This window comes from Procambarus clarkii, chromosome 18 (assembly GCF_040958095.1).
Source record: "Procambarus clarkii isolate CNS0578487 chromosome 18, FALCON_Pclarkii_2.0, whole genome shotgun sequence".
In the NCBI taxonomy this organism is placed as follows: Eukaryota; Metazoa; Arthropoda; class Malacostraca; order Decapoda; family Cambaridae; genus Procambarus; species Procambarus clarkii.
This window is the reverse complement of record NC_091167.1, coordinates 43,409,079-43,470,827: the sequence shown is the minus strand read 5'-3', so window position 1 is coordinate 43,470,827 and position 61,749 is coordinate 43,409,079. Positions and strand designations below refer to the sequence as shown.

The 61,749-nt window shown below is 49.7% G+C and overlaps 3 protein-coding genes across 4 annotated transcripts; 2 read left to right on the top strand and 1 right to left on the bottom strand.

The window, feature by feature from the left end:
* Nucleotides 1-3,128: 3,128 nt before the first annotated feature.
* Nucleotides 3,129-5,880, top strand: LOC123754233 (ichor). The gene is given in 2 exon segments (XM_045736437.2): nucleotides 3,129-4,222; nucleotides 4,224-5,880. Coding segments are annotated over 2 exon segments (1,311 nt in total). The 5' UTR covers nucleotides 3,129-3,238; the 3' UTR covers nucleotides 4,551-5,880.
* Nucleotides 5,881-6,585: 705 nt separating this feature from the next.
* On the top strand, nucleotides 6,586-9,173 carry LOC138366125 (PAX-interacting protein 1-like). The gene is made up of 2 exons (XM_069326865.1): nucleotides 6,586-6,746; nucleotides 8,192-9,173. The coding sequence occupies exons 1-2, from the start codon at nucleotides 6,586-6,588 to the stop codon at nucleotides 9,171-9,173; spliced, it is 1,143 nt and encodes a 380-aa protein (XP_069182966.1).
* Nucleotides 9,174-32,379: 23,206 nt separating this feature from the next.
* Nucleotides 32,380-61,458, bottom strand: LOC123754453 (uncharacterized). 2 transcript variants are annotated; one of them, XM_045736883.2, is made up of 4 exons: nucleotides 61,222-61,456; nucleotides 36,373-36,489; nucleotides 35,187-35,261; nucleotides 32,380-33,802 (listed from the first exon to the last, which is right to left on the bottom strand). In XM_045736883.2, the coding sequence occupies exons 1-4, from the start codon at nucleotides 61,306-61,308 to the stop codon at nucleotides 33,401-33,403; spliced, it is 681 nt and encodes a 226-aa protein (XP_045592839.2). In that variant the 5' UTR covers nucleotides 61,309-61,456; the 3' UTR covers nucleotides 32,380-33,400. The 2 variants fall into 2 exon arrangements, with proteins under 2 accessions (XP_045592839.2, XP_045592840.2); XM_045736884.2 differs by lacking the exon at nucleotides 35,187-35,261 and having other exon boundaries at nucleotides 61,222-61,458.
* Nucleotides 61,459-61,749: the final 291 nt, after the last annotated feature.

The following is a 61,749-nucleotide window of genomic DNA, read 5'->3' as shown; positions in this document are numbered from 1 at the left end:
GGGGGGAGGGGGGGGCGAGGATGGCCCATAGTGAGGGGGATTGTTATTGTCATTATTTAATGGTGTGTGGTCTGCCCTCAGGGTAATGGTGTGTGGTCTGCCCCTCAGGGTAATGGTGTGTGGTCTGCCCCTCTGGGTAATGGTGTGTGGTCTGCCCCTCTGGGTAATGGTGTGTGGTCCTGCCCCTCTGGGTAATGGTGTGTGGTCTGCCCCTCTGGGTAATGGTGTGTGGTCTGCCCCTCTGGGTAATGGTGTGTGGTCTGCCCCTCTGGGTAATGGTGTGTGGTCTGCCCCTCAGGGTAATGGTGTGTGGTCTGCCCCTCTGGGTAATGGTGTGTGGTCTGCCCCTCTGGGTAATGGTGTGTGGTCTGCCCCTCTGGGTAATGGCTACTACACACGGTCAACACCAGCTCTTTCCCCATTTCTTCCTATCCCCATTAACCACCTTCCCCAGCCCCATTTCCCCTCATCTTCCCCCTCCTCTCATCTTCCAGATTCACTACTCACTATCTTCTCTTTATACACCATTTTCGTCACTTTAACCCGAATGAATTAAATTAATTGATTTTTAATTATTTTTTATTAACACATTTACGTACATCTGCATTTGTGCAGCTGCCCTAGACTATATGAAGGGGAGTACAGAGTATCAAGAACCTAGCTACGTGATGCTAAAAACTCCCCATCACACAGGATGGTTAGTCATACAGAGGCATGTGATGGGCAGTCTGCACTGGCAGACTCTGGGAGCATTATGAGGATATCATCAACACAAGAGTGAATAAGGCAGCAGTGGTAATACAAGTCCCCATCTCGCAGGATGGTTAGTCATACAGGGCCATATGTTCAATAGTCTGCACTGGCAGACTCTGGGTGCATTAATACAATATCTTCAAGAACACGAGAGTGAATAAAGTAATTACAAAGCTCCAGGTACCTCATGCCAACGGGTCTGAATGGTCTAATAACTGGACATTCGGTGACGTAGTGTGGGAGATCGTGCCGTAGATCCTGCTCACAGAGTTTGCACCTGGAGTGCTCAGGATTGGAAGATCCGTCACCTGTAGCCACCTGCCACAGGTAACGGTAACCCAACCTGACCCTGGCAACCACTGTGGCTAATTAATCATGAAAATGCCCGTTATACTCTACGGAAAACACTTTCGCGATTTCACTTCAGACTTCATGAAAATCTCACAAGGGCTTGTGTAAGGTACGAGGTGGGAGCAGGTGGGTGGGCGGATGACCGTAGCTGTCTGTAGTGTGTTACTGGCAGATGGTTCTAAAAGTATTTGGGTTTAGCCGACCCCGAGCACCCTATGTACGTCTTGTACCCAGACCGTTTACCCTGCAAAGTTGGGTATGGCTAGCCCCAAAGTTCCCAGACACCTCCACCACATCCCAGACACCACCACCACATCCCAGACACCACCACCACATCCCGGACAGGTCACAGTACTCCACAGCACAAACATTTAATAAAGGCCTACGGGAAAACATAGATTGTATTTCTATGTAATAACTTATGTTCTCAATACACCTGACTTTATCTTGCTTTATATTATATGTGAGGACGATAGGTTGTATGCAGCAGGATATATTTTTATGCATGTGTGAGTATTGTGTTGTATGTGTTGTGTGTACACCTTGTGTAGCTGTCCTCTCCTTGTGTGTTGTGTACACCTTGTGTAGCTGTCCTCTGTGTAATTACCTAAGTGTAATTACCTAAGTGTAGTTACAGGATGAGAGCTACGCTCGTGGTGTCCCCGTCTTCCTAGTACTCTTTGTCATATAACGCTTTGAAACTACTGACGGTCTTGGCCTCCACCACCTTCTCACCTAACTTGTTCCAACCGTCTACCACTCTGTTTGCGAAAGTGAATTTTCTTATATTTCTTCGGCATCTGTGTTTAGTTAGTTTATATCTATGACCTCTTGTTCTTAAAGTTCCAGGTCTCAGGAAATCTTCCCTATCGATTTTATCAATTCCTGTTACTATTTTGTATGTAGTGATCATATCACCTCTTTTTCTTCTGTCTTCCAATTTTGGCATATTTAATGCTTCTAACCTCTCCTCGTAGCTCTTGCCCTTCAGTTCTGGGAGCCACTTAGTAGCATGTCTTTGCACCTTTTCCAGTTTGTTGATGTGCTTCTTAAGATATGGGCACCACACAACTGCTGCATATTCTAGCTTTGGCCTAACAAAAGTCGTGAACAATTTCTTTAGTATATCGCCATCCATGTATTTAAAAGCAATTCTGAAGTTAGAAAGCGTGGCATAGACTCCTCGCACAACATTCTTTATGTGGTCCTCAGGTGATAGTTTTCTATCTAGAACCACCCCTAGATCTCTTTCTTTATCAGAATTCTTTAAAGATTTCTCACATAATATATAGGTTGTGTGGGGTCTATGTTCTCCTATTCCACATTCCATAACATGGCATTTATTGACATTAAATTCCATTTGCCAGGTGGTGCTCCATATACTTATTTTGTCCAAGTGTGTGTGTGTTGTGTACACCTTGTGTAGCTGTCCTCTCCTTGTGTGTTGTGTACACCTTGTGTAGCTGTCCTATCCTTGTGTGTTGTGTACACCTTGTGTAGCTGTCCTCTCCTTGTGTGTTCTGTACACCTTGTGTAGCTGTCCTATCCTTGTGTGTTGTGTACACCTTGTGTAGCTGTCCTATCCTTGTGTGTCGTGTACACCTTGTGTAGCTGTCCTCTCCTTGTGTGTTCTGTACACCTTGTGTAGCTGTCCTATCCTTGTGTGTTGTGTACACCTTGTGTAGCTGTCCTATCCTTGTGTGTTGTGTACACCTTGTGTAGCTGTCCTATCCTTGTGTGTTGTGTACACCTTGTGTAGCTGTCCTATCCTTGTGTGTTGTGTACACCTTGTGTAGCTGTCCTCTCCTTGTGTGTTGTGTACTCCTTGTGTAGCTGTCCTATCCTTGTGTGTTGTGTACTCCTTGTGTAGCTGTCCTATCCTTGTGTGTTGTGTACACCTTGTGTTGCTGTCCTCTCCTTGTGTGTTGTGTACTCCTTGTGTAGCTGTCCTATCCTTGTGTGTTGTGTACACCTTGTGTTGCTGTCCTCTCCTGTGTGTTAACGCCGTGTGTTGTGTTGCAGGAGTGTGGCGAGGCCCCGCCCTATGATGCAGTGCTCCCGCTGACCACGCCCCCGCCCTTCATGCGCCACGCCCACAACCACGCCCACAACCACGCCCCATCCAGGAGTCCCGATGAAATTCTACCCTCAGCCCGCGGACTCGCCGGATGGTGTGCAGGCGTGGGTGCACGAGGACCTGCTCGAACCCCGCTACGGCGCCGCCGACACCAAGGCAGCCATGGACCCGCTCGACTCCTTCCTGCGCGACCTTCCGCCTCCTAACTCAACCTTCGCCGAGCTCAAGCCCCTCGAACCCCTGGACTACCTGACGGCGTCGCCGGACACCTCGGCGTCGTCGCGGCACGACACGTCGTCCACGTCGTCCAACTCCCCCGGCAGCCAGTACAAGGGCGCCATCACCAACACCAACACCTTCCTGGGTTACTCCGGCACGCCGGAGCCCGTCACCACGACCACCTCGTCGTCGTCCCCGCACAAGCACGACCCGCACGCCTACTGCATCACGCAGGAGATCGACGACATCGCCTCCATCATCGGCAGCGCCATCGCCGACAACAACATCAACACCAGCATCAACAGCATCATGCTGCCAGAGTCCCTCGAGCCCCTCAACGCCCCGGAATTCCAGGACATCGAAGCCTTCTTCGAGAACATGAGCGGCGGCGTGAAGGTGGAGCCGGCGGACCCCTTGATCAACTCCACCATGTCGCCCTCGGGACACTCGCCCTCCATGGCCACGCAGCTGCCCTCCAGCACCAGCATGGCCCACAGCACCGTGGAGTACGCCAGCACGCCCACACACTCGCCCATGCTCACCTCCCTCCTGGCGGCGGGCGCCGTCACTAACAACAACTACCTGCATGGCCTCGTCTCTGAGGCACAATACAAGCACGAAATATCTATGCCAATATTGCAGGCGCGGCTGACGCAGGGGCTGAAGGAGGTCGGAGGCGGACTGCTCAAGGCCGACCCCATGTTCGCGCGCGCGCACTACTACTCGCACAAGGACTCCATGCCACACTCCACCGACCCCTCCACCTTCGTCACCACCACAGATGATCTTTTTATAACCAAGTTCGATACCAGATCTTACTTAGGACAAGACTCAGCTGGCCTCGCCGGAGTCCACGGACTTGTCCTCCACCAAGATGGGCCTGGACTTCCCGGGACTTAAAAACAAGAGCCGCAACCGCATGAACAAGAGTACAAAACTTCCCATCACCACTGAGGGCACCAAAGACAAGCCCGTCCACCGCTGTACCGTCTGTAATCGAGGCTTCCTAAACAAGTCCAACATCAAGGTCCACCTCCGGACCCACACCGGTGAAAAACCCTTCAAGTGCGAGACCTGCGGCAAGGCGTTTCGACAAAAAGCTCACCTGCTCAAGCATTACCAAATCCACAAGCGTGTGGCCAGGGACTAAACACCGCTCCACCCTCACCCGGTTCATCATATTTATTACTTACATTCTACAACTCTGAGATTATCACAACCCTCGCCATCGCCCGCGGCCACAACTCAACCAATGGTCCTCACTTATAACCATCCCGCGGACGCCAGCTAAATTCCTGCACCTGACGTGTGATATTTTTCCCACAAATGTGAGAACATCCACATCCGGGATCTACGTTGGTGGTGACAAGCCCTAGGCCTACCCAGAGGTGGGCCTACCCAGAGGTGGGCCTACTACCCTCTGTGTTGCTTCAGGTAACTAACTACGAGTGCTACGGAGAGTCAGAGAACGAGCGCAGCCCCTTGAGACAAACAGCACTTCACCCTTGACATTGGTCTTGGACTTGAACAAGCGCTGTGTATGTGTAAGAGCGAAACATGCGCTTGAGCGTGAAGTGAGAGCTGTGTGGTGCTGCTGAGGAAGATGCTGCCACCCCTCACCCTCCCTCTCTCTACCACAGACAGTAGTGGCTTCCCTTACCTTTCACAGACAATTATTGCTAAGTTCTACGCAGAAAAAAAAAACAGATTATAATATGTGCGCGTATGTTGTGAAGGGGAGGAGGGGGGTGTGGGGGTGGAGGAGAGAGCTCCCCCCCGACCCACTTCCCATGTGGGTCACCGCTGCCTTCCCCCCCGGAAAGGGGCTGTCTGCCACCCGGACCTGGACCCCGGACCTACTGGAATTTGGGCTCCCCCTTCACTGACTGGACCAGCGAGACCTCCCTCACCTCACAGACGTCCACAACCGTGACACCTTCACCTGGAGCGGCCACACACGGCACCACTCACTCCTCCACACCACATACTGTTTACAATTTAGTAAGATGATTTTGACAAATTACAGCTAAGTTCAGTTGAGAAACACAGTTCCTTAACATATTCACGGGAGTCAGGTCTCCACAGCAGCCAATATTATCATGACAATACACGTCAAACAGGAATAAGCCTTGTGTGGTAAACTGGTTGTGGATAAGCAACCAATCTCATCATGTCTGTGAGGAGTGAGGTGAGGAAGCCCGGGACCAGTGGAGGTGACAGCGCCGGGGTCCGCCCCTGCTCTGTCCGGCTCATTCCCGCCACATTGAACGCCTGAGAGCCACTAGCAGTCACTCAACTAGTGCATCAAGTGCTAGAGGTGTGGTGAGGACGGCGGCCGCTGTGGTGGTGGTGGAAGTCATGACGTCAGAATAACGTGGCTTCTCGCGACCTACATCTGCCGCCGCCACGCCCTCCACCCCCACCTCCACCCCACTTCCTCCACCTCCAGTCCACCGCCAACACCTCCAGTCCACCCCCAGTCGTCTCCCTATAATGTGTATATATATATATATATATATATATATATATATATATATATATATATATATATATATATATATATATATATATATATTTATATATATATAGTTATATATTTTATCATATATTTTATGTGTGTGTAATAGTTGAGGTTGTGTGGTCAATGACATGGTATAATATGGTTATGAACGTGAGTGATGGTGTTAAACACTCGTCTCTCTACACACATCTGGTGGTCCTTGTAAAACATGTATATAAATGTAAATTATGCTTACAATGACCACCGTACAATTTTATGAATCAATAACCATGTTATACTAAAGGTCTCTAAACTAGAAATGTAATTCGACTTAATATTTGACGAGATGATTTCGTTGATTACCAATACAAAAGTTCAAAGTTCAATTGAACGATAATATTCGCTGCTGAAAAAACTATAAGTGTTCGTGTCTCAGAGAGAGATGAGAGTGCTTACAGAACTATGCAACAGCGTCGTGCCTTAAGAAGACAATGCGCTTCGCGAAATTGAGTGTGTTAGTGAAGAGAACTGATGACGAGGAGCTGTTGCGTGTGTGTGTGCTCGTGAAGCCTCGTCACTTAGCACTAGTGAACTCTGGAGAGTGCTGCTCTACTGCTCCTCTACTGACCATGCACCCGGAGGCTATGTAACGGCTGTGCAGTGAGTGGCAGTGGCCCTGCTGACTATGGTAGTGGCCCTGCTGACTGTAGCAGTGGCCCTGCTGACTGTAGCGGTAGCCCTGCTGACTGTAGCGGTGGCCCTGCTGAGTGTAGCAGTGGCCTTGCTAACTGTGGTAGTAATGGCTGCCTTACAGCAACGCCAACCTCACGCCCGTGAATCAAGCAGGTGTGACACCCTGTTGACAACCTTCACTCCCGCACTCGGGCCTCCGGAGGCTGGCACTCCACCTCTACCGCAAGTGCAAACACAGATTACTCCTTTTTTTATATGTATAAGATAGGGTAGATGAAGTATGTTGGTCAGCGGGCTGGTTCCCGCTGCCCGCAGCCCCAGCGTGTGTCTCTTGTTGTTGTTGTTGTAGCGTGAGTACTGTAGGTCACGCCTTGCTCGCCCCTGATAAGTAACATTACTTAATATCATTATTATGGTGTGGTGGCTGGTGCTCGGTCATCCCGCTAAGCGCACGCTGCCACCACCAACAGTCTGGTGTGCCTCGTGTACCCCGGGGGGTAGGGGCCCTCCTCTCCACCAACCCCCCACTAGGCTACTCACAAACATTACTCCTCCTAGTTGATGGTGACTAAGGCAGTGTTCCTAGATGATGGTGGTAACATCATCACTAGGGACAGTGTTTGGCTGACACAGAGAATATGATGATACTTATCAGGAAGCCTTCAACACCCCGAGCATCGCCCCCCACTTTGACTAGTACTGGTAGGTTCCACAAGGACGTAACTCCCTTGCCTCCTTCCCACCGGTTACGCCTTGGTGCATGGTAAGCTTCCGATCAGTCTGCTGAAACGCAATAATGCCATATTAACGAAGTTGTGTAGATCTTGTTACTCAGCTCAGTCTAGTTTGTACATGCGTGGTGTGTCACTAAAGCGAGGTGTCACTATAGCGAGGTGTCACTATAGCGAGGTGCCACTATAGCGAGGTGCCACTATAGCGAGGTGTCACTATAGCAAGGTTTGGAGACAGGTTTAACAACTCATCCTCCGAATAGACAGTACGTTTTAATACTAAATGTAATAAGTACATTCCTGACTGCCTACATAGTATAAGTACACTTAATTGTTCCCTTACACACAATAACCGCCCCATATATTCACCTTATTTCGTGTTAATGTACATATACTAATTAGATTAATCTTTCCGTGTTTAAGCCTACATTCACAAGTTTTAAATATATACAACTTCTTTTTCAGTTTTATTAAATAATAGAGATTTTATAGAAAATTTAAAAATATCTTGAGTTACTTTATAATTTATTGAAAACATTAGTTTCGTTTTATTAGTTTTATAAAACTGTAATATCAATATAGCTGTAGGTTAAGTACTAATTGTAATTAAGAAGCAATAAATGTTATTTACATGCTTGTCCTCCCACACTTCCAACATCTCTGTGGTCGTGGTTTTCTATACAGCTTTTTAGGGCAACTCTAATATTTACAATATTTTGGTGCGATACTGGTGATTAAGTGTATTTATGTACTATGCCGACTGTCAGGAAAGTACTTATTACATTTAGTATTAAAACGTACTGTCTATTCGGAGGATGAGTTGTCTGAGCATGTTACTATATTTTTATCATTTTGGTTAACCTTGAGGACTCTTGAAGAGACGCAGGTGCACATGTTCACTGTTCAACAGGTCCAGGTGCACATGTTCACTGTTCAACAGGTCCAGACGCACATGTTCACTGTTCAACAGCCCCAGGTGCACATGTACACTGTTCAACAGGTCCAGGTGCACATGTTCACTGTTCAACAGGTCCAGGTGCACATGTTCACTGTTCAACAGCCCCAGGTGCACATGTACACTGTTCAACAGGTCCAAGTGCACATGTTCACTGTTCAACAGGTCCAGGTGCACATGTTCACTGTTCAACAGGTCCAGGTGCACATGTACACTGTTCAACAGGTCCAGGTGCACATGTTCACTGTTCAACAGGTCCAGGTGCACATGTTCACTGTTCAACAGGTCCAGGTGCACATGTACACTGTTCAGCAGGTCCAGGTGCACATGTTCACTGTTCAACAGGTCCAGGTGCACATGTACACTGTTCAACAGGTCCAGGTGCACATGTTCACTGTTCAACAGGTCCAGGTGCACATGTTCACTGTTCAACAGGTCCAGGTGCACATGTACACTGTTCAACAGGTCCAGGTGCACATGTTCACTGTTCAACAGGTCCAGGTGCACATGTTCACTGTTCAACAGGTCCAGGTGCACATGTACACTGTTCAGCAGGTCCAGGTGCACATGTTCACTGTTCAACAGGTCCAGGTGCACATGTACACTGTTCAACAGGTCCAGGTGCACATGTTCACTGTTCAACAGGTCCAGGTGCACATGTTCACTGTTCAACAGGTCCAGGTGCACATGTACACTGTTCAACAGGTCCAGGTGCACATGTTCACTGTTCAACAGGTCCAGATGCACATGTACACTGTTCAACAGGTCCAGGTGCACATGTACACTGTTCAACAGGTCCAGGTGCACATGTACATTGTTCAACAGGTCCAGGTGCACATGAATACTGTTCAACAGCCCCAGGTTGCACATGTGCACTGTTCAACAACAAAGTGAACAGTTCACCCGTGTACTCACAAACTGTGGATGACTCTCCTACGCTAAAGGCTGACAATAACTGTATTTTGTTACTGTATTTATTTATTTATTATTATTTATTTCTGCGTCTTGTAAAGTCCTCCTCCTTATAGATAATTAGTGTATAATGTGCATGGGTGTTCGTGTCATCCACAGGTCATTTATCGTGCAACTCGTCAGGGTTCAAGTATACATACAACTGTTGATGTGTTCTTACAGATATTTTTGTATTTATAGCAAGTTGTGGAGTTGGTATACAGAAGTATTCACTTTCAAATATTTTTTGTACGAGATTGGATGTATTATGCTGTAGGATGTGGTTTGATGTACATATACACTTCAGTCTTCCCCATTAGTATTAAGGCTGGTTTTTTTCTTTCACGTGTAAATAAAAAAAAATCTCAGGACCAAAAAATTCAATGAGAAAATGTTATTGGTCAGTTTTCAGTAATGGTCAAGTCTTGTTAGAGGCTCAGGCCGCCCTCCTAAACACATGATGACTTGTCTGTGTGTGTGTGTGTGTGTGTGTGTGTGTGTGTGTGTGTGTGTGTGTGTGTGTGTGTGTGTGTGTGTGTGTGTGTGTGTGTGTGTGTGTGTGTGTGTGTGTGTGTGTCTTTGTGTGTGTGTGTGTGTGTGTTTGTGTGTGTGTGTGTGTGTGTGTGTGTGTGTGTACTCACTTATTTGTTCCTGCTTGATCGATCTTCAGCTTTAGGACCCCCACCATTCCAGCCGCCGGTTGTTAAATGCAATGACTTTTGAAGTTATGAGTGGAGTTCGCTCAAATATAATTTCTCTCCGACTCTTATCCTAAGATAAGGCTTCCTAACATCTCTAGGAATCATCTGTGTCTCAAGCTTTCCTTTATTCCCTCGTGTTCTATTGGTATTTATTGTCAACATAGCTTTTTCCATAGTGTCTATGTTAGTTATTATTCTCACTCTATCTATCTATCTATCTATCTATCTATCTATCTATCTATCTATCTATCTATCTATCTATCTATCTATCTATCTATCTATCTATCTATATCTATCTATCTATCTATCTATATCTCTCTCTCTCTCTCTCTCTCTCTCTCTCTCTCTCTCTCTCTCTCTCTCTCTCTCTCTCTCTCTCTCTCTCTCTCTCTCCCCCAGCGATGGTAAGTCCAGCTGTTTCAGTCTCTCTTCATATCCCATCCTTCGTTATTCTGAGCCTAGCCTCGTTGTAAGGTTCTCTACCTTGTTAGTTTCCCTGACCTTTGAGGCAGGGGTTCCAGGATGGGCTGGCGTACTCTATAACTGGTCTCACGTAGGCCACGTACACGGATCTAAATGCTTAAGTTTTGGGGTTCCTAAATGATGTTCTAAATTTTCCCATTGTAAAGAATGCTACTGATGTAATCCTATTTATATGTAGTGCCGGTTAGGCTTATTGGTATAACCCTCCCAGGGCTTGTTATTATCCCCCGCCAGTCGTTACAGGCAGGTAGTTTCCCTTCATTGTTTGCCGTTCTTCTCCTCTTTTATCACCTGCTTCCATTTCCATCACCTTACATTTGCTGATGTTAAAATCCAGAAACCATTTCTTGTGCAAACTCTGCAGCTTGTTAAAGTCATCTTGAGGCTGTTGGCTGGTCTCACTCATACAGTAGACAGAGAGTCTACTCTCTCTACTCTTTCTACTAATTTTGCATCGTCTATAAGCATGGAAATATAGTACTCAACCCTTGTAGTTAAGTCATTAATGTAAAAGAGAAATAGAATGTGTCCCAGCACCGACCCTTAAGGTACTTCACCCATCCCGCCCTGGCTCTTCCGGCTCCGTCCTCAACACTCCGCGGAAACTGACGTTTAGTTCCTCGTGGATTTCCTTACCATTTCCCGTCCGTTGCTCTCCCCTCTTGCACACTCTAGTCATTTGGTCATTCACTGTCATTTTCCTTCTTTGATGACAATGTAGTTACTTCGCTTGTTTCTCTAATTTGTGTGAATTGTAATTTTCATTTTTTTCTCTTGTGTTTGTGTATGTTAGGGGGTAATGGGAGGGGGTAATGGGGGGGTAATGGGAAGGAGTAATGGGAGGGGGTAATGGGTGTGTAGCAGGACCCTTGTGGCCCTGCTACACACCCCCATTACCCCCTCCCTCTCCCTCACCCTCATTACCCCCCCCCCCTCCCAAGAACTGTAACAAGGCTGTTTGGCGTCCCATCAATCCGTCCTCTCCTTAGTCTCATGGGGCCTCTTGGCCACTTATGGGGCACACATGTACCACTGCTACATGTGACATGTGCCCAAATACACTCACATGTGCGCTCTGGGCTTCTGTATGATTGTGTGTATGAAGATTTTAATACATGACAGCCTTAACAAACTGGCTTTTACTGAAAACTGGTGAATTCAAGTTGTAATATTACGATTAGGCCAAAAATATATATCCTGTTGCTGGTACGCTGACGTGTGTTGGTGCCTCCTGCCGTCCTTCCCTCCAGAATAAATACTTTGTGGCAGAAAAAATAAAACATGTTGAAACTGTAATAGAGAAATGTAATCTGTGTAAGCATTCACGAACCTCAGATATGTTTTGTATTGTGATTTTTTTATGGAGAGTGTTGTGGAGTAGTGAGTGATGGTGTGTGATGGTGAGTGGAGGCGGCCTGAGCCACCTGTAGTCCTCACAATCCGCCCCCCTCTCTTGCCCCCCCCCCCCCCACCCCCCACACATACAGGTGTACTTTTTGGCCTTATCTTGTATTTTGATGTGAACACTTTATTGTATGACGGCTTCTGGGCCTCGTTGTCCACAATGTTCCTTAGAGGCAAACGTCTATATCTTCCCAGTGTCTTATGTTCAGACGACTGTCTTATGTCCAGACGACTGTCTTATGTCCAGACGACTGTCTTATGTCCAGACGACTGTCTTATGCCCAGACGACTGTCTTATGTCCAGACGACTGTCTTATGCCCAGACGACTGTCTTATGTCCAGACGACTGTCTTATGTCCAGACGACTGTCTTATGTCCAGACGACTGTCTTATGTCCAGACGACTGTCTTATGTCCAGACGACTGTCTTATGTCCAGACGACTGTCTTATGTTCAGACGACTGTCTTATGTCCAGACGACTGTCTTATGCCCAGACGACTGTCTTATGTCCAGACGACTGTCTTATGTCCAGACGACTGTCTTATGTCCAGACGACTGTCTTATGTCCAGACGACTGTCTTATGTCCAGACGACTGTCTTATGCCCAGACGACTGTCTTATGTCCAGACGACTGTCTTATGCCCAGACGACTGTCTTATGTCCAGACGACTGTCTTATGTCCAGACGACTGTCTTATGTCCAGACGACTGTCTTATGTCCAGACGACTGTCTTATGTCCAGACGACTGTCTTATGTCCAGACGACTGTCTTATGTTCAGACGACTGTCTTATGTTCAGACGACTGTCTTATGTTCAGACGACTGTCTTATGTCCAGACGACTGTCTTATGTCCAGACGACTGTCTTATGTTCAGACGACTGTCTTATGTTCAGACGACTGTCTTATGTTCAGACGACTGTCTTATGTTCAGACGACTGTCTTATGTCCAGACGACTGTCTTATGTTCAGACGACTGTCTTATGTCCAGACGACTGTCTTATGTTCAGACGACTGTCTTATGTTCAGACGACTGTCTTATGTTCAGACGACTGTCTTATGTTCAGACGACTGTCTTATGTCCAGACGACTGTCTTATGTTCAGACGACTGTCTTATGTCCAGACGACTGTCTTATGTTCAGACGACTGTCTTATGCCCAGACGACTGTCTTATGCCCAGACGACTGTCTTATGTCCAGACGACTGTCTTATGCCCAGACGACTGTCTTATGTTCAGACGACTGTCTTATGTCCAGACGACTATCTTATGTCCAGACGACTGTCTTATGCCCAGACGACTGTCTTATGTCCAGACGACTGTCTTATGCCCAGACGACTGTCAGCACACATTATTTCTATATTCATTTCTGGCTGATTTTATATACATTATATATATATATATATATATATATATATATATATATATATATATATATATATATATATATATATATATATATATATATATATATATATATTCTCATAGAATTTATTAAATATTTTCAACTGTGGTCAATATCTGAGAGTGACAAATAGTTTCCTTCATGTTACCAGTTTGTATAAGTAATGATGAATCACTCACTTGATTACTAAACAATCACGTGATAGTTCCAAAGTAACGACCTCGGTGTCTCCAGCTCCCGGCCCCCGTCTGCCTGGCCACCACCACCACACACACACACACACACACTATGCATGCTCACCTACGCTAACATAATGCCCAAAACATCACCACCTGAAACACTGTATATCTGCCGTTGGAGTCACTGAAGGCGACGCTTGGATAGGCCTAACACTCGCAGTCCATCACAGCCATCAAATCCAGCAACTTCATTCTCCATGTAATTTGCTGTTCCTACTTTCTCTCCTTTATTTATTTCATATAATTTCTGTGATTTATTGAGGTTTGCCTGGCCGGCCCCCGTACTTGATCTCTCGCTGCTGCCCTGTACATAGAACCTGACCATAATAAACCACTGTAGACCCATGATCTTTTATTCCCCGACCTCTCCTAACTCAACCCGCCATGGACGCCACCCACTAAACTGCCATTGTAGGCAAGAAAGGTTTGTTTATAAGTATTACTCAACGTTCAGAATTAATTGCGACCTTCACTTTCGCTATTGAGAGATTACATGTGTGACTTATCATCAGTCCTAAGTGTTTACACAGTCAGTTCGTGACACTATGAGGGGAGGTGGTCTCCCAGGAGGACTGTCTCAATGTTCTCTGGTGTCTTGACTCGTGAGGTGTACCACTACTGCACGGTACACCACCACTGTCTCCAGCCCCCCCCCCCTGCCCCGTGTACCGCTACTACACGGTACACCACCACTGTCTCCAGCCCCCGCCCTCCTGCCCTGTGTACCGCTACTACACGGTACACGACCACTGTCTCCAGCCCCCCCCCCTCCTGCCCTGTGTACCGCTATTACACGGTACACCACCACTGTCTCCAGCCCCCCCCTGCCCCGTGTACCGCTACTACACGGTACACCACCACTGTCTCCAGCCCTCCCCCTGCCCCGCGTACCACTACTGCACGGTACACCACCACTGTCTCCAGCCCCCCCCTGCCCCGTGTACCACTACTGCACGGTACACCACCACTGTCTCCAGCCCTCCCCCTGCCCCGCGTACCACTACTGCACGGTACACCACCACTGTCTCCAGCCCTCCCCCTGCCCCGCGTACCACTACTGCACGGTACACCACCACTGTCTGCAGCCCTCCCCCTGCCCCGCGTACCACAACTACACGGTACACGTCCACTGTCCAGCCCCCCCCTGCCCCACGTACCACTACTACACGGTACACGACCACTGTCCAGCCCCCCCCTGCCCCGTGTACCACTACTACACGGTACACGACCACTGTCTCCAGCCCCCCCCCCTGCCCCGTGTACCACTACTACACGGTACACGACCACTGTCCAGCCCCCCCCCTGCCCCGTGTACCACTACTACACGGTACACGACCACTGTCTCCAGCCCCCCCCCCTGCCCCGTGTACCACTACTACACGGTACACGACCACTGTCCAGCCCCCCCCTGCCCCGTGTACCACTACTACACGGTACACGACCACTGTCTCCAGCCCCCCCCCCCTGCCCCGTGTACCACTACTACACGGTACGCGACCACTGTCCAGCCCCCCCCCTGCCCCGTGTACCACTACTACACGGTACACGACCACTGTCTCCAGCCCCCCCCCTGCCCCGTGTACCACTACTACACGGTACACGACCACTGTCCAGCCCCCCCCCTGCCCCGTGTACCACTACTACACGGTACACGACCACTGTCCAGCCCCCCCCCTGCCCCGTGTACCACTACTACACGGTACACGACCACTGTCCAGCCCCCCCCCTGCCCCGTGTACCACTACTACACGGTACACCACCACTGTCCAGCCCCCCCCCCCCTGCCCCGTGTACCACTACTACACGGTACACGACCACTGTCTCCAGCCCCCCCCCTGCCCCGTGTACCACTACTACACGGTACGCGACCACTGTCCAGCCCCCCCCCCTGCCCCGTGTACCACTACTACACGGTACACGACCACTGTCTCCAGCCCCCCCCCCTGCCCCGTGTACCACTACTACACGGTACACGACTACTGTCCAGCCCCCCCCTGCCCCGTGTACCACTACTACACGGTACACGACCACTGTCCAGCCCCCCCCCTGCCCCGTGTACCACTACTACACGGTACACCACCACTGTCCAGCCCCCCCCTGCCCCGTGTACCACTACTACACGGTACACGACCGTGTACACGGTACACGACCACTGTCCGCCCCCCCCTGCCCCGTGTACCACTACTACACGGTACACGACCACTGTCCAGCCCCCCCCCCCTGCCCCGTGTACCACTACTACACGGTACACGACCACTGTCCAGCCCCCCCCTGCCCCGTGTACCACTACTACACGGTACACGACCACTGTCCGGCCCCCCCTGCCCCGTGTACCACTACTACACGGTACACGACCACTGTCCAGCCCCCCCCCCCTGCCCCGTGTACCACTACTACACGGTACACGACCACTGTCCAGCCCCCCCCTGCCCCGTGTACCACTACTACACGGTACACGACCACTGTCTCCAGCCCCCCCCCCTGCCCCGTGTACCACTACTACACGGTACACGACCACTGTCCAGCCCCCCCCCCCTGCCCCGTGTACCACTACTACACGGTACACGACCACTGTCCAGCCCCCCCCCCTGCCCCGTGTACCACTACTACACGGTACACGACCACTGTCCAGCCCCCCCCCCTGCCCCGTGTACCACTACTACACGGTACACGACTACTGTCCAGCCCCCCCCCCTGCCCCGTGTACCACTACTACACGGTACACGACCACTGTCCAGCCCCCCCTGCCCCGTGTACCACTACTACACGGTACACCACCACTGTCCAGCCCCCCCCTGCCCCGTGTACCACTACTACACGGTACACGACCACTGTCCAGCCCCCCCCTGCCCCGTGTACCACTACTACACGGTACACGACCACTGTCCAGCCCCCCCCCCCTGCTCCGTGTACCACTACTACACGGTACACGACCACTGTCCAGCCCCCCCCCCTGCCCCGTGTACCACTACTACACGGTACACGACCACTGTCCAGCCCCCCCCCCTGCCCCGTGTACCACTACTACACGGTACACGACCACTGTCTCCAGCCCCCCCCCTGCTCCGTGTACCACTACTACACGGTACACGACCACTGTCTCCAGCCCCCCCCCCCTGCCCCGTGTACCACTACTACACGGTACACGACCACTGTCCAGCCCCCCCCCCTGCCCCGTGTACCACTACTACACGGTACACGACCACTGTCTCCAGCCCCCCCCCCCCTGCCCCGTGTACCACTACTACACGGTACACGACCACTGTCCAGCCCCCCCCCCTGCCCCGTGTACCACTACTACACGGTACACGACCACTGTCCAGCCCCCCCCCTGCCCCGTGTACCACTACTACACGGTACACGACCACTGTCCAGCCCCCCCCCCTGCCCCGTGTACCACTACTACACGGTACACGACCACTGTCCAGCCCCCCCCCTGCCCCGTGTACTACTACTACACGGTACACGACCACTGTCCAGCCCCCCCCCCTGCCCCGTGTACCACTACTACACGGTACACGACCACTGTCCAGCCCCCCCCCCCTGCCCCGTGTACCACTACTACACGGTACACGACCACTGTCCAGCCCCCCCCTGCCCCGTGTACCACTACTACACGGTACACGACCACTGTCCAGCCCCCCCCCCTGCCCCGTGTACCACTACTACACGGTACACGACCACTGTCCCGCCCCCCCCCTGCCCCGTGTACCACTACTACACGGTACACGACCACTGTCCGGCCCCCCCCCTGCCCCGTGTACCACTACTACACGGTACACGACCACTGTCCAGCCCCCCCCCCTGCCCCGTGTACCACTACTACACGGTACACGACCACTGTCCAGCCCCCCCCCTGCCCCGTGTACCACTACTACACGGTACACGACCACTGTCCAGCCCCCCCCTGCCCCGTGTACCACTACTACACGGTACACGACCACTGTCCCGCCCCCCCCCTGCCCCGTGTACCACTACTACACGGTACACGACCACTGTCCGGCCCCCCCCCCTGCCCCGTGTACCACTACTACACGGTACACGACCACTGTCCAGCCCCCCCCCCTGCCCCGTGTACCACTACTACACGGTACACGACCACTGTCCAGCCCCCCCCCCCTGCCCCGTGTACCACTACTACAAGGTACACCACCACTGTCCAGCCCCCCCCCCTGCCCCGTGTACCACTACTACACGGTACACGACTACTGTCCAGCCCCCCCCCTGCCCCGTGTACCACTACTACACGGTACACGACCACTGTCCAGCCCCCCCTGCCCCGTGTACCAGTACTACACGGTACACGACCACTGTCCAGCCCCCCTGCCCCGTGTACCACTACTACACGGTACACGACCGTGTACACGGTACACGACCACTGTCCGCCCCCCCTGCCCCGTGTACCACTACTACACGGTACACGACCACTGTCCAGCCCCCCCTGCCCCGTGTACCACTACTACACGGTACACGACCGTGTACACGGTACACGACCACTGTCCGCCCCCCCCTGCCCCGTGTACCACTACTACAAGGTACACCACCACTGTCCAGCCCCCCCCCCTGCCCCGTGTACCACTACTACACGGTACACGACTACTGTCCAGCCCCCCCCCTGCCCCGTGTACCACTACTACACGGTACACGACCACTGTCCAGCCCCCCCTGCCCCGTGTACCAGTACTACACGGTACACGACCACTGTCCAGCCCCCCTGCCCCGTGTACCACTACTACACGGTACACGACCGTGTACACGGTACACGACCACTGTCCGCCCCCCCCTGCCCCGTGTACCACTACTACACGGTACACGACCACTGTCCAGCCCCCCCTGCCCCGTGTACCACTACTACACGGTACACGACCGTGTACACGGTACACGACCACTGTCCGCCCCCCCCTGCCCCGTGTACCACTACTACACAGTACACGACCACTGTCTCCAGCCCCCCCCCTGCCCCGTGTACCACTACTACACGGTACACGACCACTGTCTCCAGCCCCCCCCCCTGCCCCGTGTACCACTACTACACGGTACGCGACCACTGCCCAGCCCCCCCTGCCCCGTGTACCACTACTACACGGTACACGACCGTGTACACGGTACACGACCACTGTCCGGCCCCCCCCTGCCCCGTGTACCACTACTACACGGTACACGACCACTGTCCAGCCCCCCCCCCTGCCCCGTGTACCACTACTACACGGTACACGACTACTGTCCAGCCCCCCCCCCCTGCCCCGTGTACCACTACTACACGGTACACGACCACTGTCCAGCCCCCCCCCTGCCCCGTGTACCACTACTACACGGTACACGACCACTGTCCAGCCCCCCCCCCTGCCCCGTGTACCACTACTACACGGTACACGACCAGAGAGACACAACACGGCCAAAAAGTTACGGTAAGGGGCGAGAAGTCAGACTGGCGAACAGGTATGTGGGCCTGCGGGCCGCTCCAAGCAACAGCCTGGTGGACCAAACTCTCACAAGTCTGGCCTCGGGCCGGGTTTGGGGAGTAGAAGAACTCTCAGAACCCCCATCAACCTAATCAACCAGGTAACCAGTAAAGAGTGGAGTACCTCAAGGATCGGTGCTGGGACCAATTCTATTTCTAATATACGTTAACGACATGTTTACAGGAGTAGAGTCCTACAAGTCGATGTTCGCGGATGACGCAAAATTAATGAGAAGAGTTGTGACAGATGAGGATTGTAGGATCCTCCAAAAAGACTCGAACAGGTTGCAGACATGATCAGAGAAATGGATACTGGAGTTCAACACGAGGAAATGGAAAGTTATGGATATGAGATTAGGTGATAGAAGACCAAAGTGACAGTACACAATGAAGGGGAACGTTTTTTCCACCTGTGACAATTCGAGAAAGAGACCTGGGAGTGGACATAACACCTAATCTAACTCCTGAGGCACATATAAATAGGATAACGACAGCAGCGTACTCTACACTGGCAAAAGTTGGAACATCATTCAGAAACCTAAGTAAGGTGGCATTTAGGACACTTTACACTGCCTACGTGAGATCAGTCTTAGAATATGCAGCCCCATCATGGCGCCCCCACATGAAGAAACACATAATCCAGTCTCCGTGGTGTAGTGGTAAGACATTCGCCTGGCGTTCTGCGAGCGCTTTGTAATGGGTTCGTATCCTGGCCGGGGAGGATTTACTGGGCGCAAATCCTTAACTGTAGCCTCTGTTTAACTCAACAGTAAAATGTGTACTTGGTTGTAACAATGATTCTTCGCGGCGGGGATCGTATTCCAGGGACCTGCCCGAAACGCTACGCGTACTAGTGGCTGTACAAGAATGTAACAACTCTTGTATATATCTCAAAAAAGAAAAAGGAAACTGGAAGAGGTTCAAAAGTTTGCAACGAGGCTCATTCCAGAGTTACGAGGGATGGGATAAAAAGAGCGACTGAAGGAACTGAACTTTACAACACTTGTGGAAAAGAATTGCCAGGATTGATTTATGAGAACTACTTAAGACTTGAACTGCACTAAATTAAAAACTACTGTATGCAATATTATTAAAACTAAAAGTCCTTAGCTAGGGTTGTAAATCCTACTCCTCTAGCCTAATAATGACAACGAACTGTAGGGGGGAAGGTGGGACTCTAAGGATGAATGGAGTTGTTGATTGGAGATTTACATCCACCTGCAGACATTTCAACACATCAACTTGTATCGTTATACAAGGATAAGATTAAATAACTCAGTTCTGTGACTGAACACTGATTCTGTTCAAGATCAAGGATCTGAACACTATACATAGTCTAGCCTAGCTCTATAATTACAACAGCATATAAACACACACTATAAAATACTACAATTTGTATTATAGATGTATGATATATATACAATAATGCAATCAAAGGACCATAAATGTGGTCCAAGTACTAGCATCTAGGTACAAGAAATGATATTTAATATGATGAACTAATATGATAAATAAATTATAAATAGGTTAGCAATTATATATATATATATATATATATATATATATATATATATATATATATATATATATATATATATATATATATGTCGTACCTAGTAGCCAGAACGCACTTCTCAGCCTACTATGCAAGGCCCGATTTGCCTAATAAGCCAAGTTTTCATGAATTAACTGTTTTTCGACTACCTAACCTACCTAACCTAACCTAACCTAACTTTTTCGGCTACCTAACCTAACCTAACCTATAAAGATAGGCTAGGTTAGGTTAGGTAGGGTTGGTTAGGTTTGGTCATATATCTACGTTAATTTTAACTCCAATAAAAAAAATTGACCTCATACGTTATGAAATGGGTAGCTTTATCATTTCATAAGAAAAAAATTAGAGAAAATATATTAATTCAGGAAAACTTGGCTTATTAGGCAAATCGGGCCTTGCATAGTAGGCTGAGAAGTGCGTTCTGGCTACTAGGTACGACATATATATATATATATATATATATATATATATATATATATATATATATATATATATATATATATATATATATATATATATATATATATATATAGGTTAGGTAGACCAGAACATAACGATGCCAACATAGAATATATATATATATATATATATATATATATATATATATATATATATATATATATATATATATATATATATATATATGAACAGAAACCACAATACCTCCAATAAAATTATATTACAAATCAACCATGCACAGTGAACATAAAAAAGAGGAAAGAATAATAAAAGAAATAATCCGTAAAGGAGTAAAAAGTATTACTCCTAACCAAAACATAAACCTGATCATATTCTACAAAACTAAGAAACCTACCGACCTCCTTTTCAAAAACAGCCCGTAGTCGACGGAGAACCCTCTACAGCAGTCAAGCGTTGTATACATGTACACCTGCCTCCATGAAGGATGTAACCTTCAATCTAAGTACATAGGTATGACGTCGACCAAGCTGACGAGGCGTTTGACCAGTCTTCTTCAATCCGGTGCCCCCAGGAATCACATGAGATAAGGCCATGACATCACCCTAATACGACAATTGTTGAACAAAAATACCTGTATAATATATGTATGTATAGCTAAGGTACACTCTTACTGATTACTAGGTGAACAGGGGCATTTGTTGATAGTAAATGCTCCCATCAGGCAGGGGCTCATAACCTTCTCTTATATTTCATGTTCACCAGTGTTTATTTACTTAATAACTACTGGTATAATATCTTGCTATTATAAAACTAATTCTACTATCATAAAAGACATATTTACTTCAAGTTCCAAGTAGAGAATGCGTATATAACTAACACGAAGGACTCCTCTTCACGAGATTCACCAACTAATAATCTTTTGTTTATATTAAAATCGATCCCAGTGTTATGTAGTAGAGAAAAATTTAGTTATATCTAGTTTACGTAAAGCTACGAGTGGTCGACAGTACACTTAGATGACGGACCAAACTTACGAAGGTTTTTCTTCTTAGTGTAGCTACCTGAATACCGACGTAGCCGCCACGAAGGCGCTAAGAAGAAAAACCTTCGTAAGTACCTTCGTGAATCTGGCCCCTGGCATATAGTCTCCGGACACTCCATCAGACTTCGTGTATAGCTTCTGGACACTCCAGCAGACCTGGTGTATAGCTTCTGGACACTCCTGCAGACCTGGTGTATAGCTTCTGGACACTCCTGCAGACCTGGTGTATAGCTTCTGGACACTCCAGCAGACCTGGTGTATAGCTTCTGGACACTCCTGCAGACCTGGTGTATAGCTTCTGGACACTCCTGCAGACCTGGTGTATAGCTTCTGGACACTCCTGCAGACCTGGTGTATAGCTTCTGGACACTCCTGCAGACCTGGTGTATAGCTTCTGGACACTCCTGCAGACCTGGTGTATAGCTTCTGGACACTCCTGCAGACCTGGTGTATAGCTTCTGGACACTCCTGCAGACCTGGTGTATAGCTTCTGGACACTCCTGCAGACCTGGTGTATAGCTTCTGGACACTCCTGCAGACCTGGTGTATAGCTTCTGGACACTCCTGCAGACCTGGTGTATAGCTTCTGGACACTCCTGCAGACCTGGTGTATAGCTTCTGGACACTCCTGCAGACCTGGTGTATAGCTTCTGGACACTCCAGCAGACCTGGTGTATAGCTTCTGGACACTCCTGCAGACCTGGTGTATAGCTTCTGGACACTCCTGCAGACCTGGTGTATAGCTTCTGGACACTCCTGCAGACCTGGTGTATAGCTTCTGGACACTCCTGCAGACCTGGTGTATAGCTTCTGGACACTCCTGCAGACCTGGTGTATAGCTTCTGGACACTCCTGCAGACCTGGTGTATAGCTTCTGGACACTCCTGCAGACCTGGTGTATAGCTTCTGGACACTCCTGCAGACCTGGTGTATAGCTTCTGGACACTCCTGCAGACCTGGTGTATAGCTTCTGGACACTCCTGCAGACCTGGTGTATAGCTTCTGGACACTCCTGCAGACCTGGTGTATAGCTTCTGGACACTCCTGCAGACCTGGTGTATAGCTTCTGGACACTCCTGCAGACCTGGTGTATAGCTTCTGGACACTCCTGCAGACCTGGTGTATAGCTTCTGGACACTCCTGCAGACCTGGTGTATAGCCTCTGGACACTCCTGCAGACCAGGTGTATAGCCTCTGGACACTCCTGCAGACCTGGTGTATAGCTTCTGGACACTCCTGCAGACCTGGTGTATAGCTTCTGGACACTCCTGCAGACCAGGTGTATAGCTTCTGGACACTCCTGCAGACCTGGTGTATAGCTTCTGGACACTCCTGCAGACCAGGTGTATAGCTTCTGGACACTCCTGCAGACCTGGTGTATAGCTTCTGGACACTCCTGCAGACCTGGTGTATGGCATATTAACACTTGTGACTGGATAGAGGAGCCCTTCCTGATGGGCAAGTGTGTATAATGGGATGAATGGGAATCCCGTCCTTATGGACAGATGATGAGTCCCGCCTCGTGAGTGGAGTGACGTGGTGCCCAGATGAGGCAAGACTTGGCAACGCTGGGCCCAGATGCAAAGGGGGTCAGACGGGGAGGGCGGCCCTCACCCCCCCCCCCCTCCGGCAGCCCCTTCCTGTTGGGCGTCTGTTCCCCCACCCCAGGCATCCTTACTCCCTGTTGTGTGCCTGTACCCCCACCCCAGGCATCCTTACTCCCTGTTGGGTGCCTGTACCCCCACCCCAGACATCCTTACTCCCTGTTGTGTGCCTGTACCCCCACCCCAGGCATCCTTACTCTACGTTGGGTGCCTGTACCCCCACCCCAGGAATATTTACTCCCTGTTGGGTGCCTGTACCTTCACCCCAGGCATCCTTACTCTACGTTGGGTGCCTGTACCTTCACTCCATTCATCCATACTCTTTGTATGGTGCCTGTACCTCCACCCCAGGCATCCTTACTCACTGTTGGGTACCTGTACCTCCACCCCAGGCATCAATACTCTTTGCTGGGCGCCTGTACCTCCACCCCAAGTATCCTTACTAGTAGTTAGTTCCGTGCTAACGATCTTGACTGACGCCTCATGCCCTTTAATGGTGCATGAATGTTCGTGCAACCTGCAACCACTTTCCTCGCCCGTCCGTGTCTCCCATAGAAGTTTTGTACATGTTGTATGGATGTTTTGCTCCTACCTCCCCCTCCCCCTTCCTTTTTCCCTAAGGGGATGTAATGTTGCAAGCGTTACAACGACTATTATACGTCGCGTGTTGCACGTTCGCAACACGCAACATGTTGCAACTTGCATTAGTTGAAGGAGAGGTAACGCCTCGATTCCGGGCATAATATTGTTGCCCACCCCCATACTATATTCCGTTTTCTCTGACTCGTTGAATTGTCTTCATCGTTATAGAAAATGATTTTCTCACAAGATTTTTGAGGGGCTGACGTGTATATTGTGTTTAACATTGTATAATTTGTAATAATTCATTGTATCGGGGGACAGGAAGTCAGAGTGTATTTATATACGTTAGGCTTTTGTAGAGGTCCTTACCCCAAGAGCGAATTACTGACCCTGCCCGGGATGCGACCCCACAACAAGCTGACTAACTCCTGAGTAATATAGAGGGAACCACATTCAAAGTGCCCGCCAAGGGAGACATTTTATAGTGTAGGCAAGACTGCGCCCGGATTGGTGGACGGCCGCCGCGCACAGCCTTCCCGCGCAGGCTGGAGTAGGCCAAGAGGAACGTGACCCAGCATGGACGTAGCCCACTCAGCAACCACTTGTACTTAGGTTCTGTTGAAGGAGGTTATGTTTTATTTGATATTCCAAGAGTGCGACTTAACCAAACTACAAATGCTCAATAAATCAAGGGACCCAGAATGTAGATTGACCTCCCCAACCAAGCTAAGTGCTACCTAATTAACTCCATGTAACCTACCTTACCCCTAAATGTCAACCCATGTCTTGCTATTTTTAAACAATGCCGTTTATTCACCAACGTGTACAATTGCGGATTTCTGCCATGTTGCCACCCTTTCTTATTTTTTATTCCTTTTTTCAACACAATTTATACCTAATCCCAGTTACTATTAAGTTTTAGTCTAAGTGTTTTATTCTCCCACACCTTGCCCGAAATTCTATGCGTATTAGTGGCTTTAGGTATTGTATGTATTAGCTCTATCTATAAATCCAACATTATGTTTGTAAATCAACTATGTATGTACTTTTCTTGAATAAAAATTTTTTTATTTAATTTAACTGGAGGATTGACGAAGCTTTGCCATCCTCTACCCTGCCTTTCCTGAGAAGCCTAAACTTGCTTCACCTGCCTTCCCCGACCTACCTTCCCTGACGACTACAGCTCAAGATGAACCATTATACTTAATATCATATCACACCACGTGGCGACCCCAATCCACATTGGCGCAGTGAGTAACCGTCCCAACGCGGTGATCAAGAGGACCTCGCCAAGATATCTGCGTCATCGTTCTGCCGACTTCAGTCAAGACGTCTTAGATTGTGTTCAACGTTTCCAGTCTCGATTTACTGTGCTTTGGTTGCACCATAGATGTTCTCCGGCTTGTTTGTGGCTGTTCGATATTTTTCAATTGCGGTGCCTGAGATATTTCACTTCCTGTTTTTTTGTGTATATGCTTTACTCCACATTTCGTGTAATTCTCCAAGATTCTCCATAAGTTCCAGTTACCAATGTTTTCTACCGGATATTTTCCCCGAATTTTTGCATTTTATTGTCTTGTTCCCCCAAGCCCGGATTCCTGAGGTTTCCAAGATTTTTTTAACTAAGGAGAAGTGAGTACCATTCACACGGATTCCACGCCACCGTTCCTGAGCGTATCCAGACCTTATTATTGTTTACGCATCCGCCCGCGGAGGATTCAAGGCCATCGTTCCTGAGCGCGTCCAACTCCAGTGTGTTTACTACAGCGCCGCTGGCTTCAGCTCTCCAGAGTACTTGCTACAGGTCTGTTGCTTAGTCGTTCATACTGTTAGCTAGACGTAGACTGTTATATATAGTCTTTCTTCAGATGTATGGCTCCAGGGAGACATATATATGTCAAGAGAGCCAGTGTATTTGTTTGCCTACCAGACTTTAGGTGAACGGTGATCTACCCTACACTGTCCCTCTACGCTCACCTGAAATAAGTGTTTTTGAAAACCCTTAGTCCAGTGATTATGAAAATTATGTACGCTGCTTTTTCAGCTTGATAATCTGGTTTTATGACTTTCCCGTAAATAAGTGTGATTCAGAAATTTCCACTTTTGAGGGTGACTCATAACTATCCATTTTCTCCTGCTGCATAGATTTATGTACTTCCCTTGTATGGAACCATAACCGAGCTCTCGAGTTTTAACGTAATTTAAAATTTCTTACAGTGACTGATATATCTTAGGATTCTCCAGTTCTGCAAGTGCAGTAAGTGCCCAATTTTTTGTGTGTTTAAGACTCATGTGATTCAAGTTCAAATTAATTGTGCAGTGCTTGTTTTGCTTAAGATCCACCTGCTGCTATTATTTACATTTTTGAGTGCAGTGCTTATTTTGCTTAAGATTCACCTGCTTCCATTATTCACATTATTGCATGTGCATTGTTTATTCTGCTTCCGGCGCACCTGCCCCCATTATTTATATTTTTGAATGTGCAGTGCTTATTCTTATTTTTGAACATTGGTGCTTATTTTTTATGGTGCGATCTATGTGCAGTGCTTGTCCCTATTTTTCAACATTAGTGCTTATTTGTATGGTGCAATACATATGTGAAGTGTTAGGCCCCAGATCTAAGGCTTCTTACCAGGCTTGCCTCATTGTCTGATTTAATGTACAGGTTTCTCTGGGTTGCAACCAGCCTGTGGGTAGACATAAGGCACGATATATCTGAGCTGTGGCTTTCAAATCCTGCATCATGGCTTTAATCAAGATAAACACTGCTTCGGCTACTGAGTTGATATCGCCACCTGGTGTAGGGGACACATTGGCCACTCGAATTATAAAGTTTCAACATGCCCGCATCATTACGGAGGATAACATTTATGATATCCACTGCCTTCGGACCACGCCCGACTTGATGGCTGCTATATCTTTTGAGGTAGACCCCGCCTCAACATGGCTCCAGGTTCTCAGGCAGGAAGCCGTTCACAATCTTTGTCCAGTGAAACGAGTGTCCCCTATCCCTCTGGGGGTGTGGCCAGTGGCAGACGATCCGGGTACCGGCATCACTCACCAATCCACAACAGGGCTGGCGGCTCACAATGTATTCGGCAGGGGCGTGCTCCTTCCTCTTCATCGGTCATCTCGCTCAACGAAACAGCCAGCTCGACACTCATCAAACAGCTCTCAGCCTTCCGATTCGGATGGTTCCCCATAGTGTTTCACATCCTATGCGTCAGAAAAGGACTGGAGCGGGTCTACTTCATTGACATAGTTAGGGTGGTGCCTCAAGGGCAAAGCGAGTGATTTTTACAATCGCTTACTCGACAGAGAGCCGTCCATCGATTATAATCGTATGATGCATAAGATGGCCAAGCGGTTCGAAGATAGGGAAGTGGGGAGGACATCGCTGATTGGGCTAATAGAGTCCACCACTTGGCTCATCGAGCCTACAAACACGTGCCACAGTGGGAAGTGGAACAAATTGCAGTAATGAGATTTGACCAGGGATTACAGGATAAGAATCTGGCAGAATATATTTCCAATGCGAGGAACTCATCAATGGAGGAAGCTATTGATCGGGCCCAAACTTTCCAACACAATGCTGTTGTGATCCACGGTTCCTCAGGTTCCAACAAATACAATTCCCATTACCGTTTGTCGCAGGGTCCAGCAGTGCGAGTAAATGCAGTGAGTAGATATTCCCGGTATGAGCAGCCACCCAGGAGTAATGACGCTTTCCAGTGCTTTACATGCACCCTTACCAGATCCATGGGTACCTCACCGGTTACCAGTCCTTCTGGTCGTGGAATTGGTGCTCACCGGCCGCCAAGTGCGGGATCGGGTTCTCTATCTTCCACAGGTATGGATGCGAAATTGGACACCTTGGCAGTTGGAATCTCAGAGGTCACCAACAAATTGGACCAGGTGTGTGAGGGTTTGAGGCCTCTCACAGCAGCCATTTTTTGGCCGCATAATCTCTGTAGCCCATCCCCTAGGCGAACAGTTCAGTGCTACAGGTGTAGGGAAGAGGATCATATTGCTCGGGACTGTTCGGAATCCAGAACTGATGGGGAAGGAACTTGCCAGCACAGGGACCTCCCGGGCAACAAGCCACGTGTTTCATTTGAAGACCAGAAAGTTTCTTTAAACGCTGCCGGGTCGGCTCATTTGGACTAAATCCGACCCAGTGTATAACAGCCAAAGAAAGGGTATTGGAGCACGATAGAGGGCTGGGTGAGTGCCCACCCGAGTCGGAAGCTACAGCACATCTCCTACTATCAATGGACGACTGCACGGAAGATGAACAGATCCACCAGGGATTGTTGGAAAGCGAGGAGGACATCTCGGATCTTATCAACAAAGTAGTCCGGGATGACCCTGACTCAGACTTGTGCGAGGACAAGTTAGGCCAGGAGGCCAGGCTCACTCTGCTAGAGGACGGGGTTTCCTCTGGGGAGAACAAGACAGAGGCAGACCAGATGACTTCGGACATGGAAGGGCAGGACGAGGGAAGAGATTAAATAATTATCAGACAACTCAGATCTGGTTCTATGTTTTGGATCCCAGTCCAGATTTGGGACGTGAAGGTCAAGGCAATAGTTGATATGGCGGCCGAAGTCACTATCATCTCCCAGGAGATCCATCAACAGCTGAACCCCACCATCCCAGGTGATATAACACATAACCTTAAGTACAGCAGGGAACGCTAGTGGGCCCCATCCCCTTATTTGTTGCGGGATGGGAATACACTGTGGGAGTGTATGTGGCGCCAATTGCAGATAACATGTTGTTAGGGCTTGATTTCATGAAAAGACACGGCATCAGTATAATCCTGGATAAATCTCAGATGATATTACAGGGACAGGTGATCCCCATGCAGAGGGGGAGGAAAGACGAGTCTAATTCTAGCCTAGACCTGTGCATCGCTAAAGTAGCAGTGTCCCAATACACTGTTATCCCGCCGCATTTAGTTGCCAATGTCAAATGTGAACTGGACAGAATTATGCTCCAGTGTATAGTGGAGCCCTTGGAAGATGGGCATGTGCCAGTGGTTTACACGCTCCATCGGAAGGGAGAAACCCTGAAGGTATGTATACTCAATGTAACAGGGCAGAATATTACATTAAAGAGGCAAATGTAAAGGCAGCATGGGAAATTCTACCTGGGTCATGCCCGATTGTGGCAGCAAGGGCACTGGGCAAGGTACCAAGTGAAACCCAATTCAAACTACCCCCTCATATTATGACTGTTACAGGATGTCGAAGAAACTTTAACACAAGAACAGGCGAGCCAACTGACCCACCTGTTGTGGATCTTTCAAGACATCTTTGCTGTAAGTGAATTTGATCATTGATCGTTCAAGGAGGTATCTCACCACATCGGCACAGGAAATGCAAGACCCATGAAACAAAAAATACGACGAACACCCGCATGCTTTGCACAGGAGGAGAAAGGACATCTTCAGCACATGCTTGACGCAGGCATCATCCAACCATCAATAATGTCTGAGTGGGAATCAGCACCAGTCCTAGTAAGGAAGAGGGATGCGTCGGTTCGGTGGTGTGTAGACTATCGGGGACTGAACTCCCGCACCATAAAGGATGTGTACCCGCTCCCCCTAGTCGATGAGTGTCTGTACACATTGGCGGGAAATTAATGGTTTAGTAAGCTAGATGCCAACTCGGCTTACTACTAGATCAACATAGCAGAAGAAGATCGGAAGAAAACGGCATTCATTACCAAGTATGTACTGTTCGAATTCAAGAAAATGGCTTTCGATCTCTGTAATGCTACAGCTACCTATGCCAGGGTTATGAATTTGGTATTATGGGAGCTAAATTGGGAAACTGTGCTAGCTTTCTTGGATGACATCCTAGTGCTGGGTGATTCATTCCAAAGCCACCTCTCCAACCTAGCGCAGGTGTTTGAGAGATTCAGAACCTATGGCTTACGCCTGAAACCACAAAAATGTGCTCTCTTCAAGAAGCGGGTTGAGTTCCTGGGCAGGATAGTTAGCAGGGCGGGGCTAGAACTGGGAAAAGAGGCAATAGACACAGAGGTGAAATGGCAGACTCCTGGGTCATCCAAAGACGTAGAGAGATTCTTAGGACTGGCCAACTACCACCGGGCCTTTATAAAGGGATTTGCAGAGTTAGCCGCACCCCTATATGCACTGACCGGCCTAAACAGATTTGAATGCAGAGATAAGCATCATGAGGCCTTTGCGGCTGTCAAAACGGCTTTAACTATAGCTCCGGTGTTGGGACTACCTAATGGACATGACCCCTTTATCCTGGATACCAATTCCTCCGACTGGGTGATAGAAGCTGAACTGCTGCAGATTCAAGAAGGACAAGAAAATGTAGTTGCTTATGTCAGTTTTGCATTGACCCCAGAACAGAGAAGGTATTGCACCACTAGGAAAGAGTTATTGTCAGTAGTCAGGTTTACCAGGCTTTTTCAGCACTCTCTTGGGGTGGCCTTTTGTCATTCGCACCGACCACGGTAGTTTGCTTTGGCTGATTAGGTTTAAGAACCCCCAAGGCTAATTAGCTCGTTGGCTGGAGGAGCTGAGCCAATCTGATTTAAAAATTCAACACAGAGCGGGAAAAAACACACCAATGCAGACTCCTTATCCAGGGAGGGAGGGAGGGAGACGCCCAACAAGTGTGTGCCTACTTCCGCCAGGACATTCTAGTGCAGGACCTGCAGTGTGGAGGATGTCCCTATTGTCGCAGGCCTCATCAGAACTGGGCGACCTTCCAGGAGACGGTAGACGACGTAGTCCCACTGGCTACGGGGTTGTTCAGATGTGCATGTAATGTTCAGATCCTGGGGACAGTCAGACAGGTGAGCACTATAGCCCCTATTCAAAACTGGTGGTCGGAGGATTCCAACTTGATTGTCTTCCCGTGGGATTCTGGTTACATTGGCCGAATGGAGCCAGCATAAACATTGGGTAAGGAGGAAGGTGCAATGGCCCCGGAAGCAGTGAGTGTTAAGATTATCACCAAAACAACTGTGGACAGATTAGAATTACATTTACTAGAGTTACAGGAGCAGACGGAGAGAGATCCGGACATGAGAATGGGTGGGAGGCCGTCAACCAGCAGAAGGTGATCTGTTTGGAACCAACCCCACCATGAAATACTACTGGCTAAACAATAAGGCCTTTCTCATGGAAAATGGCCTTTGGTGGTGGCACAAAGTAGATCAGGGGGGAGCTGCCCAAAAGCTGTTATATATATCTACCAGTCTGAGGCAGGAGGTGCTGAACCTATGCCACGATATACCTGATATGGGCCACCAAGACCGGAATCGCACAATGGAGCGGTTTAGATCAAGGTACTTTTGGTATGGGCATTCAACTGATGTTGCGAACTATGTGGCATCATGCCGCCAATGCAGTGTAAACAAAAAAGCATCTAAGACCAGCAGGCACGAGTTGCTTAAGTACCATGCGGGTGCACCAATGGAAAGTGTACACTTGGACATTTTGGGACCATTGCCTAAGACTCAGAGAGGCAACGAATATTTCCTGGTGATGGTAGATCAGTTCAGTAAATGGATTGAGTGTGTGCCCTTACCATCCCAGACGGCAGAGGACACTGCCAGAGCAGCTCTTGATGGGTTCTTCACCCAGTTCGAGTATCCATTTGAGATACCACCTCACCCCAAGCGAATTCAATCCCTTCGCCTATCTATTTATTTGTCAATCATCCAATGTATTAATCCATTTATCTATCCATCCATGAATTCATCCATATATATATCCATCAATATCTATTCATCGTCTATCAATTTATCTATCCATCCATCTACTCATACAGTTATTCATCTATCTGATTATATATCTATATTTTTATCTATCTATTCCTCCCTCAGTCTCCCTCTCCCCTTGCCTCACAAATCTCCACTTCTTTCAGAAAATATATTATGAACCACTGACACAGCTGCAGGGTTCTCAGAAATTATGTTGTGGTGACAATTCCACGTTAATGTCACACCACACACCATGCTTGACCCCATAAAAAACTTCATGAAAATGGCCGATGCTTATAATTGATAACATTTACAAAAGCATTAAATTTAGGCCTACCCTGGTCAGCCTATGTCCGTCCCATACAACAGACGATTCCTTCTTTAAATTTGAGTGAGGCTTGCCCCAAGAATCTGGCCTCCAAATTTGGACAAACAGATTGACTTAATTTCTTACAGGTGTAAATAAGTAAATAACTATATTAATGGAATATATTATACATTAGTATGTTATGCGCCAGTTTATTGGTCTTAACGCTACACATATTAACACACCATACTGCTGAAACATAATTAGGCGAACACCGAGAGTTATACAATACTCGTCTCTTTATTGATACACCACCACAGTCTTACTGTGGTGGTGCACCAACAGTCCTACTGTGGTGGTGCACCAACACAGTCCTACTGTGGTGGTGCACCAACAGTCCTACTGTGTTGGTGCACCAACACAGTCCTACTGTGGTGGTGCACCAACAGTCCTACTGTGGTGGTGCACCAACACAGTCCTACTGTGGTGGTGCACCAACACAGTCCTACTGTGGTGATGCACCAACACAGTCCTACTGTGGTGGTGCACCAACACAGTCCTACTGTGGTGGTGCACCAACAGTCCTACTGTGGTGGTGCACCAACACAGTCCTACTGTGGTGATGCACCACCACTGCTCCTTCACGGAGGCCACATAAATAGAGTAACAATCAACATAGAGTGAAAAAAATATTTAGGGATTGAGTCAGCGCGAGTAATCAAGAACAGTTGAAGGTGACAGGACTCGTGTCTCCTCAAGCCGGAGACGATACGGGTCACGTAATCATTATACTGAACAAGTTTGATGACTTAAACCATTTCTTGAAGTTGTGTAAAGTGACACAGGCGAGGCAACGCCCTTAACTCAGGGTTATCAAGCCACAAAGCTTTATACATAAGACAAATTCTCCCAGAGTAATAAACTCATGGGACCGTCTCCCACAGCAGCCGTCGAGGTCATGATGCTACAAAATATTATAATTTACCATTTAATATTATCATATTATCATTTATAGTAAGATCGTGCATTAGCTACAGCTCTCTGCAGTGCTACATGTCTCGGTCATTCATTGTTTGATGTAATATACATTAAGGTAATTATACATGCAGGTACAACAGTGAACAATGATATAGTGTTAAGCTGAGTACAGGAAGGCAGTACATATAATGCTATAAGATCCATAGCAATAGAAATAGGGGGAAACATGTTCTCGGATGAGTTAACAGCACACAGGAACTGGGCAGCCCTCAGCGTTCCTGTCATTACAGATTGTCTTGTTCCTTGGGCAGACGGGTCGCGGGTAGTGAGGGCACTCCCCTGAGCCCTCCAGCTCGCTCTCTTCATCGTCGCTAACGGCCGGAGGCAACATGTGACGCGTTTCTTCTCCCCCATTGTTCTCAGTGTATGGATGTTCCTCACCCACTGTCACTTCCTCATTGCGGTGGTGTGGGTGTTCCACATTCACTGGCAGCTCCTCGCCTGCCACAGGTTCCACCTCAACTTCTGAAGGCTCCATTTTCTCTGGTGGGCCAGCAGCCTTCAGTAGAGGGGTGTCTTCGGGAACATGGTCGCCCGCGGGACCCATGTATATGATGTTCTCGGTAGAGTCAGCAAGCCCTACCTGTGGGTACAAGGCCGTAAGTTACACGCCTCACTATATCACGCACGCACGCACGCACGCACACACACACACACACACACACACACACACACACACACACACACACACACACACACACACACACATACATATATTGTCCCCTGAAGCCCATATCAAGAGGATAACATCAGCGGCATATGCCAGGTTGGCTAACATAAGAACGGCCTTTAGAAACTTGTGTAAGGAATCTTTCAGAACTTTGTATACCACATATGTCAGACCAATCCTGGAGTATGCTGCTCCAGCATGGAGTCCATATCTAGTCAAGCATAAGACTAAACTGGAAAAGGTTCAAAGGTTTGCCACCAGACTAGTACCCGAACAGAGGGGTATGAGCTACGAGGAGAGACTACAGGAATTAAACCTCACGTCACTGGGAGACAGAAGAGTTAGAGGAGACATGATCACCACATACAAGATTCTTAGAGGAATTGATAGGGTAGATAAGACAGACTATTTAACACAAGAGGCACACGTACTAGGGGACACAGGTGGAAATTGAGTGTCCAAATGAGCCATAGAGACGTTAGAAAGAATTTTTCTGAGTCAGAGTAGTAGACAAATGGAATGCATTAGGAAGTGATGTGGTGGAGGCTGACTCCATACACAGCTTCAAGCGTAGATATGATAGAGCCCAGTAGGCTCAGGAACCTGTACATTAGTTGATTGACAGTTGAGAGGCGGGACCAAAGAGCCAGAGCTCAACCCCCGCAAGCATGAGTAGTTAAGTATATTAGGTGAGTACCCCCACACACACACTGGGGCCTCACCGCTGAGTGGACAGCGCTTGGGAGTCGTAGTCCTAAGGGAGTCGTAGTTCGATTCCCAACGGAGGCAGAAACAAATGGGCACTTTTTTCACTCTGAGGCCTCTGTTCACATAGCAATAAATAGGTACCTGGGACTTAGACAGCTGCTGCGGGTTGCTTCCTGGGGATGTGTGTGTGTGTGTGTGTGTGTGTGTGTGTGTGTGTGTGTGTGTGTGTGTGTGTGTGTGTGTGTGTGTGTGTGTGTGTGTGTGTAAGAAAAATATATGTAGAAGACATAATAGAGGAAAAATAAATTGGTTAGAAAGGCGGGGTCCAAGAGCTAATAGCTCGATTCAGCACATATAAATAAGAAATACACACCAGTAGCACCACACATCAAACTACACCACACACCACCACACACCACCACACACACCACCACACACACCACCACACACACCACCACACACCACCACCACCACACACCACCACCACCACACACCACCACCACCACACACCACCACACACCACCACCACACACACCACCCACCAGGTGAGCGTGTAGCAGTGGTTGAGGGGAGAGAACAAGGTACTCACCTCACGCTCCAGCTGACGAAGGCGCTGACTCAGTGCTGCCAAGTCCGCCTCCTCCCGCGCTGACACCTCGAATGCCTGCCACAATTATTATTACATTATATTAATGTTTTCTCTCTCCTCTTCAGGAATATGAAGTATCAGTAAGTAATTATCAAAAGAAGGGGTCAAGCGGGAGGACTATATAGTCTATGTCGCCGCACTTTCAGAAGTGGTAAACCTCAACTGTGATGCCAAGGAACACAATTCACCTGGGATATTAGCGTGGGACACGTGGGAGACACGAGTATTGTGGAAGTAAGGTTTTTGATGGTGGGAGCTGCACAGCCCTGAGCGTGGGAGGGCAGTTCAGATATTAGGTATGAGGGCGGCGTTCCACTAAGTGCCCGCGAGGTAAAGGTCTGTGGTCAACCTAACCTAGCCACAGCTGTTTCCCACCGTCAAGCCCAAGAGGATAGATTACCTCTAAGAGTGTGGTGCTTGTTACCTATAATGCCAGTCCTGCGAAGCTGCCGATGAACATAAATTGAGGAATAAAGGACATGGTAGAAATATGATTAAGGAATGACTTTTTTGGAAATAGGACAACTGCAGCAGTGTTGACACATTCATGAAGACTTAACAACACACTACAGGATGAGGCAACGACTACGTTTCTGTTCGTGCCTGACTATAGTTCCCGTGGTGTATTGGTTATCTTGAGGTTATCTTGAGATGGTTTCGGGGCTTAGCGTCCCCGCGGCCCGGTCCTCGACCAGGCCTTCCTTTTGTTACACACCCCCCGGGAAGCAAGCCGTAGCAGCTGTCTAACTCCCAGGTACCTATTTACTGCTAGGTGACAGGGGCATCAGAGTGAAAGAAACATTTTGCCAATTTGTCTCCGCCTCCACCGGGATCAAACCCGGAACCTCAGGACTACGAATCCGAAGCGCTGTCCACCCAGCTGTCAGGCGCCCTAGGTGAAACATGCAACAAAGAGTACTGGGAAGATGGGACACCACGAGCGTAGCTCTCATCCTGTAACTACACTTAGGTAACTACACTCCGCCTGCATGGTCCCAAGACAAGTCTACAGTCACGGACATTTTCCCACATAAAAAGTAATAGCAGGTTTATGTGTTTTAAAAATAACTAAATAATGCACTTCAATATTTTCTTTCTCCTGGACGAGTGGCTGAAGAAAACGTACCTGGAAGAGGAGGAGGACTGAGAGAGTGAGCGCCGCCGCCCCCAGGAGGATGGACACCACTGTGAAGCCCACCAGGCAGTTGACACGCTGGGCCATGCCACTCTCCACTTCATAGTCCTGCTTGTAATAAATAAATAAATAAATAATGTTTATTCAGGTAAAAGTACATGCACACAAGATGAGTTGCAAAACAGAATGTTGATTTCTAGATAGAGCTAATATATACTATGCCAAAAGCCACTAATATCCACAGCGTTTCGGGCAAGGTGTGGGAAAAACACTTAGAATAAAACTTATAACTAATTGAGTCCAATGTATAAATTGAATTGAAAAAGGGAAAAAAGAAAAAGAATTATAATAATTACATGATGGATGGAACAGCAGAAATTGAATCAGAACAGCAGAAGTAATTTTAACTAAATAAACAGAAGACTACAAATTTCTTCAAGTTTATACATGGCGAATATCAGCAGTTAAACAAGTTGGTCAATAATCAATATTGTTTGAAAATAGCGAGACATGGGTTGATATTTAGGAGGTAATGTAGGTTACATGGAATTTATTAGGTAGTACTTAGTTTTTCTCTTAAACTGGTTGAGAGAAGTACTGTCTTTGACGTGAATGGGAAGGTCATTCCACGTTCTGGGTTCCTTGATTTGCATAACATTTCTAGTTTGGTTAACTCGCACTCTTGGAATATCAAATAGGTATTTGTTTCTGGTGTGGTGCCCATGGGTTCTGTTACAACCTTCTAGGAAGCATTTTAGGTAAGGATTGGCATTACAGTTCAGAGTTTTATATATATAGAGTACACTTGACAGGATGTGCAGTGACTTAATATCTAACATATTAAAAGATTTAAGTAAGGGGGCTGAGTGCTGTCTGCGGCTAGAGTTTGTTATTGTTCTAATAGCAGATTTGTGTTGAGTAATTAGAGGACGTAGATAAGGATAGATGAGAGAATAATATAGCATTACCAGGGGAGAGAGAGGTACATCGTATCTGATTTTAGAAAGAATGCCAACTGTTTTAGAAACTTTTTTTTTGCTATATTCTGAATGTGTTTCTAGATGTTCAGCTTGTTATCGATGAGGACACCAAGGATTTTTCCATATACTTTGTTACTAATTTGGATATTGTTAATTCTTAGATTAATTTGATCTGAGGATTTATTACCAAACAAAATATAGAAGGTTTTGTCAATGTTAAAAGTGAGTTTGTTACCAGTTAGCCAAAGATGGACTTTACTGTCATTCAAAATAAGAGGGTTAGGACTGGAGAAAATGAAGGTTGTGTCATCAGTAAATAAAACTGGCTTAAGATGTTGAGAGTCATTTGGAAGGTCATTAACGTAGATGGAAAAGAGGAGAGGGCCAAGTGTCAGGGGTTGCCCTCTGAGCTAGCTTACACTTATTAGATAGTAGGAGAAAAAATGATATTTTGGCCTTAAAAAATTTCAGGGATGTGCACGGGTGCGCACAGAAATTTATCTCCCTTAGTATTGGAGATAGGAGGTAGAAATTAGTGTCTTTCGAAAGCAGATGCCTTCAGCTATCCAGAGAACCAATCATCGTTGTTGTAGCATTTTTGGATGAATAGATACAGGATTTTCCTGAAACCTGGCCTTAAGGCACATAGCAACAGGAAGGTGAGAGAGAGGAGGCCCCCTCGCCTGGCACTTGAAATCCAACGGTCGCCATGACGTCACGTCACCTGCAGGTTCGCCCTGATTGGAAGTGGCACGAGGCCTCCGCCGTCGCTCGAACCTGATTGTTGATCGAGCCTGGCACAAGGGGAGCCACCACCTCAGTCCGTCCCGCCCAAAAGGCAGGTATTCTGTTTTCAAGCTTTGCCCTGAGTGGACGAGGTCTTGTTCTGTTCCGGCCAGAACAGGGTAATTTTCCTGTCTATATCAAGCAGCAGCCAGCTGAGGTGATTCTATGCCACTCCACGATTGCCATTGCAGAATCCGGAAATCGCAGGGCGCTGCTAGAAATCATATAACAAAGATACGAATTAGAAGAACTTAAGCCGTCACGTGATACCTGCGGAAACAACCGGACTGTGTGTCAATTTGAGGGGCCAATAGATTCAAAAATGAAAATGATTTGATTTCAATCAAACTTTTTTGAGGAGTTGTATATGAAAAGGGTTTCATCTGGTCCAAGTCTCAGCATCGTAGTATAAATAGGAAGGGAGAAAAAAAAGTATTTTAGACGATTTTCAACATTTTTCAACCTGATATTTCAAACACAAGTGTCAACCGAAATAATTTCTATGACACTCAGCTATAATATTACCATATAATAAAGGTTTTGTTGTAATATTTCTATCCTAAATGTATTTAGTGCAACAATACAAATTTTCAAAGTTCCCCCAAAAAATTATGCAACAAAATGATGTTTCTAAATATTTATAAAATCAATAAATGGACTTGAATGTTGAAAACAAATCAACACCAGTTTTTAGAGGCACAAACTTTACATATAATGTGCAAGTTTTATGTAAATTAAATCATAAATGAAACATGAATTTGACCAGGTATCCCCCTCCCCTTCCGGCCCGTTGGCGTCGTGAGGGGGCTTGGTGGACGGCTGCCGGAGTGTGATGCTCCGTTGGGCAGTCCTCTGTCCTTTTCTGGCCTTGCACTCCTGCTGCTGTCTTCTCCAATTGTGCCGGATCGCTTTTCCTTTTCCTTATGTTTCGTTTTTCTCCCCCCCTCTTCTCCTATCTGCTTGTCATTTCCTGCCGACCTTTTGCTTGTTTTGGATTATTTCTTTGGACTTCTTCTATTTTGACGCCCGGGTGCTTGAGGAGGCATACTCTTGCACCCGTAGAACTGTAGTACCCGACGTCTCGAGCGAGGGGAACCTTTTCTTGTCAATCCCCCTTTCGTCGCTGAACCCGATCTCGACGGACTGACGGTTCTTAAGGTGGCGTTTGTGGGGCGTATACTCACGACGCACCCCTAGGGGGCCCCGGCATGATCGGCGATAGCTTCCTGTTGGGTGTCCTGCCTCTAATTGTGGCTCCATGGTGGGTATGGGGGCACATTCGTGGATGAATTTGTCACTTTTCGTCTCTATGTCGTTGAATGTTTCCGTTGTACCCTCTCAGGCTCGTGGGGTGGGCGACCAAGCCCCCGAGTCGGCCTGTATTCGAAGACCAGGCTCTGTAGCTCCCGCTGCGTTGGGCCCCGACCTTGCTCCTCCTTTGACCGTCCTGACTTCTTCCCCCAGCTCCCCTCCCTCCTCTGAGGTTGGGTCGAGCCTCCAGCCCCCGGTGGTGACCACTTCGTCCCCTGGTGTGGCTAAGTCTTTCGTTGTGACTACTGCGCCTTTTGACCCCTCTCTGTCTAGGGGTTCTCAACGCCGTTCGCGCCCCAACCGCACTCGCTCGATTCCTTCCCGTGCTGATGCATATCAGGCCTTGTTTGGTCCTGCTTCATGGGCCAAATACTTTGATCTCCTCCCTCTTGATTCTGCGCCTCCTGACGATTTCTCCCTCCATCGGCATCTTGTAGATTCCGTGGATGCGTGTGTTACTTTCAACCCCACTCGTCTCGGTACACGTGTCGTTGCTGCTCCTTCTCAGGATGCGGCTTCCCGCTTGGCTGCCTTATCTTGCCTTGGCGAGATCCCTGTTCGGGTCTCCAAGAACGTTCAGATGAATTCCAGTGTTGGCACTATTCTCCTCCCACCCCATGTTGCAACCGGTGTTCGGAATCTGCAGGATTGCCACGATGATATTCGGCATATCCTTGATGCCCAAGGCCATTCTGTCCTCCAGGTTGACTCGTTTACTCGTCCCCCTCGTGGTCGTCGCCGTCAACCCCTTCGCGTTGTGAAGATCACCTTTGATGGTAGGACCCTTCCATCCTCTGTCATTCTTGCTGGTGCTAGGTGCTCTGTCCAGGAGTATATTCCTTCTCCTCGACTTTGTAATAAGTGCTGGAGGTTTGGGCATGGTGCCCTCCGCTGCTCTGGGACTGTCTCTCTCTGTCCTTTGTGTGGGAGTGAAGGTCACTCTAAGTTGGAGTGCACTTCTCCCCAAGCTCGCTGCCTCAACTGCGGTGAGGCCCATCCTACGTTCTCCCGTGCCTGTGTCCATTACAAGCTTGAGGTGGCCGTCCTTAACCTGAAGTACCGGGAGCGTTTGTCTTTTCCTGAGGCGAGGCGCCAGGTTCGGCGGCTCCCGCCTTATACTAACATCTCTTATGCTCGCGTGTTGCGCTCTTCCTCTCCTCGTCCTTCCCCCCTTCCTCAGACTCTCAACCGTTTCCGGGCCTTGGACCCTGATACGCCCACTGCCCCCTCCTCTGTTCCTTTGAGTTCTTTCCCGAGGGGTCCCCCTCCTGGTCCTCTGTCTGGGGTTCCCCTTCTTTCAACCCGGTCTGTCATGTCTCCTGTGTCTTCTTCCTCGTCCCCCTCCGATCCTCCTTCCCATCCTCTTCCTCCATCTATCGGCTCTCCCCGCCGCCTGTCGGTGCAGGCGGATGTCCATCGCTCTCCTAACGGCCGTCGTGTGTGCTCTCGTTCGGCTTCTCCTGTTGAGACACTGGAATCCGTTGCCCGGTACGTAGTTGCTGGGACACCTGTCTCTTTAAGTCAGAAGCGTAAGCCTGGCTCCTCTCCTTCCTCTTCCCCGGCGGGTAAGAAGGCTTCGCTTTCTTCCTTAGCTCCTACTTCTGGCTCTGTTGCTCCTTCCCCTCCCGTTTCAGTGGTTGCGCCCCCTGTTCCTGCTATGGAGGTTTCTTTGGCCCCTGCTTCCCTTTCGGTTGCTGCTCTTGCTGGGGTGCACTCCCCTCTTTCTACTCCCCCTCTTCCTACTGCTGTCCTTGACTGCTCCTCTCCGTTGTCTCCTCCTCTTCCTCCTCCTCCTCCGGACCCCGCCCGCCCACCTCTGATCTGTTCTCCCGTTTCCTTCCCTCCGTCTTTGCTCAGTTTACCCATGCCCCCTAACCCTGACTTTGCTGACCCTGATCCCGACCCTGATATTCTTTAACGTGCTCTGTTGCTCTTTCGCCTTTGTTTCTTCCTTGTTCTCTGTTTTTGTCCTTTCTCTTCTCGTCGTTGTCCATTCTTCAATGGAACGTTCGAGGTTATTACGCCAATTTCCTCGAACTCCAACTTCTGATTTCGCGGTTTTCGCCCCTTTGTGTCTGTCTCCAGGAGCCAATGCTTGGTGCTCGTCCTGGTCGTTTTCGTGGCTATTCCTTTCTCTCCCCCCCCCCCCCCCAGCCATTGCTGGGGCTTCTAATTCTTCTGCTCTCTTGATTCGTGCAGATGTTCCCTTTGTTCCTTTACTTTTTCCTTCGCCTCTCCATTGTTCTGCTGCTCGTATCTTTGTGGGGAAATGGTACACAGTTTGTTCCATTTATCTCCCCCCGAGTGTCCCGCTCTCTCTTCCTGATTTGAAACACCTCCTAGACTCCTTGCCGGAGCCTGTGCTCCTGCTGGGTGACTTCAATTGTCGTCATTCTCTTTGGGGTGACGTTCTGACGAATACCCGGGGTCGCCTCCTTGAGCGGTTTCTCCTATCTTCTTCCCTGTCTCTTCTGAATTCTGGTGAGCCCACTCATTTGGACTCTCGGACTCGCACCCTTTCTTGTCTTGATCTTTCTCTCTGCTCTTCTTCTCTTTACTTAGATTTCACGTGGCAGGTTCTTGATGACCTCCATGGAAGTGATCATTTCCCCATCCTTGTTTCCTTTTTCTCTTTTCGCCCTTCCCTCTCTTTCCCTAGGTGGCAGTTTGCTAAGGCAGACTGGACCCTATTTACCCTCAGTGCTGCTCTCTCTGACCTCTCCCTTCTGCCTCTCTCTCGCGCTCTCCTCCTTTTTCATGACACTGTCTTCAACGCTGCCCTCCGCTCTATTCCTCGCTCTTCCTCTCGGGGTCCACGGAAGTGCGTTCCCTGGTGGAATGCGGACTGTGCTCGGGCTGTCCGCTGTAAGCGTGCAGCCTGGAAGAGGCACCGCCGTAGGCATATGACCGATTCTTTTCTTTTCTTTCGGAAAGCTAGTGCGGTGGCCCGTAGGGCCATCCGTACGGCTAAACGTGAATGTTGGGCATCTTATGTCTCAACAATTACGTCCGAAACCCCTCTGGCCCAGATCTGGAAGCGTATCCGCAAGATAGCGGGTAAGTTCGTTCCCGATGTTTCACCGGTCCTTCACCTCCATGATACTCTTGTGGCGGACCCGTTGCAGGTCGCTTCCGAACTGGGTTCCCACTTTTCTTCTGTTAGCTCTGATCTTCATCTTCCCCAATCTTTCCTTCTTCGTAAACCTGTCCTTGAGTCTCGTCCTTTAGATTTCTGCACTCATCTTCAGCTTCCCTATAATGATCCCTTCTCTCTCTCTGAACTTCGTTCTGCCCTGGCCCTCTGCGGTTCTACGGCGGCGGGCTCCGATGGTATTCATTATGAGATGCTTCGCCATCTCTCTCCGAGCACGTCTCAGTATTTACTGAGTCTGTATAATCGGATCTGGGAGTCGTCGTCAGTCCCTGAGGACTGGCTCGATGCCGTTGTCCTCCCTGTTCGCAAACCGGGGTCTCTGGGTACTTCCCCTAAGGACTTTCGCCCTATTGCTCTCACGAGTTGTGTCTGCAAACTCTTTGAACGTATGGTTAACGTTCGTCTGATGTGGTTCCTGGAACACCATCATCTCCTCTCCCCTTCTCAATTTGGTTTCCGCAAGTGCCGCAGCACGACAGATGTCCTGGTGAACTTGGAGGTCTATATTCGTACTGCTTTTGCTGCGAAGACCTCCGTTGTTGCCGTCCTTTTTGACCTGGAAAAGGCTTCCGACACCACTTGGCGTTATCATATCCTATCTCAACTTCATTCTTTTGGCCTTCGTGGTCATCTCCCTCTCTTTCTCCGCAGCTTCCTCTCTCGTCGTTCCTTTCGGGTGCGCCTTGGTACCGCTCTCTCTCCCTCTTTTCAGCAATACGAAGGTGTGCCCCAGGGTAGTGTTCTGAGCACTACTCTTTTTCTGGTTGCCCTCAATGGTCTTCTTTCCTCTCTTCCTTCTGGTGTCTTCTCCGCTCTCTATGTCGATGATCTTACCCTTTGTTGTCAGGGTGATGATTCGCCTCTCCTTCAACGCCGGTTTCAACTTGCAATTGATGCCGTGTCGTCTTGGGCCACTGATCATGGCTTCAAGTTCTCTACTTCTAAGACTTGTGCCATGACATTTACGCAGAAACGGGTTGTTCTTCGTCCCTCTTTGTCACTTTATGGTCATCCCCTTGAATACAAAGATTCCGCGAAGCTTTTGGGGTTATTCCTTGACACTCGTTTGTCTTGGTCTCCCCATATCTCTTACCTCCGTGTTGAGTGCTCTAAGGCCCTTACCCTCCTTCGGGTCTTGTCCCATACTTCTTGGGGGGCAGATAGGCGCACTCTCCTTGCTTTACATTCCTCTCTCGTCCTGTCTAAGCTCGATTATGGTTGCCCTGCTTACTCGTCTGCTTCTCCTTCTACTCTTCGCCGTCTTGATGCTTTGCACCATACTGGGTTGCGCCTCAGTTCTGGTGCCTTTCGTTCGACTCCCGTCCTTAGCTTGTATGTTGACACTGGCTTCCTGTCTCTCCAGGACCGCCGTGATCGCTACTGTCTTCGCTATCTTGCGCGGTCCTTGCAACATCCTTCCTCTCGCCTCTGTCGTGCTTTAACTTTTACCCCTCCTGCGGTTCCTGTTCCTCTTCACCACCTCCCTCTTTCTGTCCGGTTATCTCGCCTGCAGGATTCTCTTTCAGTTCGTATTTCTGATGTTTCTCCTCGTGTTGTTCCTTCTTTGCCCCCGTGGAGGGTCCCTCTTCCGCGGTTTTGTACATCCTTGACCCGTATCACTAAAGCTTTTACCCCTCCTACGGTTCTAAAACGCCTTTTCCTCGAGCACTTTTCTTCTCACTCCCGCTCCGTTTCTGTCTTCACCGATGGGTCTAAGTCAGCGGACGGTGTTGGCTACTCTGTTGTTTTTCCTGATCGCACTTATATGTGTCGCTTGCCTCCGGAGACTAGCATCTTTACAGCGGAACTTTATGCTATTCTCTATGCTCTTCGTCTCCTACTTTCTCGTTGTCAGTCTTCCTTTGTAGTTGTTGTTGACTCTCGTAGTGCCCTCATGGCTCTCGGGTCCTTTAATCCAGTTCATCCAGTGGTTGTCGAGATCCAGCATTGGCTGTTTCTCGTTCACAGTAAATTTAAGTCGGTTGAGTTTTGTTGGGTTCCCAGCCATATTGGTGTGTCTTTAAATGAGCGTGCGGATGCTGCCGCCAAGGAAGCTGTCCGCTCTTGTCCCATCTCTCGTAAGGGCATTCCGTATTCCGACTTTTACCCAGTTATCCATTCCTCAGTCCTTACCCGTTGGCAGGCTTCTTGGTTGTCTGTTACTGGTAACAAGCTACGTACTCTTAAATGTTGTGTTTCCTCGTGGCAGTCCTCCTTCCACCGTAACCGGCGGTGGGAAACAGCTCTGGCGAGGTTGCGTATTGGCCATACTCGCTTAACCCATGGTCACTTGATGGAGCGCCGCCCTGCTCCTTATTGTCCTAGTTGCATTGTCCCTCTTACGGTCGTGCATGTCCTTCTTGCATGTCCTGACTTCCAGGACGAGCGTATGTCTTGCTTTCCGACCGCCCCTCGCGGTCACCTGTCCCTCGATAGAATTCTTGGTGACTCGGATACTTTTGATATCGTTCGCCTTATGCGTTTTTGTTCTCGTATTGGCATCCTTGGTGATATTTAGCGCCCTCTGATTATTTTGCGTCTTTGATGGTGCTACATAGCCTTACCGGTTTGGTGCCTTCTTTTGATAATTACTTACTTACTTACTTGACCAGGTATTTGTTAATTACTTACTTGTACAAAATAGAGGTCAAAGTTCAGCCACTAGGTAGCAAGCGGCTGAGGTTAACGTTGACCAATTTCCTCCAAAATTAGCACCCATACAGATAGGCTTACGTTCAGTCGGGTGTATAAGTTTCATGCAGATCGTCCGATAAACAAATAACAAAAATAAAATTGAAAACAAAATCAAATTTTGTTTGTTTTTGTTTTAATTTTTTTAATAAAAATAATTATAATTTTTTTTTCATATATGCTATTGTGATGGCTGAGAGTCATAGGCATGATTTCAGTTGACACTTGTGTTTGATAATCGTTTTTGACAATTTTGGAAAATTTTTGACACGTACTCCCCACTGGATTTTGAAGAAGCCATAAACAGTATGCCTATGCACTCTGCACCAGGCCCGGATTCTTGGAACTCCATATTCATAAAGAACTGTAAAAAAATACTATCGCAGGCCCTTCACTTTCTGTGGAGACAAAGCCTAGATACTGGCGTTATTCCTGATATACTAAAAACAGCAGAGATAGCACCACTTCATAAAGGAGGAAATAAGGCAGAGGCAAAAAATTACAGACCGATAGCACTAACATCGCACATCATAAAAAATTTTGAGAGAGTGCTAAGAAGTAAAATCACAAAATACATGGAATCACAGCAACTCCATAACCCCGGACAACATGGTTTCAGAACAGGGCGCTCTTGCCTGTCGCAGTTGCTGGACCACTATGATATGGCATTAGACGCTATGGAAGACAAACAAAACGCGGATGTAATTTACACAGATTTCGCAAAAGCTTTTGATAAATGTGACCATGGTGTTATTGCACATAAAATGCGTTTAAAAGGAATTGCCGGAAAAATAGGCAGATGGATCTACAATTTCCTGACCAACAGAACCCAATGTGTAATAGTCAACAAAATAAAATCCAGCCCATCAACCGTGAAGAGCTCAGTCCCCCAAGGTACTGTGCTTGCTCCAGTACTTTTTCTCATCCTCATTTCGGACATAGACAAGAACACAACCTATAGCACAGTATCATCCTTTGCAGATGACACTAGGATCTTCATGAGAGTAGGCAACATAGAGGACACGGCGAACCTCCAGTCAGATGTAGATCTGGTCTTTCTATGGGCTACAGAAAATAATATGGTGTTTAACGAAGATAAGTTCCAGCTCATGCGCTATGGAAAAAATGAAAATATAAAAACGGAAACCACGTACAAAACTCAGGCAAATCATAACATAGAACGAAAAGGCAATGTAAAGGATCTGGGTGTACTCATGTCGGAAGACCTTATCTTTAAAGAACACAATAAAGTAGCCGTCACAACTGCAAGAAAAATGACAGGTTGGATAACAAGAACTTTTCACACTAGAGATGCTATACCGATGATGATACTTTTCAAAACGCTTGTGCTCTCTAGAGTAGAGTACTGCTGCACAATGACAGCCCCTTTCAAAGCTGGAGAAATTACTGACCTGGAGAGCGTGCAGAGATCCTTTACTGCTAGAATCCACTCAGTAAAACATCTAAACTATTGGGACCGACTAAAGAGCCTAAAACTGTACTCCCTTGAGCGCAGGCGGGAGAGGTACATACTAATTTACACGTGGAAAATAATAGAGGGTCTGGTCCCAAACCTGCACACAGAAATAACATCACATGAGACCAGAAGACATGGCAGGATGTGCAGAATACCCCCGTTGAAAAGCAGAGGTGCAACAGGTACTCTGAGAGAGAACTATCAACATCAGAGGCCCGAGACTGTTCAACACGCTTCCACTACACATAAGGGGCATAACTGGCCGACCCCTCACAGTGTTCAAGAGAGAACTGGATAAGCACCTCCAAAGGATACCTGATCAACCAGGCTGTGACTCATACGTCAGGCTGCGAGCAGCCGCGTCTAACAGCCTGGTTGATCAGTCCAGCAACCAGGAGGCCTGGTCGACGACCGGGCCGCGGGGACACTAAGCCCCGGAAGCACCTCAAGGTAAGGTAGGTAACGGCTTAGGCAGGCCTGCACCCCCTTCACACATAGCATGTTCCAACCGTACGCAACTCTCTTTGCAACTCTGTGTACACGTCACCGAGTTATCTCTCTTATCAGTGTAATCATATTGTTATCAGTATGAGTGTATATGGTGACTGGAGACCATACCTAGTGGTGTGTGTGTGTGTACCTGGTGGTGTGTGAGTGTACCTGGTGGTGTGTGTGTGTGTGTGTACCTGGTGGTGTGTGAGTGTACCTGGTGGTGTGTGTGTGTGTGTGTACCTGGTGGTGTGTGTGTGTGTACCTGGTGGTGTGTGAGTGTACCTGGTGGTGTGTGTGTACCTGGTGGTGTGTGAGTGTACCTGGTGGTGTGTGTGTGTGTGTACCTGGTGGTGTGTGAATGTACCTAGTGGTGTGTGTGTGTGTGCCTGGTGGTGTGTGAGTGTACCTAGTGGTGTGTGTGTGTGTGTGCCTGGTGGTGTGTGTGTGTGTGTACCTAGTGGTGTGTGTGTGTGTACCTGGTGGTGTGTGAGTGTACCTAGTGGTGTGTGTGTGTGTGTACCTGGTGGTGTGTGTGTGTGTGTACCTGGTGGTGTGTGTGTGTGTACCTGGTGGAGTGTGAGTGTACCTGGTGGTGTGTGTGTGTGTGTACCTGGTGGTGTGTGTGTGTGTACCTGGTGGTGTGTGAGTGTACCTGGTGGTGTGTGTGTGTGTGTGTACCTGGTGGTGTGTGTGTGTGTACCTGGTGGTGTGTGAGTGTACCTGGTGGTGTGAGTGTACCTGGTGGTGTGAGTGTACCTGGTGGTGTGAGTGTACCTGGTGGTGTGAGTGTACCTGGTGGTGTGAGTGTACCTGGTGGTGTGAGTGTACCTGGTGGTGTGTGTGTACCTGGTGGTGTGTGTGTGTGTGTACCTGGTGGTGTGTGTGTGTACCTGGTGGTGTGTGTGTGTGTGTACCTGGTGGTGTGTGTGTGTGTGCCTGGTGGTGTGTGAGTGTACCTGGTGGTGTGTGTGTGTGTGCCTGGTGGTGTGTGTGTGTGTGCCTGGTGGTGTGTGAGTGTACCTGGTGGTGTGTGTGTGTGTGCCTGGCGGTGTGTGAGTGTACCTGGTGGTGTGTGTGTGTGTGTGTACCTGGTGGTGTGTGTGTGTGTACCTGGTGGTGTGTGAGTGTACCTGGTGGTGTGAGTGTACCTGGTGGTGTGAGTGTACCTGGTGGTGTGAGTGTACCTGGTGGTGTGAGTGTACCTGGTGGTGTGTGTGTACCTGGTGGTGTGTGTGTGTGTGTACCTGGTGGTGTGAGTGTACCTGGTGGTGTGAGTGTACCTGGTGGTGTGTGTGTACCTGGTGGTGTGTGTGTGTGTACCTGGTGGTGTGTGTGTGTGTGTACCTGGTGGTGTGAGTGTACCTGGTGGTGTGAGTGTACCTGGTGGTGTGTGTGTACCTGGTGGTGTGTGTGTGTGTGCCTGGTGGTGTGTGTGTGTGTACCTGGTGGTGTGTGAGTGCCTGGTGGTGTGTGAGTGTACCTGGTGGTGTGTGTGTGTGTGTGCCTGGTGGTGTGTGTGTGTGTGTGCCTGGTGGTGTGTGAGTGTACCTGGTGGTGTGTGTGTGTGTGCCTGGTGGTGTGTGAGTGTACCTGGTGGTGTGTGTGTGTGTGCCTGGTGGTGTGTGAGTGTACCTGGTGGTGTGTGTGTGTGTGCCTGGTGGTGTGTGTGTGTGTGCCTGGTGGTGTGTGAGTGTACCTGGTGGTGTGTGTGTGTGTGCCTGGTGGTGTGAGTGTGTGTACCTGGTGGTGTGTGAGTGTGTGCCTGGTGGTGTGTGTGTACCTGGTGGTGTGAGTGTGTGTGTACCTGGTGGTGTGTGTGTGTGTGTGCCTGGTGGTGTGTGTGTGTACCTAGTGGTGTGTGTGTGTACCTGGTGGTGTGAGTGTACCTGGTGGTGTGTGTGGGTGTGCCTGGTGGTGTGAGTGTGTGTACCTGGTGGTGTGTGTGTGTGTACCTGGTGGTGTGTGTGTACCTGGTGGTGTGTGAGTGTACCTGGTGGTGTGTGTGTGTGTACCTGGTGGTGTGTGTGTGCCTGGTGGTGTGTGTGTGTGTGTACCTGGTGGTGTGAGTGTGTGTACCTGGTGGTGTGTGTGTGTGTGCCTGGTGGTGTGTGTGTGTACCTGGTGGTGTGTGTGTGTGTGTACCTGGTGGTGTGTGTGTGTGTGTACCTGGTGGTGTGTGTGTGTGTGTACCTGGTGGTGTGTGTGTGTGTGTACCTGGTGGTGTGTGTGTGTGTGTACCTGGTGGTGTGTGTGTGTGTGTACCTGGTGGTGTGTGTGTGTGTGTACCTGGTGGTGTGTGTGTGTGTGCCTGGTGGTGTGTGTGTGTGTACCTGGTGGTGGTGTGTGTGTGTGTACCTGGTGGTGTGTGTGTGTGTGTACCTGGTGGTGTGTGTGTGTGTGTACCTGGTGGTGTGTGTGTGTGTACCTGGTGGTGTGTGAGTGTACCTGGTGGTGTGTGTGTGTGTACCTGGTGGTGTGTGTGTGTGTGCCTGGTGGTGTGTGAGTGTACCTGGTGGTGTGTGTGTGTGTGCCTGGTGGTGTGTGAGTGTACCTGGTGGTGTGTGTGTGTGTGTACCTGGTGGTGTGTGTGTGTGTGTACCTGGTGGTGTGTGTGTGTGTACCTGGTGGTGTGTGAGTGTACCTGGTGGTGTGAGTGTACCTGGTGGTGTGAGTGTACCTGGTGGTGTGAGTGTACCTGGTGGTGTGAGTGTACCTGGTGGTGTGTGTGTGTGTGTACTTGGTGGTGTGAGTGTACCTGGTGGTGTGAGTGTACCTGGTGGTGTGTGTGTACCTGGTGAGGTGTGTGTGTGTGTACCTGGTGGTGTGTGTGTGTGTGTACCTGGTGGTGTGAGTGTACCTGGTGGTGTGAGTGTACCTGGTGTTGTGTGTGTACCTGGTGGGGTGTGTGTGTGTGTGCCTGGTGGTGTGTGTGTGTGTACCTGGTGGTGTGTGAGTGTGTGCCTGGTGGTGTGTGAGTGTACCTGGTGGTGTGTGTGTGTGTGTGCCTGGTGGTGTGTGTGTGTGTGTGCCTGGTGGTGTGTGAGTGTACCTGGTGGTGTGTGTGTGTGTGCCTGGTGGTGTGTGAGTGTACCTGGTGGTGTGTGTGTGTGTGTGCCTGGTGGTGTGTGTGTGTGTGCCTGGTGGTGTGTGAGTGTACCTGGTGGTGTGTGTGTGTGTGCCTGGTGGTGTGAGTGTGTGTACCTGGTGGTGTGAGTGTGTGTACCTGGTGGTGTGTGAGTGTGTGCCTGGTGGTGTGTGTGTACCTGGTGGTGTGAGTGTGTGTGCCTGGTGGTGTGTGAGTGTACCTGGTGGTGTGTGTGTGTGTGCCTGGTGGTGTGTGAGTGTACCTGGTGGTGTGTGTGTGTGTGTACCTGGTGGTGTGTGTGTGTGTACCTGGTGGTGTGTGAGTGTACCTGGTGGTGTGAGTGTACCTGGTGGTGTGAGTGTACCTGGTGGTGTGAGTGTACCTGGTGGTGTGAGTGTACCTGGTGGTGTGTGTGTGTGTGTACTTGGTGGTGTGAGTGTACCTGGTGGTGTGAGTGTACCTGGTGGTGTGTGTACTCACCTAGTTGTACTCACCTAGTTGTGTTTGCGGGGGTTGAGCTCTGGCTCTTTGGTCCCGCCTCTCAACCGTCAATCAACAGGTGTACAGATTCCTGAGCCTATCGGGCTCTGTCATATCTACACTTGAAACTGTGTATGGAGTCAGCCTCCACCACATCACTTCCTAATGCATTCCATTTGTCAACCACTCTGACACTAAAAAAGTTCTTTCTAATATCTCTGTGGCTCATTTGGGCACTCAGTTTCCACCTGTGTCCCCTAGTACGTGTGCCCCTTGTGTTAAATAGACTGTCTTTATCTACCCTATCAGTCCCCTTCAGAATCTTGAATGTGGTGATCATGTCCCCCCTAACTCTTCTGTCTTCCAGCGAAGTGAGGTTTAATTCCCGTAGTCTCTCCTCGTAGCTCATACCTCTCAGCTCGGGTACTAGTCTGGTGGCAAACCTTTGAACCTTTTCCAGTTTAGTCTTATCCTTGACTAGATATGGACTCCATGCTGGGGCTGCATACTCCAGGATTGGCCTGACATATGTGGTATACAAAGTTCTGAATGATTCTTTACACAAGTTTCTGAATGCCGTTCGTATGTTGGCCAGCCTGGCATATGCCGCTGATGTTATCCGCTTGATATGTGCTGCAGGAGACAGGTCTGGCGTGATATCAACCCCCAAGTCTTTTTCCTTCTCTGACTCCTGAAGAATTTCAGGAGTCAGTGTGTGTACCTGGTGGTGTGTGTGTGTGTGTACCTGGTGGTGTGTGTGTGTGTGTACCTGGTGGTGTGAGTGTACCTGGTGGTGTGAGTGTACCTGGTGGTGTGTGTGTACCTGGTGGTGTGTGTGTGTGTGTGCCTGGTGGTGTGTGTGTGTGTACCTGGTGGTGTGTGAGTGTGTGCCTGGTGGTGTGTGAGTGTACCTGGTGGTGTGTGTGTGTGTGTGCCTGGTGGTGTGTGTGTGTGTGTGCCTGGTGGTGTGTGAGTGTACCTGGTGGTGTGTGTGTGTGTGTGCCTGGTGGTGTGTGAGTGTACCTGGTGGTGTGTGTGTGTGTGTGCCTGGTGGTGTGTGTGTGTGTGCCTGGTGGTGTGTGAGTGTACTGGTGGTGTGTGTGTGTGTGCCTGGTGGTGTGAGTGTGTGTACCTGGTGGTGTGAGTGTGTGTACCTGGTGGTGTGTGAGTGTGTGCCTGGTGGTGTGTGTGTACCTGGTGGTGTGAGTGTGTGTGTACCTGGTGGTGTGTGTATGTGTGCCTGGTGGTGTGTGTGTGTACCTGGTGGTGTGTGTGTGTGTGTACCTGGTGGTGTGAGTGTACCTGGTGGTGTGTGTGTGTGTGCCTGGTGGTGTGAGTGTGTGTACCTGGTGGTGTGTGTGTGTGTGTACCTGGTGGTGTGTGTGTACCTGGTGGTGTGTGAGTGTACCTGGTGGTGTGTGTGTGTGTACCTGGTGGTGTGTGTGTGTGTAACTGGTGGTGTGTGTGTGCCTCGTGGTGTGTGTGTGTGTGTACCTGGTGGTGTGAGTGTGTGTACCTGGTGGTGTGTGTGTGTGTGTGCCTGGTGGTGTGTGTGTGTACCTGGTGGTGTGTGTGTGTGTGTACCTGGTGGTGTGTGTGTGTGTGTGTGTACCTGGTGGTGTGTGTGTGTGTGTACCTGGTGGTGTGTGTGTGTGTGTACCTGGTGGTGTGTGTGTGTGTGTACCTGGTGGTGTGTGTGTGTGTGTGTACCTGGTGGTGTGTGTGTGTGTGCCTGGTGGTGTGTGTGTGTGTGTACCTGGTGGTGTGTGTGTGTGTGTACCTGGTGGTGTGTGTGTGTGCACCTGGTGGTGTGTGTGTGTGTGTACCTGGTGGTGTGTGTGTGTGTGTACCTGGTGGTGTGTGTGTGTGTACCTGGTGGTGTGTGAGTGTACCTGGTGGTGTGTGTGTGTGTACCTGGTGGTGTGTGTGTGCCTGGTGGTGTGTGTGTGTGTGTACCTGGTGGTGTGAGTGTGTGTACCTGGTGGTGTGTGTGTGTGTGTGCCTGGTGGTGTGTGTGTGTACCTGGTGGTGTGTGTGTGTGTGTACCTGGTGGTGTGTCTGTGTGTGTACCTGGTGGTGTGTGTGTGTGTGTGTACCTGGTGGTGTGTGTGTGTGTGTGTACCTGGTGGTGTGTGTGTGTGTGTGTGTACCTGGTGGTGTGTGTGTGTGTACCTGGTGGTGTGTGTGTGTGTACCTGGTGGTGTGTGTGTGTGTACCTGGTGGTGTGTGTGTGTGTGTGCCTGGTGGTGTGAGTGTGTGTACCTGGTGGTGTGTGTGTGTGTGTGCCTAGTGGTGTGTGTGTACCTGGTGGTGTGTGTGTGTGTGCCTGGTGGTGTGTGTGTGTGTGTACCTGGTGGTGTGTGTGTGTGTGTACCTGGTGGTGTGAGTGTGTGTACCTGGTGGTGTGTGTGTGTGTGTGCCTGGTGGTGTGAGTGTACCTGGTGGTGTGAGTGTACCTGGTACTGTGAGTGTGTGTACCTGGTGGTGTGTGTGTGTGTGTACCTGGTGGTGTGAGTGTACCTGGTGGTGTGTGTGTACCTGGTGGTGGTGTGTGTGTGTGTGCCTGGTGGTGTGTGTGTGTACCTGGTGGTGTGTGTGTGTGTGTACCTGGTGGTGTGTGTGTGTGTGTACCTGGTGGTGTGAGTGTACCTGGTGGTGTGTGTGTACCTGGTGGTGTGTGTGTGTGTGTGCCTGGTGGTGTGTGTGTGTACCTGGTGGTGTGTGTGTGTGTGTACCTGGTGGTGTGTGTGTGTGTGTACCTGGTGGTGTGTGTGTTTGTGTGTACCTGGTGGTGTGAGTGTACCTGGTGGTGTGTGTGTGTGTGCCTGGTGGTGTGTGTGTGTGTGTACCTGGTGGTGTGAGTGTGTGTACCTGGTGGTGTGTGTGTGTGTGTGTACCTGGTGGTGTGTGTGTACCTGGTGGTGTGTGTGTGTGTGTGCCTGGTGGTGTGTGTGTGTGTACCTGGTGGTGTGTGTGTGTGTGTACCTGGTGGTGTGTGTGTACCTGGTGGTGTGGGTGTGTGTGTGCCTGGTGGTGTGTGTGTGTGTGTGTACCTGGTGGTGGTGTGTGTGTGTGTGCGCCTGGTGGTGTGTGTGTGTGTGTGCCTGGTGGTGTGTGTGTGTGTGTGCCTGGTGGTGTGTGTGTGTGTGCCTGGTGGTGTGTGTGTGTGTGTGCCTGGTGGTGTGTGAGTGTGTACCTGGTGGTGTGTGTGTGTACCTGATGGTGTGTGTGTGTGTACCTGGTGGTGTGTGTGCCTGGTGGTGTGTGTGTGTGTGTGCCTGGTGGTGTATGTGTGTGCGCCTGGTGGTGTGTGTGTGTGTGTGTCTGGTGGTGTGTGTGTGTGCCTGGTGGTGTGTGTGTGTGTACCTGGTGGTGTGTGTGTGTGCCTGGTGGTGTGTGTGTGTGTGTACCTGGTGGTGTGTGTGTGTACCTGATGGTGTGTGTGCCTGGTGGTGTGTGTGTGTGTGTGTGTGCCTGGTGGTGTGTGTGTGTGTGTGTCTGGTGGTGTGTGTGTGTGTACCTGGTGGTGTGTGTGTGTGTGTGTCTGGTGGTGTGTGTGTGTGTGTGTCTGGTGGTGTGTGTGTGTGTACCTGGTGGTGTGTGTGTCTGGTGGTGTGTGTGTGTGCCTGGTGGTGTGTGTGTGTGTGTACCTGGTGGTGTGTGTGTACCTGATGGTGTGTGTGTGTGTACCTGGTGGTGTGTGTGCCTGGTGGTGTGTGTGTGTGTGTGCCTGGTGGTGTGTGTGTGTGTGCCTGGTGGTGTGTGTGTGTGTACCTGGTGGTGTGTGTGTGTGTACCTGATGGTGTGTGTGTGTGTGTACCTGGTGGTGTGTGTGCCTGGTGGTGTGTGTGTGTGTGTGCCTGGTGGTGTGTGTGTGTGTGTACCTGGTGGTGTGTGTGTGTGTGTGCCTGGTGGTGTGAGTGTACCTGGTGGTGTGTGTGTGTGTGTGTACCTGGTGGTGTGTGTGTACCTGGTGGTGTGTGTGTGTACCTGGTGGTGTGTGTGTGTGTACCTGGTGGTGTGTGTGTGTACCTGATGGTTTGTGTGTGTGTACCTGGTGGTGTGTGTGTGTGTGTGTGCCTGGTGGTGTGTGTGTGTGTGTGCCTGGTGGTGTGTGTGTGTGTGTGCCTGGTGGTGTGTGTGTGTGTGTACCTGGTGGTGTGTGTGTGTGTACCTGGTGGTGTGTGTGTGTACCTGATGGTGTGTGTGTGTGTGTACCTGGTGGTGTGTGTGTGTGTGTGTACCTGGTGGTGTGTGTGTGTGTGTACCTGGTGGTGTGTGTGTACCTGGTGGTGTGAGTGTACCTGGTGGTGTGTGTGTACCTGGTGGTGTGTGTGTGTACCTGGTGGTGTGTGTGTACCTGGTGGTGTGTGTGTGTGTACCTGGTGGTGTGTGTGTGTGTACCTGGTGGTGTGTGTGTACCTGGTGGTGTGTGTGTGTGTGTACCTGGTGGTGTGTGTGTGACTGTACCTGGTGGTGTGTGTGTGTGTGTGTGTGTGTGTGTGTGTGTGTGTGTGTGTGTGTGTGTGTGTGTGTGTGTGTGTGTGTGTGTGTGTGTGTTTGTGTGTGTGTGTGTGTGTGTACCTGGTGGTGTGTGTGTGTACCTGGTGGTGTGTGTGTGTGTGTACCTGGTGGTGTGTGTGTGACTGTACCTGGTGGTGTGTGTGTGTGTACCTGGTGGTGTGTGTGTGTACCTGATGGTGTGTGTGTGTACCTGGTGGTGTGTGTGTACCTGGTGGTGTGTGTGTGTGTGTACCTGGTGGTGTGTGTGTGTGTGTGTACCTGGTGGTGTGTGTGTGTGTGTGTACCTGGTGGTGTGTGTGTGTGTACCTGGTGGTGTGTGTGTACCTGGTGGTGTGTGTGTACCTGGTGGTGTGTGTGTGTGTGTACCTGGTGGTGTGTGTGTGACTGTACCTGGTGGTGTGTGTGTGTGTGTACCTGGTGGTGTGTGTGTGTGTACCTGGTGGTGTGTGTGTGTACCTGGTGGTGTGTGTGTGTACCTGGTGGTGTGTGTGTGTACCTGGTGGTGTGTGTGTGTGTGTACCTGGTGGTGTGTGTGTGACTGTTCCTGGTGGTGTGTGTGTGTGTGTGTACCTGGTGGTGTGTGTGTGTGTACCTGATGGTGTGTGTGTGTACCTGGTGGTGTGTGTGTGTACCTGGTGGTGTGTGTGTGTGTGTACCTGGTGGTGTGTGTGTGTGTGTACCTGGTGGTGTGTGTGTGTGTGTACCTGGTGGTGTGTGTGTGTGTACCTGGTGGTGTGTGTGTGTGTGTACCTGGTGGTGTGTGTGTGTGTACCTGGTGGTGTGTGTGTGACTGTACCTGGTGGTGTGTGTGTACCTGGTGGTGTGTGTGTGTACCTGGTGGTGTGTGTGTGTGTGTACCTGGTGGTGTGTGTGTGTGTACCTGGTGGTGTGTGTGTGTGTGAGTACCTGGTGGTGTGTGTGTGTGTGTACCTGGTGGTGTGTGTGTGTGTACCTGGTGGTGTGTGTGTGTACCTGGTGGTGTGTGTGTGTGTACCTGGTGGTGTGTGTGTACCTGGTGGTGTGTGTGTGTGTACCTGGTGGTGTGTGTGTGACTGTACCTGGTGGTGTGTGTGTGTGTGTACCTGGTGGTGTGTGTGTGTGTGTGTGTGTGTGTGTGTGTGTGTGTGTGTGTGTGTGTGTGTGTGTGTGTGTGTGTGTGTGTGTGTGTACCTGGTGGTGTGTGTGTGTGTGTACCTGGTGGTGTGTGTGTGTGTGTACCTGGTGGTGTGTGTGTGTACCTGGTGGTGTGTGTGTGTGTGTGTACCTGGTGGTGTGTGTGTGTACCTGGTGGTGTGTGTGTGTACCTGGTGGTGTGTTTGTGTACCTGGTGGTGTGTGTGTGTACCTGGTGGTGTGTGTGTACCTGGTGGTGTGTGTGTACCTGGTGGTGTGTGTGTACCTGGTGGTGTGTGTGTGTGTACCTGGTGGTGTGTGTGTACCTGGTGGTGTGTGTGTACCTGGTGGTGTGTGTGTACCTGGTGGTGTGTGTGTGTGTACCTGGTGGTGTGTGTGTACCTGGTGGTGTGTGTGTGTGTGTACCTGGTGGTGTGTGTGTGTACCTGGTGGTGTGTGTGTGACTGTACCTGGTGGTGTGTGTGTGTGTACCTGGTGGTGTGTGTGTGTGTGTGTACCTGATGGTGTGTGTGTGTGTGTACCTGATGGTGTGTGTGTGTGTGTGTGTGTACCTGGTGGTGTGTGTGTGTGTGTACCTGGTGGTGTGTGTGTGTGTACCTGGTGGTGTGTGTGTGTGTGTACCTGGTGGTGTGTGTGTGTGTACCTGGTGGTGTGTGTGTGACTGTACCTGGTGGTGTGTGTACCTGGTGGTGTGTGTGTGTACCTGGTGGTGTGTGTGTGTGTGTACCTGGTGGTGTGTGTGTGTACCTGGTGGTGTGTGTGTGTGTGTGTACCTGGTGGTGTGTGTGCGTGTGTACCTGGTGGTGTGTGTGTGTGTACCTGGTGGTGTGTGTGTGTACCTGGTGGTGTGTGTGTGTGTACCTGGTGGTGTGTGTGTACCTGGTGGTGTGTGTGTGTGTGTACCTGGTGGTGTGTGTGTGACTGTACCTGGTGGTGTGTGTGTGTGTGTACCTGGTGGTGTGTGTGTGTGTGTGTGTGTGTGTGTGTGTGTGTGTGTGTGTGTGTGTGTGTGTGTGTGTGTGTGTGTGTGTGTGTGTGTGTGTGTGTGTACCTGGTGGTGTGTGTGTGTGTACCTGGTGGTGTGTGTGTGTACCTGGTGGTGTGTGTGTGTGTGTACCTGGTGGTGTGTGTGTGTACCTGGTGGTGTGTGTGTGTACCTGGTGGTGTGTGTGTGTACCTGGTGGTGTGTGTGTGTACCTGGTGGTGTGTGTGTCCCTGGTGGTGTGTGTGTGTACCTGGTGGTGTGTGTGTACCTGGTGGTGTGTGTGTACCTGGTGGTGTGTGTGTACCTGGTGGTGTGTGTGTACCTGGTGGTGTGTGTGTACCTGGTGGTGTGTGTGTACCTGGTGGTGTGTGTGTGTGTGTACCTGGTGGTGTGTGTGTGTGTGTACCTGGTGGTGTGTGTGTGTACCTGGTGGTGTGTGTGTGTGACTGTACCTGGTGGTGTGTGTGTGTGTACCTGGTGGTGTGTGTGTGTGTGTACCTGATGGTGTGTGTGTGTGTGTACCTGATGGTGTGTGTGTGTGTGTGTACCTGGTGGTGTGTGTGTGTGTGTACCTGGTGGTGTGTGTGTGTACCTGATGGTGTGTGTGTGTGTACCTGGTGGTGTGTGTGTGTGTGTACCTGGTGGTGTGTGTGTGTGTGTACCTGGTGGTGTGTGTGTACCTGGTGGTGTGAGTGTACCTGGTGGTGTGTGTACCTGGTGGTGTGTGTGTGACTGTACCTGGTGGTGTGTGTGTACCTGGTGGTGTGTGTGTGACTGTACCTGGAGGTGTGTGTGTGTGTACCTGGTGGTGTGTGTGTGACTGTACCTGGTGGTGTGTGTGTGACTGTACCTGGTGGTGTGTGTGTGACTGTACCTGGTGGTGTGTGTGTGACTGTACCTGGTGGTGTGTGTGTACCTGGTGGTGTGTGTGTGTGTGTGTACCTGGTGGTGTGTGTGTGACTGTACCTGGTGGTGTGTGACTGTACCTGGTGGTGTGTGTACCTGGTGGTGTGTGTACCTGGTGGTGTGTGTGTACCTGGTGGTGTGTGTGTACCTGGTGGTGTGTGTGTACCTGGTGGTGTGTGTGTACCTGGTGGTGTGAGTGTACCTGGTGGTGTGTGTGTTCCTGGTGGTGTGTGTGTACCTGGTGGTGTGAGTGTACCTGGTGGTGTGTGTGTACCTGGTGGTGTGTGTGTACCTGGTGGTGTGAGTGTACCTGGTGGTGTGTGTGTACCTGGTGGTGTGTGTGTACCTGGTGGTGTGTGTGTACCTGGTGGTGTGTGTGTACCTGGTGGTGTGAGTGTAGCTGGTGGTGTGTGTGTACCTGGTGGTGTGTGTGTACCTGGTGGTGTGAGTGTACCTGGTGGTGTGTGTGTTCCTGGTGGTGTGTGTGTACCTGGTGGTGTGAGTGTACCTGGTGGTGTGTGTGTGTACCTGGTGGTGTGTGTGTACCTGGTGGTGTGTGTGTACCTGGTGGTGTGTGTGTGTGTGCCTGGTGGTGTGTGTGTACCTGGTGGTGTGTGTGTGTGTGTACCTGGTGGTGTGTGTGTACCTGGTGGTGTGTGTGTACCTGGTGGTGTGTGTGTACCTGGTGGTGTGTGTGTGTGTACCTGGTGGTGTGTGTGTGTGTACCTGGTGGTGTGTGTGTGTACCTGGTGGTGTGTGTGTGTACCTGGTGGTGTGTGTGTGTACCTGGTGGTGTGTGTGTACCTGGTGGTGTGTGTGTACCTGGTGGTGTGTGTGTGCCTGGTGGTGTGTGTGTGTGTGTGTACCTGGTGGTGTGTGTGTGTGTGTACCTGGTGGTGTGTGTGTGTGTGTACCTGGTGGTGTGTGTGTGTACCTGGTGGTGTGTGTGTACCTGGTGGTGTGTGTGTGTGTACCTGGTGGTGTGTGTGTGTACCTGGTGGTGTGTGTGTGTGTACCTGGTGGTGTGTGTGTACCTGGTGGTGTGTGTGTGTGTGTACCTGGTGGTGTGTGTGTGACTGTACCTGGTGGTGTGTGTGTGTGTACCTGATGGTGTGTGTGTGTACCTGGTGGTGTGTGTGTGTGTGTGTACCTGGTGGTGTGTGTGTGTGTGTACCTGATGGTGTGTGTGTGTACCTGGTGGTGTGTGTGTGTACCTGGTGGTGTGTGTGTGTACCTGGTGGTGTGTGTGTGTGTGTACCTGATGGTGTGTGTGTGTACCTGGTGGTGTGTGTGTGTACCTGGTGGTGTGTGTGTGTGTACCTGATGGTGTGTGTGTGTGTGTACCTGATGGTGTGTGTGTGTACCTGGTGGTGTGTGTGTGTACCTGGTGGTGTGTGTGTGTACCTGGTAGTGTGTGTACCTGATGGTGTGTGTGTGTACCTGGTGGTGTGTGTGTGTACCTGGTGGTGTGTGTGTGTACCTGGTGGTGTGTGTGTGTGTGTACCTGATGGTGTGTGTGTGTGTGTACCTGGTGGTGTGTGTGTGTACCTGGTGGTGTGTGACTGTACCTGGTGGTGTGTGTGTGACTGTACCTGGTGGTGTGTGTGTGACTGTACCTGGTGGTGTGTGTGTGTGTGTACCTGATGGTGTGTGTGTGTACCTGGTGGTGTGTGTGTGTACCTGGTGGTGTGTGTGTGTGTGTACCTGATGGTGTGTGTGTGTACCTGGTGGTGTGTGTGTGTACCTGGTGGTGTGTGTACCTGATGGTGTGTGTGTGTGTACCTGGTGGTGTGTGTGTGTACCTGGTGGTGTGTGTGTGTACCTGGTGGTGTGTGTGTGTGTGTACCTGATGGTGTGTGTGTGTGTGTACCTGGTGGTGTGTGTGTGTACCTGGTGGTGTGTGTGTGTGTACCTGATGGTGTGTGTGTGTGTACCTGGTGGTGTGTGTGTGTGTACCTGGTGGTGTGTGTGTGTGTGTGTGTACCTGATGGTGTGTGTGTGTGTGTACCTGGTGGTGTGTGTGTGTACCTGGTGGTGTGTGTGTGTGTGTACCTGGTGGTGTGTGTGTGTACCTGGTGGTGTGTGACTGTACCTGGTGGTGTGTGTGTGTACCTGGTGGTGTGTGTACCTGATGGTGTGTGTGTGTGTGTACCTGGTGGTGTGTGTGTGTACCTGGTGGTGTGTGTGTGTGTGTACCTGGTGGTGTGTGTGTGTACCTGGTGGTGTGTGACTGTACCTGGTGGTGTGTGTGTGTACCTGGTGGTGTGTGACTGTACCTGGTGGTGTGTGTGTGTACCTGGTGGTGTGTGTACCTGGTGGTGTGTGTGTGCGTGTACCTGGTGGTGTGTGTGTGTACCTGGTGGTGTGTGTGTGTGTGTACCTGGTGGTGTGTGTGTGTGTACCTGGTGGTGTGTGACTGTACCTGGTGGTGTGTGTGTGTACCTGGTGGTGTGTGTACCTGGTGGTGTGTGTGACTGTACCTGGTGGTGTGTGTGTGTACCTGGTGGTGTGTGTGTGTGTAAGAGGGTTACAGTGACATGATACAGTAAGAGTGTTACAGTGATACGATGAGCGGAGCATACTAAGGTACAGTGTGAGGACAGTACTAAGGTACAGTGTGAGGACAGTACTAAGGTACAGTGTGAGGACAGTACTAAGGTACAGTGTGAGGACAGTACTAAGGTACAGTGAGGACGGCAGGTCCAGGGTCAGAGCACAGTGTGACAGGAGAGGTGTGGCGACAGTGCTGGCAAAGTACACAGTAGCAGTCAACACAAAATAAACATTTTGAATCTTAGTGTCGGAGGTGCGTGTGTGGGGGGGGGTGAGCACTCACATTGTAGCAGTCACTCCTGAGGTGCAGGGGTTGTTCCTCGTGGCGTCCTGGGTTGCCCTTGGTGTAGGTGGCCCTGGTGGAGGTCATCACGGCGGCCTGTGTGCGGCAGCAACAGGCAGGCTGTGCGGCTCACAAGGTAAGGGAGGTTTACTGTTGTCCCCTCTATGGTATATGCTCTGTCTTAACACTAGGGTGTGTGTTTCTCCTCCTCCCTACCACTCGATACTGCGTCTACCAACTGATAGCTGGTATCTTATCTATTATTTCGTAAGAACTATGTTTCAATGTTATTCACATAATTTTTGTAATATACGTGTGTATTTATATGTAAATATATGTACTTTTATAGTTTATACAAAATGTGTACTAGTCGAAATTATGTCTTGAAATAAATACAGTCTATTGCTGTGTCAACTACAGCTGAACACAAGAGAACGAGAAGCAGCTCCCTGTAGCGTGAGAGAGCACCTGCCGGGCGCCACACCTTCACCGCACACCATAGAAAACTCACCAGACAGCACAGGGGTG

Bases quoted from the DNA above. Each gene is read 5' to 3' on its own strand.
- LOC138366125 (XM_069326865.1), top strand. From the start codon at position 6,586: ATGGTAGTGGCCCTGCTGACTGTAGCAGTGGCCCTGCTGACTGTAGCG. The intron at 6,747-8,191 runs GTGTGACACCCT...GTTAACCTTGAG, and splicing joins CACGCCCGTGAATCAAGCAG to GACTCTTGAAGAGACGCAGG.
- LOC123754453 (XM_045736883.2), bottom strand. From the start codon at position 61,308: ATGACCTCCACCAGGGCCACCTACACCAAGGGCAACCCAGGACGCCAC. The intron at 36,490-61,221 runs GTGAGTGCTCAC...TATTACAAGCAG, and splicing joins TCAGGAGTGACTGCTACAAT to GACTATGAAGTGGAGAGTGG. The intron at 35,262-36,372 runs GTACGTTTTCTT...TAATTGTGGCAG, and splicing joins CAGTCCTCCTCCTCTTCCAG to GCATTCGAGGTGTCAGCGCG.